This window comes from Neltuma alba, unplaced genomic scaffold (genome assembly GCF_004799145.2).
Source record: "Neltuma alba isolate B1F8T4 unplaced genomic scaffold, ASM479914v2 tig00011371_pilon, whole genome shotgun sequence".
NCBI lineage: Eukaryota > Viridiplantae > Streptophyta > Magnoliopsida > Fabales > Fabaceae > Neltuma > Neltuma alba.
In genome coordinates, this window is record NW_021636066.1 from 92,067 (window position 1) to 163,665 (window position 71,599).

The following is a 71,599-nucleotide window of genomic DNA, read 5'->3' on the forward strand; positions in this document are numbered from 1 at the left end:
AAATTGGTGGAAAATCATGGAATTAAACCCCAATCCGACTAGTCATTTGGAAAAGTGAGCTGGTAAATCAGTCCATAGACAGGTGCAATCAAGAGTATTGGGTGAAATCATTGAAACGATGTTATTTTGAGTGGAAAAAAAAAGTATTAGTATGTTAGATTTATGCTTTAGTAACTAGGAACGGTGCTCATCAAATTGATGAGCACCCTAAACTCATCAAATCTTAATTGTTCATATCTTATTTGGATGGTCCGGATTTGATTTTTTTTTTCATTTTTATTTGTTCACAATAGTTATTTTAATATATATATAATCTAAAAATGAAATAATCTCTTAACTATTATTTTTTTTAAAAAATAGTTTTTTATATTCAAAAATAATTAATTAAAGATTTTAAATCCGTATTGTTCAAATCAACTATAAACAGTCTAGATTTGATAATTTTAAGATGTTCATCAAGATGATGAGCACTAAAACTGGTTCCTTAGTAACTCTATTTATTGGATTACGTGTGATTTATATATGAATGTTTAATTTACTTATATACCAATTAATCTCCTTTTATTTAATTACTACTCTTTATAGTTTATATAAGAATATTTTTGTATATTTAATTAAATTCTATTATTATCATATCAACTGGGTTGACCCTAATTCTATTATTGTTACTATTAATATTTGAACTACTGTCTCGACCACTAATTTAATAACCAATCCCATTTTCGGCACCTTATAGGGGAAAAAAGCCCTGCGTTGAAAGAAAAGTATATAATGGGTGTGAGGCTGACATACTTGGAAACCTTTGTATTTAATCAACTCCTTGATACGATCAACAATGAACACATTGTCGTCATCATCAATGAAGCCTATGTCTCCGGTGTGAAGCCACCCATTCTTATCAATAGTCTGTGCAGTCTCTTCCACCTGCTTGTAGTAACCTGAATTATTGAAAACGCAACACACACACACACACCCAATTTAATTTTCCTCATCATCTTAGTCCGATTGTTTTTCGATTCTTAATATAAGATCTTTTTACGTGCATACCTTGCATGACGGCCTGGCTTCTCACGCAAAGCTCGCCGGACGTGTTCCTCGGAAGGGACTTGCCTGTGTCAGGATCAATGAACTTTACTTCCAAATTAGGGAGGATGAAACCCACTGAGTTCCTCTTTGAATTCGCTAATCCTTTGTGTGCATGAGTTAGTGTGATGCAGCTATGTTCTGTTAGTCCATATGCCTACAAAACAATATCTACGCTTTAACATTTGATACACACACATAATCATGAACAAATTAATCTTTTGTCCTTACAATCAGTGAACTTTGACTGGGAAACTCAGAATTTAAACTTTAACTATTGATACATGCACTAACTCAGTTCTGAAACCTTAACTCAATGCAATTTAATTAATTGTTATAGTTTTAACTCAGTTATAATTCATTCTCTAATCTTTAAAATACTAAACCTCAGTAGTTTTAGTTTTAAATATTTAAAACTCTAGGGACTAAAATATGATAAGTCAAAGTCCATAGACTATAACAAGGCAAAATTTTAAAGACTAAGTTGCATTGCGTTGAAGCTTAGAGATTATTGATTAGTGAAAAGTATCGAATCAGTGAATATTATAGGACCAAAAGATTAATTTTATCTATAATTACGATCAAACTATGAAGTGGCACTATATAAATAGAAACAATGAACTCACTTGTTGGACCAGAACACCAGGGAATTTATTCTCAAATGCGGTGAGGACTTCCGGAGCAAGAGGAGCGGCGGCCGTGAGGACTGCCTGAAGCTTGAGCTTGGAGAGATCGAACTCATCGACGACCGGGTTCTTAACCAAGTTCAGAATGATCGGAGGGACGATCGGAGCGAAGTTGACCTCATGAGCGATCAGAGCATTCAAAAAAGTCCTCAGCTCGAAGCGTCCCATAACCACCACCGTGCCTTTGTTTCTCAGGGTGGCGCAGCAGATTCCGGCGATGCCGTAGATATGGAAGAAAGGGAGCAACCCAAGGGAGGTGACCTGACCCACCATTTCCGGTTCGACGCCGAAGAGAGTGGAACAGAGGTTGGCGACGAGGTTTCTGTGAGTTAGCATGACGCCCTTTGAGAGTCCGGTGGTTCCTGAGGAGAAAGGCATTGCACAGAGGTCGATCTGTGAGATCGGTTCTTTCGGAACGGTTTGGCCGGCTCGGTCCGCCGCGTCTAGAAGCTTCTTCCAGTTCATGGCGTCCTCGATGGGTTCGTCGTCTAGGACTATCACCGGTAGTCCTACAGCTTTGACCTGAGTTGTTTACAGTACAGTGTCAAGTCTCAGAGACAATAGGTCGAACGGATTGAATCCATGTATCGAAACTTGCATTAAACTATTAGAATAAAAGTATTACCTGAAAAAAGGAAAATTTTATTGGTAAATCACTTTGGTTTCATCTAATTTTTTTATTAAATTTTAGTTGTTTTTTGTGTGGCTTTTTTGTCATATTTTTATCGTTCACATGATGTTAATTAATCATTTGGCCGTAATCAAAATCTTATAATGTCCATTGATTTTCAATCAGAGTCATATTATTTTTTTATCAATCACTTAAAACTATAAAATTATGTGAAAATATAAAAAACTGATGAAAAAACTACAAATATCTGAACAAAAATCAGGTAAATACCCGTAAAAATTGGAGGCTAAGGTATAAATTTACTTTAGAATTTTTCCAAAAGTTTTTTAGGTTGAATATTACTTCAGAAGTTTAAAATGGTAATAATTTTGCCTTCTATTATTAAAAATCTAACGTTGATTGTTAATATTTTTAATAGTATAGGGTAAAATTACTATGATTTTAAATTTTTTTTGGTTAATATTAAACCCAAAAAATTTTAAAGTGTCTAATGCTCCAAAATAAAAATTTTCGAGATAAATTTGTACCTTAATCCTAAAAAAAACTATTAAAAAGGAAAAAGAATTACAGGAATCTAATTAAAATTTGTTAAAACTATACGGAATTAATTAAAAGAAATCTGATAAAAATCAAGTGATTTTTTTTTGAGTCCATGAAAATCAAGTGAAAGTATGAGGGCTTAAAAATTAATTTTCCCGGAAAGAAAAGGATTAATCTTCTGTGTTCGGCGATATATGATCACCTTTTCATAGTTGAGTCCATTTGCGACAATGAGCTTCGCATCAGCAGATTGAGCCTGCTTCTTAATTTCCGACGCATGAGCTGCCGGATTCGCGCCGGAGAACACCCCGCCGGCCGCCATAATCCCCAAAGCAACAATCGCATACTCAGCAACGTTGGGAAGCACTGCAATCACCACATGCCCTTTCCTCAGACCCAAAGATCTCAACGCCTTGGCAAACCTCTCTGTGTCCCTCTTCACCTGGCCATGTGTGATCGCCTTCCCACTCCCAGCCTCCACGAACGCAACCTTGTCGGCGTACAACTCTGAGTTCTGAAGCACAAACTCCGGCAGCGTCACATTGTCCGGCACCGTGACTACCCCGGAATGAGGGCTCCGGAAGATGAACTCCTCCTCCATCTGCATCTCCATGAAGCTTCCCATATTATATTATTATTGTGTGGTACCGTGAGTTATGATGAACATGTTGTTAGGGTTTATATAAAGTGTGAGAGATGATGACATGAGGTTCTGGTCATGCATGCTTGGAGTGTGTGGGTGATTTTGTTGGTGAAAGTTTGTTGAATCATGTTTAGTCACTGTCAAATCACTAACTATAATGCTTCTATTCTATGTACTGCAATTTTCTCACGCCACAGTTTCATGATTTGGTCGGTGAACTGTTTTGGTTCATGGAGGATTAATCCTGCGGGTTTTTCTCCAATCTGCTCTAGAAAACCAGTTTTGCTATTATTAGAATGTGTGTGTTTCAATACAACTATCCCCTCCTTAATAAAAATACTAGTTGGCTAATTTGAAAAGATTAATGCTTTGTTTAGATTAGGAGTAAAAAAAAAAGTAATTTATTTTCAATTTGGCTTTTGAAAAAGTCAGACTAGATAATATGATTTATATTTGTATTGGCTTTTATAAATAAGTTAGTTTATAAAAGTAAGTTGTTTGAATTATAATTCAATAACCAAGTTTAGTTGGTAAAATTGACAAAATGAGAATGACTTTTATTAAATAATAAAAAATTAAAAATTATCTATGTACATAGTATAATAATTTTAAATTATTTATAAGATTTAAATTTGTGGAGGAGCATGATCCATTTTATAAGCTTTAATTTAGATTTGTATTAACATTTTTTTTAATTTTATCCTTAGTTATTTACTATCATCTTTGCCATACTCTCTCTCTCTCTCTCTATATTTTCCCATACTTTTTTTTTAATAATTTTTCTCATATATTTTAAGGAAATATTTAGAAACAAAAATATGTTTCTAACTTATTTATTATTTTCAGGTAAATTTAATTTATTTTTTGCACAAATTTATTATTTGAGGCTTATATAAGAATAAGAGAAAATTGTAAATTTCTTAAAGGTCAGACCCAACTCTTTTTTTAACTCATTAACTTTCCATGTTTCAAAAACCAAAAGTCAAAAGTCATAGAATCCGTTTGGATTAACAGTAGAACAAATAACTTGTTTTTAATATGACTTTTAAAAAAGTAGATTAAGTAAAAGTTAAATTAGATAATGTGATTTGTATTTGGAATGAATTTTATAAAAGTTGGTTTGTAAAGTAAAAAAGTTACTTGGATTATGATTAAGTAAGTTTAGTTAATAAAATGACCAAAATAGGTATGACTTTTATTAAATAATAAAAAATAATTAAAATTATAAATTTACAAAATATAATAATTTTAAATTATTATTATAATAGGAAAAAATAATATTTAATGAATAAAATATATTTAAATTAGAAATCATAGTAATGTGAAAATTTTTAAACCAAGTAGCATTACATAATTAATTGGATAATATACTCTACATAATTTATGTAAATATAAAATAAAAAATAATATTAAAAATAAAAAATATTATAAAAACTGTTAAAAATATTTTCACTTAAAAGAATATTAAAAATAAATAATTAAAAATTGATTGGAAAGCACAAGGAATACATAGAGAAAAGCATAAGAATAAAATAAACATAAGGGTAAAAATGTCATTTAATTCTAACAAGCTGCATAAATTATAAGTAAGTTTTATATACTTTTGCAATGATGCTTAAAAAACCCGCTTTTGATCCACAAGTTAGATTAGCTAAAAGTTGTGACAAATAACTCCCAAATTTGCAAAATAACTAATTACACATATAAGCTACTTCCCCCTCCCCCCAAATGTCCTACCAAACAAGCACATAAGCACCAAATTTCTGTTTATACTTATTGTAGTTTTTTATGCAAAAGTTAGATTGTCCCACCACCAACCCAAACACGACAATTTTATGGATCACACATTTTCTCATCCAATCACATGTATAGGATGCCTAAATGCTCTCACAAACAGACCCTAAGAAAGTTAATTACTTAATTATAGTAGTATCTAAAATACTTCTGTAAATTATTAGATTATATAGTAATTTATAAGTGAGGTAAATTAGTTTGGCCGGAGAAAAACAATAAATATAAATAGTTTGAAGTAACTTAATGACTTTCTCAATTTTTTTAAATTAATCATCTAGGTCGTAGATTACTTCGTAATGGTTTGGCAACCTCCAAACCATGGTTTCAGAAGCACTTTTCGGTAAAATAAGGCAAATTCCTCCACATATTTATTTCGTAAACCGTAAAAGCACTTCTGAAACCATGGTTTGGTTTCTATCCAAACACCCCATAAAGACCAGAGCTACTACGCCTGGTTTTCTTTTTTTTGACCTTGTATGTCCGTAGTTAATTATGAAAAATTCATGAGTGGTATGTAAATACTTACCAAGTGTTTTTTTAATCCAAGCATATGCTTCGGTGCTAGTGAGTCTTAGAAATATGTCAACATTAAACGTTTTTGGCTGGGACAACTACTTCTGGGGGTTGAGCTCAACAATACTCGAATTAGACTCATCAACCAAATAGTCGTGTTAAAAAAAAACAAAAAACAAAACTATGCCATCTAAAAATTTCTGCAATAAAAAATAGAAAAAATTAATTTTTAAGTCTTTAAAATTGTTGACTCACTTATAATTCAATTCTTTAAATATGAATTGGCTCAACTCATCAGTTCTTATACTTTTGGCTCGCTTAAAACCCACTCGCTAATCTTTTCAAAATTTACAATCCGGTCATTATTATTCATAACTCATGCTGAATCATCATTGAGTCATCTCACGTGGCATTAAAAATTGTGTTTGTGCTTCCAACTCAGCTCCATATATATATTTATTTATTTTGAAATTAAAAGAAAAAGAGTAAGGCTTCTCACTCTCACAATCGAACCTGCTTCTACCCCCTTCCTGGCGTCACTGTCGACCTTCACTATCCGAAACAATGAGGAACCGTCTGAATTTATTCCCTTACCCCATTAGGAGTACCAAATGTTTATAATCAGATTTCACTTCCTCATAACCAGCAGATTAGAAAGTATCGCTAGAAAAATGTGGGAATTCTTAAATGATCTGCTGATCTGCTGCTGTTATTGGTACTCAGTTTTCCTATATAATTTTTTCCCTTTTTGTTGGAAGTATCGATCCTACTACTTCCGGTCCTAATTATAAGACTTCATTTGTAGACTACAAACAAGGTCTTATAAATAAGACTGGAGGTAGTATTAGACCTCTTCCCCAAACTCACTTGTTTTACTACTTGAACTTTGTCCAGGTGGCTGTATCTAAACAATGATACAATGATATATATAATTCATCCTCTGAAGAAAAGTGGTTTCCATTTCTCACTGAACATACTGTATTTCTTTCATATGTTGTGGCTCTAGTGGTGTTGGGGCCTCATTTTTTGCCTTAGGTTCTTCTCTCTGTTCTTTTCTTTTTTCCTTGTTCTTTCCATCATTTGACTTTCAGCTCTCTACTTTATTTTTGCAGATTAAATGTTAGGGAATTAATCTGTTATTAAGTTAGAAACTAATTTCTGTTATCTTTCTGTTATATATTAATCATGTATATATATACTTGGTTAAGAAGAGTAATAAAGTAAGATATTCATTTCTCCATTTTCGGTTAGTATCATGGTATCCAGAGCATAATTCTCTCTCTCTCTCTCTCTTCCTTTTCTGCCCTTCACCCTATTCGGTCTTACTTTCCTCTCTCTGAGCTTCCATGGCCGACTCTGTCGTCTCTGAATCCACCACCGCCTCTCCTTCCATTGATCAGACCTCTCCTTACTACATACACCCCAATGAAAATCCCGCATTGATTCTGGTTGCACCGCCGCTTGATGGTTCGAACTATCACACCTGGGCGAGATCGATGCGCATGGCACTCTTGTCCAAAAATAAACTCAAATTCATCGATGGGTCTCTTCCTCCTCCTTCCGCTTTTGACCTGATGTTTCCATACTGGGAGCGCTGTAACAACCTGGTGCAAGGATGGCTCACCAAATTGCTTTCTCCTACCATTGCGAAGAGAATCCTTTGGTTTGATCGGGCTTCCGACATCTGGACTAATCTCTATTCTCGTTATTCTCAGTCTGACATTTTTCACATCGCCGATCTCTAGGAAGAAATACACAGTCTGAAGAAAGGAAATTTGAGTGTTACGGAGTACTATACTAGGCTTAAAATCCTTTGGGATGAACTCTCTAGTATTCGTCCGATCAAGCCCTGTGCGTGTTCCTCCCATGGATCTGCTGCTAAGCACAGAGAGGAAGACTACGTGATCATATTTCTCAAAGGACTTAACGAGCAATATGCTTCCATAAAGTCTCAAATTATGATGCTTGATCCTTTACCTTCCATTACTCGAACCTTTTCCCTTATATTGCAACAAGAACACGAATTTCACATTGCTCCAGAGCCCAAGATTATGCTTACTAAGGGTTCACGACCTTCTCCTGCGGGTTCTTTCACTGGTTCAAAACAGAGTACCACCAAACAATTTACCTACTGTGGGAAACCAAGGCATACTGAAGAAACATGCTATAGAAAGCATGGTTTTCCACTGGGTTTCAGGTTTCGCAATGGTTCCTCTGCCTCTGTGAATAATTTTTTGACTCAAGATTCTGACTCTGTTCAAGAAATCCATCCTGCTAAGCCTCTCCCTCCTCATCACTCAACACAAACAGCGACTATCCTTCCTCAACTCTCTGCTGGGCAATACCAACGTCTCCTAACTCTGCTAAGTCCATCTCCACCTTCTGCCTCTGCTTCTATTAATCACGTATCTACTTCAATCTCCTCAGTTAAAGGTAATTGTCACTCTTTTCCTTCTCCACATTCCAGTACTTGGATAATCGATTCTGGTGCTACTGATCATGTCTACTTTTCCTTAGATTTATTTTCTTCTTACCAATCCATTTCACCCATTTCTGTCTGTCTTCCTACTGGTTCTCATTCCATAGCTTCTATTTCTGGTACTATTGCTCTATCTTCCTCTTTGGTGTTACACAATGTCCTGTATCTTCCAAATTTTACCTTCAACATCATATTGGTTTCTCGTTTAACCCTTTCTCTTCACTGTTTTCTAATTTTCTATTCTCATTCATGTCAGATACACTTGCTCCAACTTTCACTGATGATTGGTACAACTAAAATTTTCGACGGGCTTTATCTCCTAAATGCATATATGCTTCCATCCTTTCCTGCTTCTCAGATTTATCTGGCCACTGCCAAAACAGACTGAACCTTCACTCTTTGGCACCTTCGTCTTGGTCACATTTCCAATTCAACTTTATCTATTTTGCATAAGAAAATTCCTGACATTACTTGTATTCCTCATTCCATTGTTTGTGATACTTGTCATTTTTCCAAACACAAACGATTACCTTTTCCTGTAAGCTCCAGTAAAAGCAATAAAATTTTTGATCTTATTCATGTTGACATTTGGGGACCCTTTTCTATTCCCTCTATTCAAGGATATAAATATTTTCTTACAATTGTTGATGACTACTCCCGCTATACTTGGCTATTCTTATTGAAACTTAAATCTGATGCCAGAACATAGCTTAAAAATTTCTTAGTTCTTATTGAAAATCAATTTGCTGCCACTGTTAAAGTCATGCATTCTGATAATGGCCCAGAATTTTCTATGCTTGATTATTATACTTCTAAAGGAATTTCACACCAAACATCCTGTGTTGAGACTCCTCAGCAAAATGGTCTTGTAGAAAGGAAACATCAACACATTTTAAATGTTGCTCGTGATCTATTATTTCAGTCTCACATACCTATTACTTACTAGTCCTTTGTTGTTCAGCATGCTGCTTTCATTATCAACCGTTTACCTTCTCCTGTGCTTCATAATTCCACACCCTATGCAAAATTATACAACACTGAACCTTCATATTCCGATTTCAAAGTTTTTGGCTCCCTATGCTTTGCATCTACATTATCCAGTCATAGGTTTAAATTTGATTCAAGAGCTAGAAAATGCATTTTCCTTGGTTTTCTGTCTGGCTCAAAAGCTTACATTTTATTAGACTTGGTTACAGATCAAATTTTTTTGTCTAGAGATGTTGTTTTTCATGAACTAATTTTCCCTTTCAAATCTGACAAGGTCAATTCCCTTTCTTCACCCATTAGTTCTCCTTCTGACCCCACCATTCAAGACTTTCCCACCTTTTTAGATGATGACAATAACATCTCCTCTATCTCTTTTCCCAACACTGTTTCACACACTTCTCTTTCTGTTGCTATTGAACCTGCCACTGTTTTACCCACTTCTTCTTCTACTTCTGCCGAAACTATTGATAATAATAATAACTCCTCTTCATCAACAATTCCTCCCTCTATATCTACCAATTCATCCATGTCTCCTCCCTTGCCTCAGACTACCTCCCATTTCCTTCGCCGCTCAACTAGACCCCATAAACCTCCATCATATTTGCAAGATTATCATTGTGCCCTTATTTCTACTGCTGACCAATCATCAAGTCCAGGTTACTCATCTAGGTATCCTCTATCTTCAGTTTTATCCTATTCTTCTCTTTCTTCTGCTTACTGTAATTTTGTATTATCTGTCACCTCTACCCTTGATCCAAAAACATATAGTCAAGCTGTTAAACATTCAAAATGGAGGGATGCTATGACAGCAGAAATACATGCTCTAGAACAGAATCAGACTTGGGTTTTAACTTCTTTACCACCTAGCAAGAGAACCATTGGGTGCAAATGGGTGTTCAAAACTAAGTATAAAGCTAATGGTGAAGTTGAGAAATATAAAGCCAGACTTGTAGCAAAAGGCTACACACAAACAGAGGGCATTGATTACTTTGACACTTTCTCACCAGTTGCCAAGATGACTTCTCTTCGTTTACTACTCTCCATTGCAGCTGCAAAAAATTGGTTCTTACATCAATTAGACATCAATAATGCATTTCTTCATGGAGACCTACATGAAGAAGTGTATATGGACCTTCCAAAAGGCTTTACACCCTCTTCTCTAAATTTGGTTTGCAGATTACAAAAGTCCCTCTATGGTTTGAAACAAGCAAGTCGCCAATGGTATTCAAAATTATCATCTGCTTTACTTTCCTATGGCTATGTTCAGTCAGCCTCTGATCATTCTCTCTTTTTCAGAGCTGTTTCTGATTCCTTTACTGCTATACTAATATATGTTGATGATGTGGTCCTTGTTGGAAATGATTTGGCTGAAATCTCTCTTGTTAAGCAACGTTTAAATGCAGCCTTCACAATTAAAGACCTTGGTGAACTTCGTTTCTTTCTTGGTCTTGAACTTGCTCGGTCCAAAGATGGCATTTTTCTATCTCAACGTAAATTCGCCTTAGAGCTACTTCAAGACACTGGTTATTTGGCATGCAAACCCGCCTCTACTCCCATGGACCCACATTTGAAGCTTTTCAAAGATAAGGGTCAACCTTTGACTGATCCATAATCTTATCATAAACTTATTGGTAGACTTCAGTACCTTACTACCACACAGCCGGACTTGAGCTTTGCTAACTCCCACTGATATCCATCTTCAGGAAGCCCACCGTGTTCTAAGATACATTAAATCCTCTCCTGGAGCGGGTCTTCTTTTCTCTTCTACATCATACTTGAAATTAAAAAGCTTTAGTGACTTTGATTGGGCTGGTTGTCCTGATACTCGTCGATCAGTCACTGGTTTTGCCATCTTCCTTGGTTCCTCTTTAATCTCTTGGCGAGCCAAGAAACAAACCACAGTCTCTAGATCATCCTCTGAAGCTGAATACAGGGCTCTAGCCTCAACCACTTGTGAACTACAGTGGCTTATCTACCTTCTAAACGACTTCCACTTATCTCACATAGATCCTGCACTGCTCTACTATGATAATCAATTTGCTATTCAGATTGCCTCCAATCCAACCTTTCATGAACGCACAAAACACATAGAACTTGACTGTCATCTGGTCAGAGAAAAGCTACAGGCAAAGGTTATTCATCTACTCCCAGTTCGGACAGCAAATCAACTAGCTGATATTTTCAACAAGCCTTTACATCCAGCCAGATTCCATGAGCTCATTTCCAAGCTGGGCATGAAAAACATCCATGCTCCAACTTGCGGGGGGTGTTAGGGAATTAATCTGTTATTAAGTTAGAAACTAATTTCTGTTATCTTTCTGTTATATATTAATCATGTATATATATACTTGGTTAAGAAGAGTAATAAAGTAAGATATTCATTTCTCCATTTTCGGTTAGTATCATTAAATTCCCAGATTCACCATTTACTTCTCCAAGAGAACCCATTTATAATGATTAGTGATTATACCTAGAATCAATGAATTCGTATCACCATCAGTGAGGCACATGGAAATGGAGCCGTGGATGAAGACTTTTTATTTCCAAATAAATTGTTGTAATTTTTAGGTAATTCATATATTATTTTGTGTTATGTATATTAAAAAAAACTTGTTAATTTTAAGTTTAGACCTCTTATTTCCCAATCAAGACTGTTATTGCCAGACAAATTATTATCATTTTAATTAATTCACATGTTATCTCACCTTATGTATTAGAAAAATATACCTTGTTAATCTCAAATTTAAACTTATCATTTTCTAATCAAGACTTGTCATTTCTAAATAAAGTATTCTTATGAGCTTGAGCTAGAATAAAGAAGTTAACTTATATTATTTTTATTATAATATTAAGAAATTATTGGTGGCCCAGTGATTACTTAGTTTTTGGTTGGTCATGGGTGGTGGGATCCAATCCCATCTCCTACCACTTTCCTCAAATAATTTCCTGTGGCAAAAAACAAAAACAAAAAAAATGCTAGTTGCCAACGTTAAACTTTTGTAAAACAAATAGAGGGGCATTTTTGTTATTTTTTTAATTTTAAAATTTCAATTTGAGTTTATTTCTCTCAGTATTATTTCTAATCCTTAGCTTCTTAAATTAAGAAATCACAATTTCAATAATCTTTTTTTCATTTTTTTTCCAAACACAATTTTTAATGCCGTTAGGGGACTATGGCATGGCTGGCATTTGGCCTTGCTTGACTTGTTTTCAAAAAGGAGGAGGTTCAAACCTATTTAGCTTAACAAGCTAGATTTAAGCTCTTTAAAAAGATTGTTGAGTCTGTTAAGCCAGCCTGATCCTGTTATAAATTTACAATTGTAATATATGAAAAAAAAAAGTTACTACTATTATTGTAAATGCGCTCTTTTAATTTATTTTTTAATTTCAATACATAGTTGGATTTTGAAATTTAGTTGACAAGTGAAGGTAAAGACATAATTTGAAATAATAATATCAATAAATAATATGATTTTTAAATTTTAAAAATATAGATAAAATAGAAAAGAAAAATTATGTTCCAAGAGTGATAAATTAATTATGTATTATGTTAGTTCAATTATAATACCCTATTAATTCATTGTAAAATTAATAATTTTTTCTCTCTATTTATTTGTCCTGATTTTAATTTTCATTGTGTAAGTAGACGTAGTCTTGCTTTAAATTTTAACATACAATTACAACTAATTTTCAATAATATTCCTATTAACTGTAATTAAAATTTAAAATAGTATCTATGACACTAAAATTTAAATAAAAGACAAGACTAAAAAAATAATTTTTATGTAGACTTTTTTTTAATCTTAACTTTTTTTTATTCTATGTAATTTAAATTTTTTAAAAGAAATATAGGTTTTTTAACTAGCTTCAAGTCAGAATCGGGCTCAGATTGAAGAATAAGTTTATAACAAGCTATAAGCCAAACTCAAGCTGATATTCTACAAAACAGGTCTAACCTATTAAAAGCAAGGCCTAGCTCATTTCCATTTTGAAATGCCATGTAAGATGACTCAATGATGAGTTAGCATGAGTTATGATTAATAATAACCAGATTATAAATTGTGAAAATATTAGGGATTGAGTTTTAAGTGAGTCAAAAGTATAGAGACTGAATTGTTTCAAATCATACTTAATGGACTAAGTTATAAGTGAATCAAAAGTTTAAGAACTAAGAGATTAATTTTTCCCAAAAAATAATTAAAAAATCTAAGTGTAATTAATCTTGCTTTAGAACGAGGTTGCAAAGATCTCGGTCAACTCATATTCGAAGTTTTCATGAGTTAATAACAGGTGTACAAATGTCAATTTAATTATAGTTTGGTTTTCGACAAAATTTGGTGTAAAAATATTGAAAAATAAAAATTCAGACTGTTATAAATTTAGAAATTTCAACTGCAAATCAACTATATATTTTTCGAAATATAACTCTCAACGTGTAATTTCCTTTTGCAATTATTTGAATTGACATTTGTAAATTATTTTAAAGAAATTTTATTGAAGTCTAATTTTTATTAAATTAATATTTTGGGACCTAATTTTTATTTGCAAAATTATAACTACTGTAAAAGCAAGTTAGAATGTTGATTCAAGAAAATTAAAAAGTTGTTAAAAAAACTGGTAATGCCGGCTTAGCTTGAGAAACCAACTCTAGGGATGGGCCTAACAAAGTAGACATTTAAGACAAAGTGGCCCATTCAGGTTAGCTTAATTAGCTCTGTTTGAAAATGGGCTAGCTCGTGAGAACTGCAGGCTGGCACTTTTTTGTATGCATTTTAAAATACTCCTCAGATCCTAAATATAAAATTATTTTTGTAGTGTAATTTACACTAAAAAAAAAGTCATATATTTAAGATCAGAGGGAGTCAAATTTTTCCTAAACACAGAGATCGAGACAATTTTGTTCGGGATACTATTAAATATTAAATATGAGCATCTTGCTCAACAAAAATTTAAACATTAACTCGTCACATTGTAAGAGATTCCATGCATTTTCGCTAGATCCAACCCAGTTGGTCATTTTTAAATAAATTTATTTGTATAATAATATTGGAGATGATGAAGGATATGTTATTGAATATGGTTTGGTATTTTCAGTGGAGAGAGCGAATTTTTTCAAGTTGATTTATGTTTGTTCATTATTGTGTCATTGTTAATTATGAGCTTATCAACAATTTTCCGTGAAGATTCTATTATATTAATATTTTTTTAATTTTTTTTAAAACATTTTGAAATTATGAGTTGCACTTAAATTGTACAATTTATAAGTTATCCATTTTGTCAAAATTCATATTCTTGATTCCAAAAAGAAAGGGCTTTATTAGCCATTGCGTTCATCAGACCGGTTGTTAAGGACTGGGTCCTTTGTATTAGAAAAGAAAAAAAAACAAGAAGAAGAAAGGAATAGTTCGCTATTATGGATGTCAACTTGTGAATCGGGAAATTTAATTTGTTAATTTTTAAGGTTATTCTATGCTTGAGTTAAAAGAGGTTCATTGCACAACTTCATTACAAATGGGAACTTATAAATTACCAAGTGAAATTTATGAATTGTGAAATTTAACGCATTAATTTTTAAGGATGTCTCATGCTTAATTGAGCTACAAGATAGTTATTGCAAAAGTTTTGTTGCAAAGGGGGACTTGCAAAATTTCCACGGTTGTCTTGTGCTTGAGTTGCAAGTGGTTTATTGCAAAAGTTTTGTTGTGAAAGGAAACTTGCAAATGAGAATTTATGAATCACGCAATTCATGTGTTGGTTTCCAAATTGTTGCCCCAGCCATTGGAAATCTTGTGTTGTGGGCATGTTGCCATTTGTTTGTCTATAGCTAAAAAATAGTGCTTTAAAACACAACGAGGCTAAGATCGTTATCAAATTAAAGGGAACTATCTCTTTTTTACGCCACCAATTGTTCCGATGAAGACCGACACTAAATTGGGGATATAAACATCATTATGCCTCAAGAATTCAGAAAGATGTCCTAGGAGGAAACCGAAATAGGAGCCTTTCGGGTTCCTCATCTTGGGCATTTTTAATCCATGAGACGAGATTTTCAGCCATTGAAAATGGAGGTAGAAGGGATCTAAATGAATCTCACAAAAGTCGTGGGAATGATACGAAAAGAGGGAAGTTGCAGGAGTGATATGAAGAGAGGAAGAAAAATATAAAACATCTGAGTGGGAAGAAGTTGTTTAATCTCCTTGGCAACAGGACGAGCGCATGAACAAAGAGAAAATTACACTCAGGTCCTACAGAACACAATTAATATAAAAAAAATCCCTGAAAATCGTGAAATGATTCTGAAGTCCCTAGGGACCTGTGTGTAATTAATTCTAATTGTGAAATTACTTATTTATCCCTGCTAATTTTATTGCAGCAATTCATTTACAACCTTAACAGTGGCTGTTGACAACCCGAGAAGAAGTGATTGATAACCTTGACAGTACTCATGACAACTCACTCTGTGGGATGGTTGTTGACAACCCGAGAAAAAGTGATTGACAACCTCGACAGTGCTCCTGACAACTCATTCTGTGGGATGTCAGGGGCGTTGCTGAGGTTATTAACCACATTTTCTCGGGTTGTTAACAGTTACTGTTGAGGTTGTAAATAGGTTCAAATTAACAGGGGTAAGTAGGTAATTTCACAATCAGAATTAATTACACACAGGTCCCTAGGGAATGCAGAATCATTTTGCAATTTCCAGGGACTTCTTTGATATTAATTGTGTTATGTGGGATCTGAGTGTAATTTTCCCATGAACAAATAACGATCATACCTTAAAACTCCAACCGGACCAGATGACCTGAGCTAAAGAGTTTGGATAGTTTATTGGCTCAAGTCAATAGGTCGGACAAATAGAGAAACAACCTTCCTGTATCGGACATATCCTCGCAGCTTCTGGAGCTACGTGGAATTCCAATCCAATCTACCACAGAGTACAATAATTTTACCGCTAGGAGATTTGAAGTCAAGAGCTCTCAAATTGCAGTGAAAAAAACAACCTAGCAAATAGTATGGCTATGCTTAGGGTGATTTTAGGTCAAAAGCCAAACCTGAAGAGAGCAAACGAAAAAAAAGTTAGGTTGAAAAACTCATAAAGTATGATGCAAAGTGGTTTAGGGCTAAATAATTTAAAGAGGAAAAAATTAACAGACAGAGGAAGATAAGACAAAAAAGGTAACACATTAAGAAGAGAGTAGAGAAACAGAGGAAAACAAGACAACACATTAAAACAAGGAACTATTTCTCGTTGTTAATATATGAGTTAGTTATGAAATTAGATTTGCTCCTAAAACAAAGACCTTAATTTACTTTTATCTCTTATTTTTGTTATTTTTTAAAAACTAATTTATCTAAGTTATAAATAAATATATAATGTAATTTGACACAGGATTATTTTAGGAAGATTAAGTCACTTTTGATATAATTAAATAATTTACTTTACTTTATTAATCTATTCAGATAAATTAAATAACTCTTATGTTAAGGACTAGATAGAATATAAACCAAAGGCATAGGGATTTTCCGGAACATAGGTCCAAGGAGAATACACATTTATACAGATCATGTGCAACTAGTCAATTTGATCAGAGAGTTTGCATGTGTTGGGGGGGGGGGATCTTAGCATAACATGCATTCTTGAGAATTTAACTGTGTACTCAAACACAACATGTAACGGTGAATAATATTGCTAACTTTTATATCCAATTTTGATTCTGTTTCGATTTTTTAAATTTAATCTTTTTAGTTTATTCAATTTGTAATCAAACCCAGTTAATCAATTGTTGGCTCACATTTTGTACCTTTTCTTATCACCCAGGTTGTGTAAAAAAGTTAAGTAATTTGAAATAGTAACCATTAACATATCATATCAATGGGAGTTAAGTCCAATGAAAGGAACTAGTCCTCATAACGTGACGAATTAAAATTTAAATTCTTATTCAAAAGAATTGTCCACATTTAATACCTGACAGTGTTTCAAACAAGATTGCCTTTGAAAAAAAAAACTAGTGTGTAGGAAAAAAAATAACACATGATTGTCAGTTTTTTTTAATGATATTCTCTCAATTTATATATATATATATATATATATATTTCAAACATAAAGTTGTACGTTGAGTTAGCATTACTTATATTATAAGGAAAATGACAAAAAAGGAAGTAGAAAATTTGTAAATGCCAAAGGAATATCAATAAAAATTTATTGTCATATATAAATTTAGTGTTTTCAATATCAAATAAAGTGTTATTACCAGGCTTGATTTAGGATTTAGTAATCTCCAGTTTCTTTTTTTTTTTATAATTCTCTCTATATGATATTAAAGACCTGTATCATATTGGACTTTGTAGTCACAATAGAAGTCTAAACATGTGTGTCCTTTAAGTCAAAACACGAATTGACTATATGGGCTATAGTGTAGTCCATTTCTAATGCTCACAACTGATCTTCCAAATTCCATTGAAATTTACGCATTTTTAAGCTATGCATAAATCTGAGGAATAACTTAGGTAACATAAAAAAACATTAGCGAACACACTGAAAATTACAGGGACTAAACAGGAAGTAAAAATAAAATGTAGAGACCAAAATAATTTCTTAGATGTCATTTTTCTTCTAAGAAAATGTAGAAATAAAATGTCATTCTTATTTTCGTGATAATTATCGGGAAAAATTAGTTGGGAGAATTTCAGTAGAGTCTCACAGAATATACATAATTTTCAACAAGTCTCAAAAGAATATGAAATTAATAGTAAAGTATTTAAAAATAGAAACACAATTATATTTTGAAGTAAAATTATCAAAATGTCCTTGCTTAATTGTTATTTTTAAAAGGTTGCCTTTTTACATCAAAATATAATTTCATTTTTAATTCTTAAATACTTTACTATCGGAAATTATGTATGTTCTATAGGACTTTACTAGAATTATATTCTCCCAAAACAATTACCAGATTAAAAGAAAAAGAAAAATGCTTGTGAGGTTAAAACTTGGTTGGAGAGTTGTTACTCTTTGTCAATGGAATTTTGAATATTTGGCTTGATTCTTCTAGCTGGTCTTCCCTTGCTGGAATTATGTTGACTTGTTATGTCTGGTTAACAGAACTTCATCCTCCCAGATCAACAGTATGAAACTTTAATATTCATATTCCCAAGTTATTGAAGTATATTTTTTTCAAAATAAAAACTAGTTCTCTGGTCCTAAATATAAAACCCATTTTGTACACTACAAAATGGGTCTTATATTTAGGACCGGAGGGAATATTACTCTGTCTTGTTCATGTTCATATTTATCAGATTATCAATTTTTTAATTATCCAAAGTGGCTATGCCCAAAATTGTTCTTTTGATTTTTTATTTTGGTGAAATTGATCATGGGAGAATAACTCTCATTTGCCTGTGAAACTGAATTTTTCACATTAGCCTATCCAAATCCTTTGAGCGTAGTTGGTTGGAGGAAGCTCGCCACCATCATATACCATTTATTTTAAGAGAGTTTGAACTCATAATCTCATGTTCAAAAAACCTTTTAGAAAAGCGTTTAGCATCAGTTGACTTGTGAAGCGCCTTAACCAAATATTGTATCAAGTTAGTTTTTACGTCTAGTTCCAATATTAGGAGGCATTCATTCCAACCGATAAAACATCTCCCAGAATATGAATAAATAACAAAGATTTCAATCTAATTAAATCACTAAGTTAATAAAAATAAATTCATATGTATTCAATTTCTGACTGATTTAGGAATAAAACTAAAGATTATAAAAATATCACTCCAATCCTTATTATTTGTTACTCATAGTAGAATTTTTTTAGTGATTTTTATTTGTCATTTATACTCCTCCGGTTCTAAATATAAGACCCGTTTTGTAGTACAATCTGCACTACAAAATAGATCTTATATTTAGGATCCGAGTAGTTCCATCTTTTAATGCTTCATTTCTAACTTAATCTATATTGGTTATAACAGTGAACAGAGAGAAAACAAGTGAAAGAAAATATACTACTTATTTAATGAGGACAAAAGTGAAAAAAAATTATTTATTTACTATCCTCCCGGATATGTGAAAAACTCCTACAAGTGACCCCAAAAAAAAAAAAGAACCAGAATGGTAGAAAAGAAATAATAAATGGAATGAGAGGAAAAAATACGATGGCTATTATTTAAAAAAAAAACATTTTCAATATTTTATTCGTTACAACAAAAATGATTGAAAAAATAATTGCAAAGAAGTTAAGAAATACCCCTAACATGGAAAAAGGAAAACCATAATTGGTGTGCTATTGCAAAACAATTGAAGGCATATTCAATAATCCATTTTTCCACCCTCCCATCACATGTGTTGGTGCCAAACACACATAAATCCCATCCCTATTCCATCACTTAAGAGACATAAAATATATCATATACTTCATCTGCTCCTAAAATATAGAAGTTAGATAATTAATTTATAAAAATTAACAAAATTAGTTAAATTTAAATTTATTATTTGTATTAAATATGTGACAATTTTCTTAAACTACTATTTGTAATAATTTGCATTGGACAATAGTATTGATCAAAACCCCTTTGGCATTTATAATCAATAGAATTGTTTGGTAAAAAAAATTATAAATTTTTCAGAATTCATGAACTAATCCCTACATTAGGGAACGAATGAAGTATATTCTTGGCTTTTACTTTATAGTTACATGAGTGTTTCGAGTTCGTAAGAGCTGCTCTCTCCAGTTCAAAATATAAGTTTAATTTTATCTATTTATGTTTATTAAAAACTAGTTAAAATCAGTTTAAAATAATAAATATGTAAGGCATGTATTTTTCTTCCAAAATATGCTCTTATTAATGAAGAGAATAAGTTAAATATGCAATAAATGAATTAATGAGAAAAGAAAATATATGGGGGTGAAATTTAAAAAAAAAAAACTCATTTTATTCTTATCTTTAATATAAGGTCTAGTTAACTAATTTGAAAAGATTAGGGAAGTTACTCAACTACTTTAAAATATTTATATTTATCATTTCTCTTTTCATTAATTTTCCGCACTTATAAATTAATATATAATCTAATGATACATATAAGTATTTTAAAAATTATATAACAGTATCTATAATTAAATAATTTAGTAACTTCTTTAATCTTTTTAAATTAATCAATTAGGTTTTAAGAAAACTGTCACATATTTCCTTTGATACATTACCTACAATACTATCAAATAAAATCAATTAATAGTGTCTTCTACTTTATAGCAATACAAGCACCAATCAATAAACTACCCCAAGTCTTTATATAAAATTACAAACACAACACAAAACTATTTAAACCATAATCTATATTTTACCTATCTGGGCCTACCTGCATTAGATCCGGCACTGGGATAACTGGGCCCACTCTTACCCATCACAGGACCACCACTTCCTCCACTCACAGCCATTGGATGAAACCCTCCAGACCCGTACACGTGTCCCTGATGCATCATCATCCCTGCTCCACCATACACTACACCACCACCACCTCCACCTCCACCTCCTACGCCCTCGAAGCCACTATTGGCAGCGTTCGCGCCTCCAACACCTCCGTCTTTGTCACGCGCCGCCACGCTCTTCTCGCCTTCCATTTCCCTGAATCTCTGGAGGTATATCTTGAGCGGCTCCACGTAGTCCTCAAATCCCAACGTCGTCATAGCCCACAGCAAATCGTCGCCATTGATGGTCTTCCGCTTCTCTCTCTGGCACTTGTCGGAGGCCTCACCGGTGATGAAGCTGATGAACTCCGATACGCACTCTTGTACTGTCTCCTTAGCGTCCTTCGAGATCTTCGCATTAGCTGGAAGAGCCTTCTTCATGATTCTGCTCACATTCGCGATTGGTAGGAACCGGTCTTGCTCTCGCAGCGATTGTTCGCTGCCGTGCGCATTGTTCGCCGCGTTCTGAGCACCTCCGGAATCGTTATCCGAGTCTGCCATCAACGACTCAACCAAACTCGAATCAATCGACTCAGCGTAAAATTTAAGCACTACAGCGGAGAGTGATTCTCGGAGTCAGAAACGAGAATTCCAGTGCCTCAAACTATTGAATCATGCAATTCTAGTAAAATTTAAATCGACGAATATCTCCGGACGATAGTTCAAGCTCGGGAAAACCGGACTGGGAACGAATTCTAAGTTCGAGATATCCTTCTGGAGAACTACACCGAACGCATTAATACTTTCAAAATCAGCACACAAATCCGTTTCTGAATTCGGCAGCGAGGATGAAACAGAACAAGAACACCCGTTGACTCGAAGGTATTTTCGGCGACTTGCAATCCGATGCCACTTCAGAGAGTTAAACTTGGAGTCTGTATGGCAGGTCAATGAAAAAGTGTATTCGGTGGGCAGGGCGGTGATTGTCGGCCGGCGAGATGCTGCGTCTCCGGCGAGCGGAGAAGGGAGAAGAAGAAGTGGTTTTGGAAGTTTAGAGGGGAATGAGCTAGGTCCGTTGGATCAGGGCGTTAATAACGCTAACACGCCATATCTAGAGGACACGTGGAGCTTTTGATACCGTTGTTTGTCGATAAGTGGAGTTAACAAGGACGGGTTTGGAACCGTCCGATTGAACAAGAGCTGAAGAATCTGGACCTTTCATTTGGTGGAGGCATATCGTCGTCTGACTTGGACTCCGTAATTGTACTTTGTTACTGTTCTGGTCTTATTTATATTTATAAATTATAAACGAGATCTTATAAATACGATTAGAAGTAATATTTCTTTCAAATTAATTCTGTTTTTCTTCTTGTAAGTTAAGATTTTCAAACCACAGTTTTTGCCAGATTTTTCAAACCATTTTCAAAAGATAATTTCTGAATTTACAACTCTCATAGCTAATTTTAATTGCTTCAGGAGAAACACTTAAATATCAAATAACGGAATTTTTTTTAATTATTGTCAAGAGATGAATAAATGTACATGAGTTATCAAAATTATTTTTTTAATTTTCAGTAAATATCGTTTTTGTTGTTTAATTTCATTTATTTTTAATTTAATTTATTATTTTCATTTTATTAATATTTTAATTTTAAATGGTGTATCTATTTTAAGTTATATTCATTAAGTTTATTTGACCTCTTAATTTTAATTATATAATTTTGTCTCTTGATTTTATTTATTTCTTCCAAATTTGAATAAAATTTCATAAAAATTTCAATTTCATAAAATAATTTCAATTAAAATTAAATTAAATGTAGGGACCAAAAAGTAAATGTAAAATAAAAATCAAAAGTAATTGAAAAAAATAAAGTATTGGATATAATTTAATGGGAAAAATAAAGTGATGATGAAATGCTTACATGTTAATACGCGTGGCAATGACTTTTCCTTTGTAGAAAAAGAAAATGAAGACTTTTCTCAGACTTGACTCGTTAACCATTATCTCTCTAATTTTCTCCAAACTAATAAATTCATTGAATTATTTATCAAGATATGTACATTATCCAAATTTAATTGCTTATATGTATTCATATCTAAATTATACTTATATACAATTATTACTTACTTTTATATGAATGACATACTTTGAAATAATCTATAAATGTGCTTATAATATCTTAAAGATTTATAATTTATAAATTACTTTCCAGCCAAAAAAATAGTCCGTCCTTAATATAAAGTTTATTTAATTAATTTAATTAGATTAAAAAAGTTACATAAGTTAGTTAATTATAAGAAATATACTTTTTTTAAATATCATACTTATCTTCCTTCATATCTCCCTCCATCTTCTACCTGATTATAGTTGACAGAGTATTAGTAAGAATAATTTATAAAAATTAATAAATATGATAAGTACATTTTATATTTAAGACTAAAATCAATTTAATAGTTAGCTTCTATATTAAGTATCAGAGGATATAATTTTTATTAATAGTTAAGTTGGGATGGCATTGCTCAAATTTTGACTTGACAGTGTTAGATATCTTATAACTGTATAAATAAAAGGGTTAAAAAGTTGTTTTACTCTCGAAATTATCTTTTTAGGAGTATTATACCTCCTAAATTACAAGTGGTACAATGTCCCCCCCCCCCCACTTCCCCCCTTTCTCAAGTTTAACTCTTGATAAGTCAAAATTAACTCCTCAACGTTCTGCTGATCACATTATGTTAGATGAGGATATTAATTATGCGTTTAAAGAAGCTTTATGAATGCAGTATAATCATTTTCAGGTTTAAGAAGTCAAGAAAGCATTTTGGTTGGTGAATTATTTGTTGGCAATATTCACATTCATAGAGTTTCTATGGACAAACGACATAAAACTATGATTAATTTTCATTTCTAGTTGTTTGAGAGCATTTTTGCTTTGATTCATAATTTTGGTTTATTTCAGGCTGAGGATCATCTGAATTTGCACCTTATTTGGGTTGGAAAGTTCTCATTTAATATTACAGTTGCTCATCAACATCAAATTGCATCAATTAAATGGCAGGAGATCCTAACTCTTCTTTGTGCTTTTCATGTTCTTTCTTTATAGATCATTTTTCTTGGTATATTTTCTTGTATTTTGGGACATAACTTAAGTTCCATTTGCTTTACTACTTTGTAAACTTAAATATATATATATATATATATATATCATTTTGTCTTTTATCAAAAAGAAAATATTCTACCACTTGATAGAATATATGTTCATGCATGTTTGATTGGAAAACTTGATATAATATATATAAGGAACTTGATGTAGGTATTATGATTTAGAATATTTCATATTTTAACTTATGAACACAAGAATCTTTTAAGACTAAACGAAAATAAAATATACTACTCTTCCGGTTTTAAATATAAAACTCATTTTATAATATAATTTACATTAAAAAATAAGTCTTATATACAAGATCGGAAGAGTATATAAAAAACCCAATCCATTGCATTTAATATAAGAAGAAGGTCCTTCGGATTAGCTCTCTAGAATTTTAAAAATATTTCATGTCCTTTGTTTTTCTTTGTAACGTCAAGGTCATTGCTTCGGCTTTGGAGTGAAAAATAAAGCAATGTATAATTGGAGTGGTCTGAATCTTAAATTTTCATGATTATTTTTAGGATAAATGTGCTATTCAGATCTTGATCCTTTTTTTATTTTTCATCCAATACTATGGGGTGTTGGATGCACTAAAAATAAAATTAAAATATTCAGATATACCAAGAAAAAAAGATTAGAATACTAGATATACTATAAAAAGAGATTTTAAATGTACTTGAAAAATAAAATCAGAATGTTGGATGTATCTTTACTCTTATTTTTATCTTCAAAAGTTAGACAACTTGAAGATTTTTATCTTTTATCCGCCTCATTTATTTAACAAAACAAAATAACAGAAGATAATATATATATATATATATATATATAAATTAAAACTCAAATGATTGAAATAGTAAAACAAATTTTGATTTTGGAAGCGTTTTCCATCTATTGTAAACCAACAACAAAAAACTGGACCAGACATTAAATCAATTAAGATAGTGGCTCAAGCATCAATAGGTCAGGTTAGGATCAATTCAAGGTCAAACTGTTCATATTAAAATAATAAAATTTAATTAAAAGTAAAAAAAATATAATAACATTAATAATTACTAATAATAAAATATAAGAAAATACAACAATAGTTGATTATAACAATGATAAAGTACAACAATATTAAAAATTTTAATATTTACGATTTCTTAATAACTAAAACTAATAATTATGAATACCAAAATTATCAAGAAAATTCATTCAAATCTATAATAACTGAGATATTAGGAAATAAATGAGGAAATATATGACTAATAACAATATAATCATTTAAATCGATTTATCACAAGTTTGACCGAGTTAACTCTAGTTTAATTTCTGATCGGTTCAGTACTAAAAACCAAACCAGAGCAATGACTAGTTTTAATGATTGTAGAAGAGTGCGGTTGCTCTTATGGCGATCATGGCGCGAAGGTTCTTCAAAGTGAGAGGACTGGTTTGAGAAAGGAAAGTCAAGGGGAAAAAAATTAATCATTTAGTTCATAACTCAATCAAATCTTATTCTTTAGACTTTGACTTGGTGTAATTTAATTCTTCTAGTTTAAATTGTATGAAAAAAAATTGTCTCCAATATTTAAAAAAAAAAATTTAGTCCTTCATAGTTTTATTTTTTGAAATGTGGGGACTAGCATTTAAAATGACCAGAACCATATGAATTGGGTTATACTAGATCAAAATTTAGGAATTGAGTTAAAACTACTATACAACTACATAAGGACCAAAATTTTAAAATAAAATTAAGAGTTTAACCATTGAAACTTAAAAAAAAAAAAAATTGCCGACGAAGCTTTTTTTTTCCTTTTGGTACAATGCCAACAAAGTATTTTAATTGAACTTAACAATACTCAAATCTAAATCGATAATATCACATACAATTATATAAAAAAGTAAAAGAAAAGGTTCATAGATAACATAAATTTTGTGAATAGCAAACCCACTCATATGCTTTCGTTGCACTCTTAAGATATATATTAGAGCGATGATTAATATGACAACCTCGTACCACATATAGGCAAGAGCACAAACCCAAAATCATGTAATAGTTCGGTTCAATGCTTAAACAAATTAACAAAAGTTACATTTCAAAGTGTCCCAACAAGCACCCAAAAGATATTATATAATACTGCCTCTAATCCCTAATATAAAAATCGGTTAACTGATTTGAGGAGATTAAAAAAACTTATAAAAATTGCTTTAAAATATTTATATTTATCTTTTCTTAAACTAATTTGCCTAAGTTATAAACTAATATATAATCTAATAATACATATAGATATTTTAAAAAGATCACATAAAAAATGCTATAATTAAATGATTTTTTTAACTTTTTTAATTTTCTCAATTTAATAAATTGGGTTTTATATTAAAAACTGAAAGTATTATATATATATATATATATTCATATAATAAAATAAGGGAAAATTTCGTTCAAGGACCGCAGTACAAAATTAATTTCAAAGAGCCTCCAAAACTTTCTGAAATTTCACTACAGGACCAAGAAGGCAAACTGATATTAACTCCACAAAGAAAATGACCCTATTGCCCCTCATGTGAAAAAGTGTGGGAGAGTCCATTTGCAAGTGAGACTAGACAATTTGTAATATGCATATATATATATATATATTTACAACTGAAATTAGTCCATTTACATGTCATTTCCTTCACCTGAAGAATATGTCTGAGTGAACAAGTGTGGGACAGCCCATTTGCAAGTGGAACTAGACAATTTGCAACATACATACATTTATTTATAACTGGAATTAGTCTATTTACATGTCACTTCCCTCACCTGAAAAAGGTCTCCGTGAGTGAATAAGTGTGGGAGAGTCTATTTGCAAGTGGGACTAGTCAATTTGCAACATACATACATTTATTTACAATTGGAATTAATCCGTTTACATGTCACCTCTTTCACCTAAAGAAGGTCTCCGTGAGTGAATAAATGTGAGAGAGCCCATTCACAAGTGGGACTAGTCAATTTGCAACGTACATACATTTATTTACAATTAGAATCAGTCCATTTACATGTCACTTCCTTCACCTGAAGAAGGTGTCTGTGAGTGAATAAGTGTGAGAGAGCCTATTTGCAAATGAGACTAGTCAATTTACAACATACATATCTTTATTTACAACTGAAATTAGTCCCTTTACATGTCACCCTGCAATAAGTATTATGAGGGGCAATAGCGTCATTTTCTTTGTAAAATTAATATCAATTTGCCCCCTTAGTCCTGCAGTGAAGTTTCATAAAGTTTTGGGAGCTCTTTAAAATTAATTCTGTACTGTGGTCCTTAAACGAAAATTTCCCATAAAATAATCACATGGCTTGTAGGCGTGCCCTATATAATTGAATAAATGTCTCAAAAAGGGGAAATAAAGACAAAGGAATTAGATGATTTTTTTAATGAATGATTTGGGACATAGGCCTTTCAAGCTCACAAATGGTGGCACTATGGTCATAGTGAGAGGTCACATAAACAGTGACCTAGCATGCTGCCAAATGGACCACTAGTAAACATTATTATTATTTTAGTGCTTAGTGGGACAAAGACATTTGGATCTTTTTTTTAAAGAAATAATTTATTTCCTCAAATCTTTTAATTATAATATTGATGTGATGCACTGTCCCCAATCGTGATCCAGCGATAACTTTGTTCGTTTTATTTTTTCTTACGTTCACACTTATTTAAATGACAAATTAATGATATAATCCTATTGAGACTTGAGAGTTTTATATTAACAAAATGCTCCATGATTAGAGTGTCTCCATCAGCAAGAGACCTAATATTCTTCCCATGTAAGTCTTTAACTTGATAATCAATTTTCTTACTGCCAAACAAAACCTTCAAATTTGGAAGAACATTTGTTTTTATGTTTTTTTTAAAAGTTATATAATGTATTTGTCTATAGGATGTATCTAGGCAGAAATATAAAAAGAAAAAAAATACCAAAAATTGACAAACTCCAAAAATGACCTAATCACCGTGAATTATTTAGGGACTAGTTTGAGGTTAAATTTGTAGCAAAATTACCTGAATCCCTTAATTTGAAATTTGAAAACTTTAATTTATTAGATGAGATCAACAAATTAGACAGCGAGGGCAATCATGTCATTTCATAAAAACTTAATTTTCTCTAAACACTTCATAGGAATGAAATCATTTTGAGGGACCATTTTAGAATTCACATATTTTGGTGGTTTTTATACTCTTTCTCCCATATATCTGTATACCTTCTATGTTCTTTTCATCAGGATAAATATTAACAAGAATTAGAAGAGGCTGTTTAGTTAGTTAAGAGAATGTTAAAAAAATTATCAAAATAAATGATATTTAGAAAAAAAAATTAGTACTTTGAGAAAAAGACTAAAGAGGGTGTAATATAAAAGCTTTATAAAAAACTTATGATTTCCATATAATGGATAGTCGTTCAATCAGCTCATTCATAAATAAATATATTTACTTCAGATTATCTTTAAATGTTTTAAATGCTTCGAAAGAGTATCTAGACACTTTGGAAAACTTTTTTTTAGAGTACGAAGAAGTTCTTGAATCTAAAATCATATGAATATTATTCTTTTATCTTCAATATTTATACTTTTTCACAGATAATCTCTGTGCCATTGTTGGTTGCAGTTTATCGATGAAAATGTAAAATCTAAGGGATAATGAATTTCTCAAGCCTTATATAACCAATTCTTTAAATTTTAAATTATAAATAGATAAGCCCTTAAAATATACATCTATGGAAAATTTTAATAAAAACATTATTGTAAAACTTCTTTCATAAAAGAATTGCATACAAATAAAGACGTGGTTTGGTTCAATTTGATCAGTCTAAATAAGCTCTATGATGAAATTGGACCGGACTAAACCTAATTAATTAGTCAGATTGGATCAAATTCTAGAAAGTGATCACACCACTTGGTCTGATCTGGTTTGGGTGAAGTTTTTTAAAAATATTTTGTAACTTAGACATTACTTTTTATTGTTGTTAAAAGTTATTAGAGATTCCCATAAATTTATAATGATAATTAAATTTAATGCTTTGTAATGATTTTTTTATGATTTAATGTTTTCTTTTGTTGTTTTAACTGCATCAATCAGGCTAAAATCTTGTCTTGCCTCTCAAATAGAAAAAAATTGAGATCTGGGATAACTTGGACTAGTCCATGCAGCTCGATAGACCAAATCTAATCTAGCTTGGTCTCAGGTTAGATTGGACCACAAACTATTTTGTTCAACTCAAGGTCTTACCTAAACTAGATATTGGGTTGAAGATTAACCTAGGTCCCGTTTGGTTCAATTCTATTGCACTTCTGTAATGTAATGTAATGCAATGGAATATTGATTACATGTACAGTATTTGTTATATTTTTAAAAAACATGCCATGAGTTATTTTCTAATAATTAGTTAAAATTAATATATAACAATAAGAGAACTTTACCCTCTAGAACCCTATCAACTTCATTCATTCCTCTCACGCAGGCGGAGTATGAGCACAGCGAGTATGATGAACGAACTTCTCAAGTAGAGTGTTCCCTGCATTTGTTGGAATCATTCTAACATGTTATTTGCCTGTTGCTTTCAGTAGCTGCATTTGGTCGAATAAACTAATGTGAATGTTTTGAGGTTTTCCTTTCTCATATTAAATCGTACTATCCAGTGCGCAAATCTTTAAACAATTGAAATTGCACCAGAACTGCAGTAATGGTTACAGGCTCAGGATGCTTGATTTTCATGTGCTGCATTTCCAGATTACTAGTTCAATTTTATTAAAGGACATATGGCGTTAGGGATTTTGTGGATTAATCATGATGGCACGATTTGAAATTGGAGGGTAAATATTGTCTTTTCACTTGAGTTATTGAGGATAAAATTGACATTTTATAAAGGATTACAAGACTGCAATGAATATTCATAGGGTTCCCCTATTAATATAGTTGTTACCAAAAATGTGCAATCATGCTTACCGGTGCAATCTTTTTACTATTATTAACACCAACTAAACAGATTATCTGTGATAATGCAATAAGAATTACTATTGCACGCATGCAATATGATAGAACCAAACGGGTCCCTTGTCCATGTACACCCGTGTGTTAAAGTCTTCCATTTTGGGGGGAAAAAGGAAACTAAAGCAGATTGCTTGACTTTTAGATGAGCACAAGAACAAAAAGGAGGGAGCAAAGATATATGCAGTGAGAGAATCCTAATCCTGTTGAATGAATCCACGTGTAACTTTCACCGGAGCATTACTATTATTAAAATATTAATTTAAAATTTGAAAAATGAGAAAACCTAGAACAAGTAGGTAAACCTGTGTCGGACGTGATATGAGGCTCATAATAGTCAATATGAGCCTCCCACGAGTGAGGCCCATGATTTGATGTTAGTTTTTATTCTTTTAAGAAGTTTGGATATCATCAAGGCCATTGCTTTAGCAGTAGGGCTGTTTTTTATAACGTGATGAACAAATATTTAAATTTATACTAAAAAAGACATTTATATTTAATGTTTATTGAATAAAATTGTTTTCAATAAAAAGATACATGTGCTAAAAAAAACTTTTAACGTAGAGAAATAGAGCAATATCTTCTTCTTGCATTTTTCAAGCAACAAAAGCCAAACCACACATTAAACTGATAGAGATAGTAATTCATAGATTAGTGGGTCAGGCTGAGGCCAAGTTGGGGTCAAAACGATTATATTAAAATAATATAATTTAATTAGAAATAACAATATACAATAACATTGATAATCACTAATAACAAAATATAAAAAAAAATGCAACAATAGTTTGATTGTAATAATAACAAAGTATAATAACATTAAAAATGTTCATCTTTACGATTTTTCAATAATTAAAATTAGTAATAATTGATTTCCAAATCATCGTTAAAATTCATTTAGATATATAGTGACTGAGATATTAAGAGTTGAATGAAGAAAAATAGAACCAACAGCAATATAATCATTCAAATCGGTCCATGCCGGTTTTCACTGATTTGATCAGTTTTTCACCCCTCGATTTAAGCTATGAACTAGATCGGACTTCAGACCGATTCACTAGCTTCCGATCTGAACTGGTCGATCCGATTCCTTTTTTGTTCCTTGGTATTTTCCATTTGGCTATAGATTCTCTTCTTGCTAATTAAACTAGGTGCCATATTGGATTAGCTTAAAAAATATTTTAATATTGTACAAAATAAATACTCCTCCAGTCCAGATATATGACATATTTTGTAAAATAATTTACACTATAAAATAGATATTATATTTAGTATTAAAGGAGTATATAATAAGGGCTTTATGTGGCAAAATATAAAAGTAAATATTTTAAGAGGTTCCAAACACCTGCTTAAGTTTGGGGTTGGGAATATTAATTAAAATAATTGTTTTTCGTTTTATAATGTAAAGTTTTCCTCGCATGTGCAACACAAAATTAGGCTACAATCAGTTAAAATAAGTTTTAAACAACCATTCAAAATGGAGAGAGAAAGAGAGGGAGATAATTAAACCTAAACCATTCATTACCAAAACAAAAAAGTGAAAGAAAAGATGATGAAAGGTGTAGCGGAGAGAGTTCTTGATTTTTGTGGTGCTCCAGTAGTTTGTTATAGTGGAGCAAACGTCTAACCGATGACCTTTTTGACCTGCTCCATTAATATCTCAAGTAGAATAACATAGACCACTAAACTTAATATTATCTAAATCCAAGTGAACCCACATGTTCTAAGTTTTTTTATGTGTCCTAAGTCCTAATAAACTTCAATACTATGAGGGCCGCGGAGGTTTCCCTTCCAAAAGGGAAAATGACAATTACAAATGACAAAAAGCTATTTAAAAAAAAAGAAGAAGACACAAGTGAATGGAAATGGGAAAATCACCATATGTCCCAAGAAAGAAATTAGCTGCTAAAAATTCCATAACAAGTGAATGGTAACTGATGCGAGAAATAATACTTACTTCTTGTTTGGACTTTTTAATAATTATATTCTTTATCTAAAACATTATAATAATTTTTCCAGTGAAAATCTCACTGGGGACTAATGGCAATGACTGACAAGTCTTCAGTGATTAGCTCCAGCAAGGGCATATTTGTGCACCTAATTTTTTTAAATTTCATGTCATTAGGTCCTTGATCTTCTTTGAAATCTGATTGTAATTTATGCCCTTGTTACTTTGCTATAGTCATTTGTCCTTTTCAACCGCGTAGGAAGCGAAGTTTTTTTTTTTTTTTTCTTTGAATAATTTCTCACATTTTCTGTCACGTGAATTAATGTAAGACCCAATCAGTTTGTAATGCTCGTAAACGTGCCAAAAACGTTTAAATGAAGCCTATTTTCGATACACTACTGGTGCATCTATAACATGTTAAACATGTCGAACGTTTAAATGAACTTTTCATCTTTCTTAGATTTAGATTTAGTTTCTTTTGCTCTGCACATGTATTTTTTTTTATTAGAGACAATTCTATTCGAAACATTATTAAGCACTAAATATATACCTCTTCTAGTGGAGATTCAAGCCTTGATTTATCATGTCACAAGAAACTAATTCCTTCCGTTAAATTCAACCCTGTTGCTAGATTGTTTCTAGTTAAGGGAAAAGAAAGGTTAAGTAATTTGGCAGGGCATGTTGCATTGTAGACGCAGGGCCAACTTGGCACACTGTATACGATAAGGTCTAATAGAATCTTTAAGATTATGCTGTGCTTGGTATTTCTCAGTATACCATAATGTATTGTTTAAATTGATAATATCCTATACTTCTTTTTCAAAAAAATACATTTTAATTGTAATTTCAATAAATTTGTGTGAAACAGTTTTACCATATTCATTTTTAAGGAAATAAACTTTTAAATTTTAATAATCAATAATGATGGTGATGACTGGTGACAATAGTAGGTGGTAATGATAGTAGTCGGTGACAATAATGGCCGGTTAGTGATAATGGTGGGGTGGTGACAATGGACGCCAACGGTGATGGTGGCAAAGGTGACCGACGATGGTAGTAGCCAGTGATGCTGATGATGGAAGGCAGAGTTGGTGGCAGGTCAAAATGGCGGTGGTGTTTGTGTAGGAGAAGATGACGAGGAAGGCAAATGACAATGATGGGTGCTAAACAATAATGGCCGTAGAGATGGCTGATGACATTGGTAGTCAGCAATGATGATGGTAGTCTTTGTTGATCATAATGGTAATAATGGTATGTGGTAATGGTGGTCAATGATAATAGTTACAATGTGCAAGAAAATAGTTTGGATAATATTATTTCCGGTCCTAATTGTAAGATCTTATTTATAATCTACAAACGAGGTCTTGTAAATAGGATATGATGTAATATAATAAAAGCATTCGGGCTTTATGCGGGCCCCATAGGCCATGTATTGAATTATCCATCATTTTAACGTATAATGCACATGATATATAAGCTCATACCATACATTACATGCACCAAAAAAGCAATAAGCCATAATATATTGTATTAGATTATGCTTTTATGCAATAGATATACAACGTGGTGCCAGGTTCACTTAAAATTCCACCCCATGAGGAAGTACCAGCATTAGGTCCTTTCAGGAACTTTCAACAAGATTAGATCAATATAGAAAAGATCGACACACAAAACAACCCACACAAAATTGGAAAAGTAGCACCCTTAGAATTAAGGAGTAAAGGAATCATTAGAGATTAGCTCAATTAGCAAGGGGATATTAAAGTGGGATAGGGATAAAAATCTAGATATTCACCAAAAAAGAATTAAGCATATGGATTCAAACGACTAAAGCAAGTGCAACCTGAATGAAATCTTTTCCCCCCTTCCCCCACGGGGAGGGGGAGGGGAGGGTGGGTTTCTTAGGAGTGACTTGGTTAAATATCATGCAAACAACCATGATTCCTTCTTCCATGTGTTCACAGCCACTGCTAAAAATGCTTAAAGCAAAACAATGTTTATCAAAGAAGGCACACATTACAGAAATCTAAAGCGTACCAGAAAAATACGTGGTGAGGCCAGAGACATAAGTCTCTTGCCTGGTATGCATCTTTGGAGCAGGAGTCACTGTCTCAACATAATAATTCTCACTTTCACAGTAGAATTGAACCTGACATTTCCAAAGCAAAAGGCTTGAAATTCCATTCATCATCCTATTGCCAGAGAATTTGAATTGGCCAAATTCCAAGGTCACAGAATGCATAACTGTTCACTCGCATTCGAGCAATTGATAAATAATTAGTCTAGTGAAAAAAGAATAACAGTTTTACACAAAAAGCCTATTTTCCTTCTAGCAAAATCTCCCCAAGCTTTGTCCAGGTCAGCTTTCCATGATATAGGGTGCCACTTACAATACGTACCAAGGCATACGTGGCAACAAATCTTGACATAAAACCTGCTCCAAATTCTAGGTGGCCTACCCATCAGGTGCCTAGAAAGATCAAGCCTAAATCTTCTCACACAATAATCCAACTGAAGTGATGAGAGGAAGAGAGAAAATAAGAGAGAAATGAGTCCAACTTCTGTTCCTTCCTGCAGGTCTCACAAAAGTGAAGCCCTTTCGCTCACCATCTCTATAACACACTTTAGCTGCATGTAATCCCGATTTAGGAAGATCAAGGTAGGAGGCAATAGGGTAACAGTCCAGTAGGTTGGAGCATGAGTTTTAAATCTGCCATCCTCATTTGATACCCAGAAACTCTAATCCAGTTGCCTTAGGAGTCAAGCCAAGCTGAGACAGGTATTGAGGATTGTGGAACCTACTCAGATGTCTCATTCCATTGTCACAGAGAATGGTTACAATTGTATGACCAGGGCCAAGCGACTGGGCTACTCTAACTGCTCCAACACAATTCATTGCTGAAGAACTCCCAAGAAATAGTCCATCGTTCTTCAAAAGAAACCTGAAAATTAAGATTTAAGGCCACATTTTTATTCAATTCATCAGCCTTTCAGGCTGGTGCCTAAAATATTAAAAAGAGAAGAAACACTGAAACTTGGAGCACACGACAATATACTTCTAAAAAGAATAAGGAATCACCTAGACATTTCAACAGCCTCCATATCTGTGCCTTGGAAAGCACCATCAACCTTGGCCATCATAAAATTTTTTGTTATCCTGTTACATCCGATTCCTTCTGTTACGGTATCAAATGGATTCTTGAGCCTTTTTCCTTCTGCTTCCACTTTAGTGTACATCACCCCCCTTGTTACCTTATTGAACAAACCAGAACCAGGAGGATCGACGAGGAAGCACTTGATGTTTGGATTCTTTTCCTGACAAAAACATGGAAATCATTCAGGAAATTTTCACAATCAGAATAACAAGTAATATCAGAAGGTCAGAGGAACCTTGATGATGGACCTGAAGAAACCTAGAGACACCAGCCAAAGTGCCACCAGTGCCAGCTCCTGCAACAAATGCATCCAACTTTCCATTCGTCTGTTCCCAAATCTCAGGTCCTGTACCCTCAAGGTGGGCCCTGAAGTTTGCCAAGTTCTCAAACTGATCAGCAAAAAAACCGCCATGACAATCCATAGAAAAAGCTGAACCGTGATTATCCCCTTCAGATCTGCAACCATTAACCAGTTTGATGTTTCCACCATTCAATTGTAATTGTTTTCTTTGTTCTAACATAAACTCATTTGCTTCTGTTGCCCGTCTTCTTGCCACATTTACAAAATGGTCCTTGTGAGTGATTGACACTGGTCTTACTCTTTCAACAGTAGCTCCCAGCGCTTCAATTATCCGAGCCTGAAAGGTGATCCCATTATAGTGAAATAGCTCTTTCAGCACAAGAGGGAGAGAAGGGAGTCTGAGGAGAGATGACAGTCTATTTCAGTCAGAACCACAACCATTTCACATTTTAGCACATGTAACAGTTGTGTACGTCGCATCTGCATGCAAATGCCCTCTTTTTACCAATTATGTTTTCCAGGTAATCTATTTTTTTCCACTTATTTTGTTAACCGTACAATGCATAAAGGGGACCGGAAGGCTGAAGGTAAATTTAATTGCATCTCTAACACACCTTTTCAATAGCAACATCATCTGGGATAACTACATGGCATTTGCATCCATAGGCAGGTGCAACAGTGGCAAGGCTAACGGCAGTGCTTCCAACACTCCCTTCAGTAACTATTCCACCTGGGCATAGCTGGCCAGATGCTAAAGCCTGTGAGAAATAACCATCATAAGAATAAAATCAAAACAAATGAGTCCTTCGGCCAGATTATAGAAATGATAGAATCTTGTTATTTGGAAAATAATGGTGAAAAACAGTATTACATGAAAGAACTAACAATGTTCACATTGATTGCATCTCTTAAAAAAAAAAAAAAAAATAGAAACACGAGTTCTCTGCCTCAAAATAAATAAATATAAACAAAAGTTTGATTACTAATATTGCACTTTACTAATCTTAAATGAAACAAACACATTAGTTTCTCAAACAATGATTATTCCAAACAGTAAACTTAAACCAAATTAGTTAAACACTGAACACTGAACACAGTTTAAATCAATTATAGATTCAACGAGTAAACTGTTGACCTCAGATAAGTTGTCTTCTGAAAAGAGTTCTCACCTATAGAGGAGAAAGTAAATTCATAGTTTATCTAATTAGATTCCCATGTATTTCTAATGATATACACATGGTTTTATCACAGTTTTAACTCCTTATACTGTCGAGGAGAACAAGCAAAAAGGCTTCAATTCCTTTATCTGAAACAATGGTAAAAAGTAACAGAAACAGAATAGAAGATTTGGGAAATCAGATCGATCAGTTCTCTACCCATAACAAGTCAAGTAAATTCTAAATTCAGAGTACAAATATCTAAGGCAGACTGTAATATACCTCTCATTAGGACAGGATTAATAGGCACATTCTCGAGCACGATGTTTGAGTGGGTCAGGTTCCATCATGTCTACACTGACCAAATTAGGAATTGATACGAGAATTTTCAAGATACTGGTTGAAAGTTCTAAATTATTAATTATTAAATTTTACAGAAATACTACCAGCTTTCACATAATACATGTCTGTCTCATAGTTGCCAAAGTCATCCATGCATTACACTGAACATCAAGTATTATTGGTTTAACTCAGATGCGATCAAGCTCATCAATTACGAAATCATTTAAGTCAACCTAATATGATTTCATAATGACTAATAAGACAGGAGTATCACTGTTATTAAGCTTGTAATCCCAGGGGACATACATAAACCACAAAAAAGATCCAATACTGAGACTTTCAAGGTAAAAAACAAAAAACAAAAAAACAAAAACAAGCATCGGTCTCAAGTAACAGCAAATCCTTGATCATTTTAGTCGAACATGCATTAATGATCCCTAGAATAATTTGCATACATTTCAAGATCTCCATTTACTTACAATGTCCAACTGTGAGCTTGACAAATATATGAGATGTGATTATTTACTTGTTGATAACATTATATGCTTTAGTGCGTAAGCGTGAGAGAGAGTGGGAGAGAGAGAGAGAGCAGTGTTTTTACAAAGAACACTAGAGGGATGTTGTTACTAAATGGAAAAGGATAAATAGATTCAAAGCTCTAATAATTCGCCGGGGAACCAAAAATCATTATCGACATACTGCCAGTGACTTTTTCTCCAACGTAGAATTAGCAGAAATTTAGCAGTTTCTGATCATCAACAGCTGGGGGAATTGACAGAGGCCCCATCACCCCAAAAACCAAGAAAACAAAACACTCCTAGAAAAGACAGAGTAGGAAAGGAAAAAACCATCAATTATGGGCTCTAATGCATATTTGGTTCACGTTTCTTCTAAAAGGTTATTAATGGGCAAAATTTAAAGTTGCTCCGTGCTTGAGAGTAATACTTAACAGTACCCTTTGCAGGATACATATATGACTCACAAACAGTTACCTCTTCAATGATTTTCACTGCAACTCGATCTTTCACACTCCCTCCAGGGTTCAAAAACTCGCACTTCCCAAGAATCTGTACAACCCCAAAACAGCCGCAAAACAAAGCCAGTAAATCTTAAGTTCAATTTCAAAATCAAATCGACAATAAAGGCCAAAGACAAATTCAAGGGTCTCGGAGGGAAAAACTAACGAATCCCCAGATGACATATCAATCATATATATCAAGGTAAAAGAATGTATCGCGAGGTCCAAAGTGCTTACTTCACAACCTGTGGCGTCGGAGAGGCTGTTAATTCGAATTAAAGGCGTGTTACCAATGGCACCAACAAGCCCCTTCCTCGATTTCTTCTTTGACGAAGGTGAACGGGTGTTTATGGAGGAAGATTTAGAACGACGCTCGCAGATGAAATAGGAGAAAGCGACTGAGACAAAGATGGCAGCCACGCCGACAATAGCGCCTGTGGTTCTCACAGGCGCCATTGTTGGAGTTCGAGCCTGTTGAGTGTTGCCGCCTAGGACGACCGGAGACGGCGTAGAGCATAACGATTAACGACTTGGCAAGGCGGCTAGTTGAAATGGGCTTGCATCTTGCCTGACATATGGACTTACCATGCAAAGTGCCCACTTAATCCGGTGGGTCATTGGCTAGGACAAGTTTATTTGGGCTCAATTTGACTTAAAAGGGCGTAAACAATCATAATTATAGGATCAAATATAAAATAATTTACCAACAGGGTTGAGTATGGTGAAAAGAACTAATTCTTCACAATATAGTGAACTAAAGTTTAAATCTTCTGCAGAAGATAGTGCCTCGAATAAGATTACCTGTAATAGAAAGATATCTATGAATGAAAATATAAAATAATTTAGCAGACAAAAGCTTGTCTACTTAGTAAGAAATTTACTCATAACTCATGATCTCTAGCTGCTGATAGGATAATTTTGCCGGTGAGTGATTTGTAAATAACTCCATAAGCATTCTCTGAACTTTGAGGCATAACTGATCCTGGTGAGCCTCCTAAGCCTAAGTTTTTTAATAAAATTCTCTTACCATCAAGAAAATGTAAAATACAAAAACGATTGAAAGTTCAAATTATTTACAAGTCGCGATTTCCGCTTATCTTTGAGTTTAATGTAACCAAAAAAAAATTATCCTGCACCTTTTATAAGTTTTAACATTTTTTACAAATAGAATTGAAAACTTTGACATAGTTTATTAGAAAAAGAAATTTATCTGACAACAAATCTTTTAACTTATTATTTATTATAGGTAAAAAATTTTGTTTAAACGAGATCCTTTTTTCTTCACGGAAACATTCATTAGTGATTTCATAATAAATTCTAAATAATAGTCTATATAATTGCCAAAAATGTAGGAAAAATTACTCATAAATTCCAAGTAAAACAATCAAATACTAAAATATCTTTAAAAAAAAATCATATTCAAAAGTTAAATTTAACAATTTATGTCTCTAATTTCAAGCTTTAACATTTTTCTATTGATTTACATCATTTATAAGTCAAACTCTTAAAAGACTTAAATTTCTTGAATATCTTTTATTTAATTTTTTTCTACTTGGGATCTATGAGTAATTTTTCCTAAAATAAAACATGATTTTTTACACCTTTCTCCTTCAGAACACATCTTTTAGTAATTGATACATATATTGAGGGGAACTTGTCCCTACTTTCTCAGGAAACTCTCACTATTTTTGTTTTAGGGTAAATAAACCTAGCTACTTTTGGTCAAAAAGTAGGGATAGAAGGTTTTTTTTTTTTTAAGGAGAAAAAAGTACAATTATTGGTGATGGATCATCGATTACTCATAGACGTGGGTCCCATTCATATACAGATGAAACCCTTTTGTCATCATGCTCTCAATCAATCGTCAACACAGGATCATCATCAACCAAGTCATGACTTATGTCCCATGAATTGAAATTGAACCTTATCTTTACCCACTAGCTTCCAAAATAACGAAACTTTTCACTTCATGCATTGTCCATTACTTCTTTATGTTCTATCAAAACAAGAGGATTTGACCAATCCCAACAAAAGTAAAACTAAAGCAAATAGATTTTTTTTCTTTTAAATTCTTACAAATTGTAAATAGAATATGTAGCAAATAGTTTTAACCCAACCCCTAAGAATGATTTCTTATTCATGCACCCATAGGTTTTGCTATTATGAATTGCTGCTACCTCTGATTCTATAAATAAAAGCTAATTGAGATTTAGATTTGGTTTTAAATATAAAACCTCAATTGACTTTATCTTCTGAATTTATAATATTTTTTTCAAAATATCCGTATTGATAGTAAGAGGTTTCTACCAATAGGTAGTTCTAATGTACATGATTAAATAGGATAATTTATTTTGCTAAAAAAAAGGATAATTTATGAAAATCAACACACATTTATTATAAATAACCAACTTAACTAAATTTCTTAATCCCTTTTAAATTAGTTGTCTAGCTCTTATATTAAGGATTGGAGATAGTATTTTCGGTTTTAAATATAAGAGTTAGTTGAAAATTCGATTTGGTTCTAAATATAAGATTTCAATCCCTTTTTCTTCCATATTTATGCATTTTTTTTTAAAATAGTCCCCATTATGATTGCACATATTAAAGGGTTTAAATTTCAATTCAAACGCACATAATTAACAATGATGTTTTAGGATAGTCAACATCAATTATTACAAATAATTAATATAATTAATTATTTTATCCTTGTAAATTAGTTATCTAGCTCTTATATTAAGGAACGAAAGTAGTATTGACTTCCCTCAACCTCCTTTGGCAATATTTGATATCCAAAGTTATATTAAACTCTACCAAATTCAAATTCAAATTAGGTTTTTCTTTTGACCCTTTTTTCTTTGACATTCAGTATTCGAAGCTGCATTAGGCTTTAACTATTTCCAATTAATTAGATTGGGTCCCAAATTGAAGGCAACTCTTTTACCCGCAAACCATTTTTTTTTAAAAAAAAAAAAAAAAAAAAGTCATGTTAAGTTTCAAACTAATTCAAAGTGGCTTGGATTATAAATACAAGGAGTCACTCAAAAGCATCATCTACATTCACATATATTATTGTTTGGTGTTTAAGCTGTTAGAACCGCTTTATTAGAACTCACATATACATCATTAAGTTCGGCACTAATTTACATGAACCTTTTTTGTCAGTTTGTTTAAACTATAGGTAATACAAATATATTCAGTGATACTGATGAAGCTAATCACTGAACTCCTTATGATGACATATCATGCAATAATTTTTTGACTAAGCACATGTATCTTTCTATTAGATATAATTTTATGGGAAAATTACTGTAGAGTCCCACAGAAGACAATTTACTACCAGAAGGTCCCATGAAATCCCCAAATTCCTATGAGGTCCCAAGGGACCTTATAGCAAAAAATTTGAAACTTGCAATTACTTTCTTGCCCTTTTTGATTAGACAAAGTAACCGAAGCACACTCAAAATCGTTTCGGTTTTCATCTTCGGGAAATCGGCCGCGCGCTCACACTCCGTCGCCCGCTCACACTCCGCCGCCGTGTCGTTGGTGCTTTATCCTTGTGTGCTCCGACAGGTTCAATCTCCGGCGAGGTCTGTTAGTTTCTGGTTGGTACATTGTCGGTCGGTGCTCCGCATTCGGTCACTCTCTGGTCCAACGCCTTCAATCCCCTGCGCGGTCCATCGGTCTCGGGTCTGCACGCCGTCAGTCTGTCGTCCGCAGTCCGTCGGTCTCTCGTCCGCCCGCCGTCGCCGTCTTCTCCGACGCATTGAACGGTTTCAATCTCCAGCACGGTCCGGCCGACTCTGGTCAGCACTCCATCCCTCTCTGGTCCGCACTCAGTTGCCGTCTGCTCCGACGCCGTGAACTCTCTGGTACAGTCCGGTGGTCTCTCTACTAACGCCTCAATCTCCAGACAACTAGTCTCTCTCGGTTAGAATATTTGACAATTTGAAGCTTCTTGGTCATATTTTGAAAAATGTTTGGTTTGGAATGTTTGAACATTTGAATTGTTGATTGTTCGTAAAAGCTGCTCGATGACCTGAAGTGGTTTGGAATGTTCGGTTGTTTCGTGTGTTTATATATGGAACCAGTGATAACCGTGACTTGTATTTTCACTGTGATATTAGAAATGTGATGTATGTGGATATTACAATGATCTGACATGCGAATAAAAGTTAGGGGCAAAAGTTGGGGCTGGTTGGTACAAAGTTATATTAGAGATCAGTTTGAAGAACACTGGTTAAAATTGTCAAAAATTTGATTTGGTAGAGCTTTTTAAATGCAGCAATCAGTTATTGTTAATATTGCTGAATTAAAAGGGAGAACTTTATGTAATTGATTTGTTCGGCAATAAAATAATAAAGGTTTTGTTTGGCTTTTTATGGTGGGCTCCATGGTGGAATGTTAATTTGGCCATAAGGTCAGAAAGGGAATTGCTTGTTGGATATAGCACCTATTGGCTCTATACTATAACCAATGAAGGGAAATTCATTCTGGTGGATTGATTTGTGATCCATATTATTTACTGCCGTTCATTGCTTTCTGTCATCCAAAGGGATATATTTTGATTTTGTTGATTAGTGAATAATTTGGTGGTGTTGAAGATACTTACTATTTTAAAATATATGTTGATGATAGTAATTTTTTTCCTTTTTGCAGTCGAACAAAATGACTAAAAAGAGTAAGAGTAAAGATGGACAAAGGGCTAGGAATTTCTCCGGATACATATTATTCACTGAAGAGTTTTATGAGCAGAACAAGAAGAAGTTTAAGTCTTTTGAAGAGGGCACTAACTCTGTGAAAAAGGCTTGGGGGAACTTAACAGAAGAGGAGAAAGAACAATATGGTGAAAGGGCTAAAGAAATGAGAGTCCCACCAAAAGGGAAGAATTATATTGTTCCCTTTCACACACGCTGTGCTCCGGGACAATTTATGGAAGTCTGCAAGCAATTAAAGAAAAGTAAAGAGAAGATGGAAAGACTGAAAAGAATAGGTTTTGATAAATTGGTTGACATATGCTGCTCACAGATCTATAGAGATTTTTGTGGTGAATTGATCCGTGTGTTTGACCCTGTAAGTAGGCAAATTTCAATTCGAGGGAAGACGCATTTAGTGGGGCCCGAAGATGTAAATGAATTGATGGGTCTACCATTTAAGGGGGAAGATATTAAAATAAATGTGGAGAATGAAGATGAAACGTTCAAGAAATTAAGGAGTGACTACGGGAAAGTGCCATACAAAACAATAGGAACATGGTTGATTGAAGGAAAAGAGGAAGAAAAGTTTGAATTCCTTTTTGTTATGTATGCACTAGGAGTCCTCTTGTGTCCTGGCTCTAGTGTATGGGTGAGTGATAAAGTGTTGAAAGTCATGGTGGTGACAAAGGATAGTTTAGGACACTATGATTGGAGCAGCTTAGTTTTGAAAGAATTCTGCAACTCAATTGCAGAGTTCAAGAAAGGAAAGAAGAAAGGAAAAGCTGATGGGACGAAAAATGTGGGAGGTTGCATGTACTTCCTAATGGTAAGTGTGGGTATGATTCATTTACTTTGATGTTAGTTTATTGTCAATGTGCTGTGTAGGTTGTGATTGGTTGCTCTGTATGTTGTTATTTACTACTCTGTTGTCAATGTGCTGTGTAGGTTGTTATTTACTATGCTGTCAACTGCTTATGTATAGGTTGTGATTTGCTGGTGTCAAGGTTGTTATAGTACTGTGTGCAGGTTGTTAATGGATTGTGTTGGTTTTTCACCTGGTTATGTATAGGTTGTAATTGCCTTTTGTTCGTGTTGTCATTCGGTTTATCGTGGGTTGTCAATGGCTGCTGTGCATGTTGTGAATGACACAACTGTAGGTTGTGATTAGCTGATGTGTAGGTTGTGACTGTAAGTGTGAGGTTGTTATTGTCTGTGTGCAGGTTGTCATTAGGATGTGTTGGTTTGTCACCTGGTTATGTATAGGTTGTAATTGCATTCTGTTCGTGTTGTCATTCTGTTGAGTATGGGTTGTCACTGGATGCTGTACATGTTGTGAATGGCGCAAATGTATGTTGTGACAGGGTTATGTGTAGGTTGTGATTGGTCACTGTGTATGTTGTTATTTACTACTCGATGTCGTCAGTTGGAGAAATGTACGCTGTGAACTGGTTATGGATATGTTGTGACTGTGAAGTGTAGAGGTTGTTATTGTCTTGTGTGCAGGTTGTCATTAGGATGTGTTGGTTTGTCACCTGGTTATGTATAGGTTGTAATTGCATTCTGTTCGTGTTGTCATTCTGTTGAGTATGGGTTGTCACTGGATGCTGTACATGTTGTGAATGGCGCAAATGTATGTTGTGACAGGGTTATGTGTAGGTTGTGATTGGTCACTGTGTATGTTGTTATTTACTACTCGATGTCGTCAGTTGGAGAAATGTACGCTGTGAACTGGTTATGGATATGTTGTGACTGGCTGGTGTAGAGGTTGTTATTGTGCTGTGTGCAGGTTGTCATTAGGATGTGTTGGTTTGTCACCTGGTTATGTATAGGTTGTAATTGCAGTCTGTTCGTGTTGTCATTCTGTTGAGTATGGGTTGTCACTGGATGCTGTACATGTTGTGAATGGCGCAAATGTATGTTGTGACAGGGTTATGTGTAGGTTGTGATTGGTCACTGTGTATGTTGTTATTTACTACTCGATGTCGTCAGTTGGAGAAATGTACGCTGTGAACTGGTTATGGATATGTTGTGACTGTGAAGTGTAGAGGTTGTTATTGTCTTGTGTGCAGGTTGTCATTAGGATGTGTTGGTTTGTCACCTGGTTATGTATAGGTTGTAATTGCATTCTGTTCGTGTTGTCATTCTGTTGAGTATGGGTTGTCACTGGATGCTGTACATGTTGTGAATGGCGCAAATGTATGTTGTGACAGGGTTATGTGTAGGTTGTGATTGGTCACTGTGTATGTTGTTATTTACTACTCGATGTCGTCAGTTGGAGAAATGTACGCTGTGAACTGGTTATGGATATGTTGTGACTGGCTGGTGTAGAGGTTGTTATTGTCTGTGTGCAGGTTGTCATTAGGATGTGTTGGTTTGTCACCTGGTTATGTATAGGTTGTAATTGCAGTCTGTTCGTGTTGTCATTCTGTTGAGTATGGGTTGTCACTGGATGCTGTACATGTTGTGAATGGCGCAAATGTATGTTGTGACAGGGTTATGTGTAGGTTGTGATTGGTCACTGTGTATGTTGTTATTTACTACTCTATGTCGTCAGTTGGAGAAATGTACGCTGTGAACTGGTTATGGATATGTTGTGACTGGCTGGTGTAGAGGTTGTTATTGTGCTGTGTGCAGGTTGTCATTAGGATGTGTTGGTTTGTCACCTGGTTATGTATAGGTTGTAATTGCATTCTGTTCGTGTTGTCATTCTGTTGAGTATGGGTTGTCACTGGATGCTGTACATGTTGTGAATGGCGCAAATGTATGTTGTGACAGGGTTATGTGTAGGTTGTGATTGGTCACTGTGTATGTTGTTATTTACTACTCTATGTCGTCAGTTGGAGAAATGTACGCTGTGAACTGGTTATGGATATGTTGTGACTGGCTGGTGTAGAGGTTGTTATTGTCTGTGTGCAGGTTGTCATTAGGATGTGTTGGTTTGTCACCTGGTTATGTATAGGTTGTAATTGCAGTCTGTTCGTGTTGTCATTCTGTTGAGTATGGGTTGTCACTGGATGCTGTACATGTTGTGAATGGCGCAAATGTATGTTGTGACAGGGTTATGTGTAGGTTGTGATTGGTCACTGTGTATGTTGTTATTTACTACTCTATGTCGTCAGTTGGAGAAATGTACGCTGTGAACTGGTTATGGATATGTTGTGACTGGCTGGTGTAGAGGTTGTTATTGTGCTGTGTGCAGGTTGTCATTAGGATGTGTTGGTTTGTCACCTGGTTATGTATAGGTTGTAATTGCAGTCTGTTCGTGTTGTCATTCTGTTGAGTATGGGTTGTCACTGGATGCTGTACATGTTGTGCATGGCGTAAATGTATGTTGTGACAGGCTTATGTGTAGGTTGTGATTGGTCACTGTGTATGTTGTTATGGGGCAGTGTGTAGGTTGTGATTGGTCACTGTGTATGTTGTTATTGGGCAGTGTGTAGGTTGTGATTGGTCACTGTGTATGTTGTTATTGGGCAGTGTGTAGGTTGTGATTTTCCGCTGTTTATGTTGTCAGTGGCCTGTTTGGATGATGTTGTTGTATATCTAAGTTATCATTAACTTCACATGCAGATTTATTGCCTACAACACTTTCCTCTCGGAAAAGAAAAGGCGGCAAAAAATGAAAATGCCATTACTTATTGGGATGAGGAAAAAGTGAAGGCAAGAGTGAAATCAGAAAAGAATAGCGACAGAGGCATACTGCATGGCGTTCCGAGTGTCGGTGGGGCTTCAACAAGTGCATCCAACACAGGAATAAAGCTAACTCACCCTGTAAGTAAATCATGTGAAGCTTATTTTGGTGCTGTGTAGAATTTGGAGTAATGATAACTTTCATTACTGTTGTTTTGCAGGAAATCAAGAGAACGTATGAAAGGTTGATGACCATGGTTGAAGGGTTGGTGTCGACAATTGGAGAAGAGTTGGTTTCCCTGCAGTTGAGGTTGACGGATGAGATTGACAAGGAAGATGTGGTGGAAGCAGTAAGTAGCGAAGATGACAAAGAGAAGGCAACTGAAGATGAAGAAACCGGTGAAGAAGGTAAAGGAAGCCCAAAAGATTCAATTTTGTCACAAGAGGAACAACAGAGTGAACCAGAAGGAGATGATAAAGAAGAGGGCAAAAGTGCTTCGCGTGAAGAAGAGAGTCAATCTCAACCTGAGGAGAAAGGAGAAGGGAGTCACTCTGGATCAGAGGATGATGGAGAAGAAAAAACACAAGACAAGTCTAGTGATGCAGCAGCAGAAGAGGATAAGGGTGTAGGCGATGAAATGGAGGAAAAGGATGAAATGGACCAGCAAGCACAAGGGCAAATGGATGTAAGAAGATCAACACGGGTGAGAAGCCGTGCAATCAAATCTCCCTGGTTAGAGGAGGTGAAAAAAGGCCGTGGCAAGAGAAAAGCTGACGAGAAAGAGGAATTATTCCAGATGTGCACGAGAAGATGTGATCAAGATGAAGGTGCCAAGTAAGTGTTGGGACTGATTGTAATTGGGACAACTGATTGACAACAATTTTACACATACAACCCTTGTGCTCATTGTTCCTTTTGCTGCAGGTACATTGTAGAGATGTATGGGTACTTCTTGACACGTGCTGAGCTTTGCTGCCTACAAGACAGGAAATGGATGAACGACAGGGTAAGACAGTTGTTTATATAGATAGAGAACTGCGAATGTCATTATGATCATGACTAACTGTTTGTATGTGTGATATAGTTCATGTCTATGGTGGCGAGAACCTTGGTGGGAGATGAAAAAGAGAACCACAGTCGTGTCAGTAGGCACATTTTTACACCCGAGTTAATGCAAACAATGGCCGCTAATCCTCTTAGGTGGAGCATGGAAAAACATGAACATGAAATCTTACCGGAGCACATAGGATATAACATTGGAGACTGTGACTTCATATTTGGCCCCACCCTTTTCAATTACCATTGGTTCTGTTACGTGATGGATGTAAGAACCATGCGTTTCTATGCCCTTGACTCGTTGGTGGACAATTTGACGATGTTGAGATTACAAAGAGAGGAAGAAGAAGCAATGAAAACAGGGAAGAAACCACAAAGGAAGCAAGGGAAGAAGAGAGGACAGATAGATCCTAAGCAATTCATGGCGAGAGGGATTGTATGCACAACTTTACATTCATTCTATAACTTGTTAATGCGTTATGGTTGCTTGTCTGCTTAACTGTCCTGGTTGTTAATGCCTGCTGATTACTTGTCATTCGCTACAGCGAAGGTTGTTAATGCTTCCTCATAACTTGTCATTCACAACTGTCAAACTTGTTTCTTCTGTTTGTCCCTCTTTTGCAGAGAGATTGTTTCTGCCAAGTGCTTCGTGTGCTGAAGCCATCACTGTTTGCGGAGGAGGACAAGATTGACGAGGAAGTCACATGGGCAAAAGTTCATGTGCAATCTGACACGTGAGTTATTTTTCAACACAACAAGTACTTGTGTCTCAACTTTTGGGAGCTAATGTTCATTCACTAAAGTACTTGTTTTTCCTTTGTAGGGACTCTTGTGGGGTGCATGTGTTGAGCTGGTTACAAACATGGGACGGCACTGAGTATGGTGATGACGGCTACACAATGCCTAAGTACTCCCCTGAAGAAATCCATGACTTGAAGGTTGGATGCTTGTGGTGGCTCGTGACTCATCGGAACAACCTGCATGGCGATGAAGTGCTATCTTTGCTGCGAGGAAACCCCCAAAGCAAGAGGAAGAAATAAATGACAAGCATATATTGTATTTACATTTATTTATTTGACAGCATAGTGACATGTGAACGTCAAGTTTACATTTTATTCTTTTCTTTGAGCATGTATGAATCCTGGATGTTAAGATATGTTAATGTGTTTTGATATCCTTTACTGGTTATCAAGTTTTTGTAAAGGCATTCATGTGTTTTCATCATGGCCACAAATGCAGACTGAATAAGACTGGATAAACAAATGGTACCCACGGTGACATCATAGGCATATATCAGAGTCCTCTCTGCCACATCTGTTTACAACCTCAACAGGGGTTGTTCACAACCTCAAAAGGGATTGTTGACAACCCGAACAGAATTGGTTAACAACTCAGTCGGGGTATAACACAGCTGTTAACTTAATTATATTATGAGCACATATAACGACCTTAATAGCAAAAATTGGGAGCATTTTAAAGTCATTAACAGCTTTAAAAGAACCAAATCATATTACAGCAGATTTTTATTCCAGCAATTCATTTACAACCTCAACAGGGATTGTTGACAACCCGAACAGAATTGGTTAACAACCTTCGCATTGCCCCTGACAACTGACGCTGGGGATACCACAACCTCCACATGAGATCTAATTCTAACCAAATCATATCATATTATGACTTTAACACAGCTCGAATGTCTTAAGAAATCACTGAACACTGGAAGTAGGAGAAATTGTCACTTTATATCAGTAACATAATTGAGACTGCTAATGACAACCTGCATGGCGTCTGATAACAAGTCCATTACAACCTATTCACCAGTACATCAAAAATACAGAAATGATGTTATATCAGATTACAACCAGGTGTCATTTACCACTTGATATATATATGTACAACATAACTACACCAAATTTACAACCTATTCAAAAAAGCATACGTGTTGCATGTGTGGATAATGACGGACAACTTGAGGTGTAGGTTATGACATTTACAAAAAAAATGCTGTCACAAGCATTCACAAAACGAAATATCAACAAGCCACCAGCAAAGCTCAACTTGGATTGGGGTTCTGGCAAGTCTTCACAGTGTGGCCTGGCTCATGGCATCTTCCACAGTGGTAAAGTTTTTTACTTTGAAATTGAGATTCAATCCTTCTTTTCTTTGGCCTCCCTGAGGGTCTTTTAGTGATTGGTGGCTGTAAAAATGTTCCCGTCATCATCTGCGTAACGGTGAGAGCTTCGGGACGAGGACAATCATGTGTCGCAATTGGCCTCATACTACTTGCATATATCTTCTCTTGGGCTGACAGCTTATAGCAATCATCTACAAATTCATAAACACTACCATGAAGTAGCTTTATCGCTGCACAGGCATGAGCACAAGGTAGTCCGCTCATTTGCCATGCTAAACAAGTGCATTTCTGAGCTGTGAGATCAACAGTGACACAAATTATTCCAGTAGGAGATGTAGTATCAACTTGAACTCGGTTATCTCCATAATATACAGTATGCATATTCTCCGCTCTTGCTACTTTTTCTTGCAACTTGGACTCAATATTTGGCCCAACGCCATTTGTCCAATTTTCCATTGCCATTTTGCTTGCAACCATCTTCTTGGCTAATTTCTCCATATGCTCATGTATGAGAACTGACACATTGTGCTTCCTCTCCTTCAAAATCCAGGCATTAAACGACTCCGCAACATTAGTAGTGATGTTATCCCATCGCTTAAACGGGAATTTGCTTAAAGCCCACCGATCTACATCTCCTTGAGTGTCAACCCAATCAGCCAATTGTGGACAGAATGATCTAAGTTTCCCCATTGCAGCAACATATTCATCCTCAATCCTTGCATAGGCGATTCCATCCAGCATTTTCAATGCAACGTCCTTTGAAGTACCTGAAACTCGTCCCCTGCCTCGGTTAATTTTTAAATAATGTGCACTAAAATTTTCTTTCACATGCCTATAACAAAAAGCATGTCTCTCGCCACCAAATATTGTTCGCACAGCACCTATAATGGCATTATTCCGATCTGAAACTATCGTTGTCTCCACTGATCTTGTGATGTCTTTGATGTTCTGGAGAAACCAAGCCCAATCATCATATGTCTCCCCACTAACTATAGCATATGCTAATGGAAATAGTTCATTGTCTGCATCATATGCATTAGCTGAAATCAATGTCCCCCTGTAAGGACCACTTAGATGACAGCCGTCTATATAAAGTATATGTCGACACCCTTCTAAAAATCCATTAATTGAGCATCCATAAGCAATGAACACCCTCTGAAATCTGTTACTATCCAACCCTTCCCATCGAGCACTTGTGTTTGGATCAGTTTCAATGAGCCTTTGACAAATCCAGGGAATCGCCATGTATGAATCCTGTGCACGACCATGTATTTCCCTCAATGCTCTTTCTCTACCCCTGTATGCTTGACTATAATTCAGTCGCACCCCATATTCTCTATACAGATCTCTTCTAAGTTCATTAGCATTCTTGTCTATATTACACCTCAAAGAATCTATCATGATTGATGATGTTAAGTTTGACCCTCTAGAGTGAGATACAACCAAGCTGTCCTGTGCATAATGCACATGCTCACTTCTTAAGGTTCTAATTATTAACAACTCAGAATCTTGTCTTTGTCCCATTGAGTATGCACCCATATACCACGGGCATCCCTCCGCCATACACTTCACAATGATCTTTTGTTGATTGTTCTTCACAAACTTGTATGAAAACTTCACAGCAATACTGTACCTATACAGTGCTTGCCTAAGAGCCACTGCATTAGGAAAAATCTGTCCTTCTCCGATAACCAAACCCTTCCACTTTATTGAATTCATTTCCGGAATTGGGGTTGGCATCATTTCTGAACCACATGGCAACAATAGTGGGTCTTCACTAACCACATTAGGTGGAGACATGGACAATGTATCTGAACCTCCGAACAAGTCTTCCATCCTACATAACAGAACAGGTCAAGGGGTCGTTAATGACAACCTTCGATCACTATAATAACAACTTATGCACAACAGTTGACAATAGCTAATATTACTTCGAAATTTAAATAACACAACTTACACATGTTGCTCTTCTATTACAACATCCCTTGTTAGTTGTGAATTTTGATCTCCATTTTCTCCTATATATACATGACCACTGTCGCCATTGAAGTTAATCAAATGTTCTACTCCTTCATCATCTACAAGGTCCACAAATGTACACTCATCAAAGGTTACTGTGAATTTCATAACCATTCCATTACTTTCTTTTCCCACAATTGATGCCACCATTGTTCTAAATTCTCCATATGATGTCCCTTCCTTTATCATTCTTGTTCTCACACCACCTCCAACATACTGCGTTTCACCTTCTACACCATTAATAAATTGTCCTCCTATATGGAGGTAGCAAAACAATTGCTTTGCACTGGAAGTTGCCATCCTGGATATCAACCTGCCACAATCACTTGTTAATAACAAGTCATACAGTTATGTTAACAACCTTCGATGTACCCATTAACAACACATTTAACCATCGCATTTGAGGGGTTACAATAATAAATATCTGTCATTTTCCACTCATTTCCATCAGCAACACAGCATCATTGCCCGAAAAACAGAGCATCATTCACCGAAAAACAGAGCATTGCTTTCTAACCATAGCCACACATAGTAAAACCACACCTAACATGATTAAAACCACATATGACTAAAATGAGCCTCCCTTGATATTTCTAGAGAGCTTAATCACATGCTTAATACCAACGTATAAACACCCAATCAACTTTTCAGACCAGCATTAAAGCTGCGACTGGTTGTTAATAACAAGTCATACAGTTATGTTAACAACCTTCGATGTACCCATTAACAACACATTTAACCATCGCATTTGAGGGGTTACAATAATAAATATCTGTTATTTTCCACTCATCTTCATCAGCAACACAGCATCAGTGACCGAAAAACAGAGCCTCATTCACCGAAAAACAGAGCATTGCTTTCTAACCCTAGCCACACATAGTAAAACCACACCTAACATGATTAAAACCACATATGACTAAAATGAGCCTCCCTTAATATTTCTAGTGAGTTGAATCACATCTTTAATACCCACATATCAACACACAATCAACTTTTCAGACCAACATTAAACTTGACACTGGTTGTGTACAGAAGAAGAGAAATGTTGTTAATGATGAGACGTACCAAGAAGATGAAGAAATAATGTCGCTTGCCTGCGATGGAGTACCAGCGCATAACTCCCTTCTTTCTTTCAGAAGCTTCTCTTCCTTGTGCATGCATAACAAACAACCGCACTAAATGAAGCCAATCAGCGTCTCTCCCTCTTTTCTTTCCTTTATCAATGACTGAGGGCAAGTACGTAATATCACAACTCAAATTATTTACCCAGAGGTCCCTGGGGACTTATGAGGAATTTGGGGATTTCATGGGACCTTCTGGTAGTAAATTGTCTTCTGTGGGACTCTACAGTAATTTTCCCTAATTTTATTTGAAGTACTGTTAAAGTACTAAGTGTAGGCACTTTTTTGGCTCTCCTAACAAATATTTAAATTGTAATTCGTTACGTTGTAAGAAACTAACTTATCTCGTTAAACCCAGTCCAATTAGTATATCATGTCGTGATAATAATATTGTCCGTATCAACGTTCACAATTCTTATGTCTTTTAACCCCCGGCCCAATCTGGTAATATAACGGTAATAATCATCATAATTGTCAATGCATAATTTCAAAATTCACAACTTTACAAGCCAATCACCTTACTTTCGATGACAAAAACATATATAGAATCTTCATCATGTGTAAACATAATTCATTTCAAAATTCAACATAGATCTCACAAGACCGATTCGATTTATAAACATAATTAAATTCATTGCTTTAATTATCATACTCATATAACCCAAAAAAAAAAAAGCTCAAGAACACCACAAATGGACATGCATAGTGCAAAAATTGGTGGAAACCCTATTCACAAGCCTCAATCAAGGTTTATCTAAATAATTAATATAATAAACGATCATTATGTTGCTCGAAGTGACTAAATATACTAACTCATACAATTAGAAGTTTCAATTATCATTTTTGACATCCGTTTCCCAATTCATACCCAATTTCAATCACTATTTAGTCCTATCAATCCATTTGAGTTTCCAATTAATAACCAAAACTCCCAATTAGCCAAATTTTCTCATAACTAAAGGTTGAACCTCAACACATATATGAAAGTCAACCATTTTAGTGATCTCATAATCCAGCTCATAATGGCCAATTCAACCTCCAATGTACATAATCCAATCATGGAACCTACTTTAATCCCTCTATGGTGTACGAGTCGCAATGGACGTCTCACAGAAATTCCTATTAAACAGCTAGCAAGTAAAATCATTTGCAAATGACTTAAATATGCAATTAGATATTGTAAGTAATAGAGTGGTCTCGCTGCTACAATTCACTAAAATAGTCAAGCATGGGCTAGTCTAAATGACTTACATCCTATCTTTCGTTCCTTCAAGTTGCTCATATGCAGATCTAGCCAAGTTTATTGGCGAGAATGTTTCTCTTAATAGTACAAGAAAAAGACATAAAGAAGAAAGTGATATATAATGTTTTCCAGGCATAAGCAACACTTTTCTTTAAAAGCAGCACTTTTCTTTAAACTTAATTCGCCCCTACCTATTCCTATTTTATAGGGTGCAAGTTAAGTTAACTGGCAAATTCGTTCAAGATATGATGAAGATCCTTGAATATGAATTATACTTTCAAGATACAAGTTAAGACAACAGTAACCTTTACAAAGTGATAATTTGACTTTATCTTTATGTAAACGCACAGACAAAAGCAATGAATTTGATTTTAGTATGTTTGTCTTGTGTATTCTTTCTACCTCTTACGAACAGAGTGATGGTGAAGGTTTTATATAGATCATGAAGGGATGTCTTGAAGAGATGTCTTGAAGAGATGCTTTTTGGAGTAATACCTTTTTAATTAAAAGTCACAATCATATGTTGATCTATGAACTAACATAAACCAACATAATTTAAAAAATTAAAGGATATTTATCATCCTTTTCGTGAAGAGTTACACCTTATTAATATGTAGGGTTGCCTTAAGAAAACGACGCAACCTTTCACTAAGAGGTAGTTATCACACCTTTATATATGTCTTTAGACATCAATCTTAGTGTCTTTTGGTATTGTAACTTCCTACATAATCCTTCATATAAATATATGTTAATTTATGTAAAAACACAATCCCTCATATAATTATATTAATTTATATGAGAACAAAACCATTCATATAAATTTATCAATTTAACAAATTTACATATGACTTTTTAAAAAATACATCTCATCATGTTAAAAATATTCCAATAAAATTCATGCTCACTCATGATTTAGCATGCGCAAGTCCATACTTGCTCATGGACATTTTTGGACTTGTCCATTGATGAATTAAGGGCAAGTCTAGACTTTTCTCAAGGAAAAGTTTGCGGAGCACCTAGTAGAGTTAGTATTGATGCCTGGCAACCTTAAGCAAGGTTTCTAATTGGAATCCCAGAATATGAACCGTTTTGAAGTTTGAACATTGCATGTTGTTGGATTCTTTTTTTATTTGAATTTGGTAATCTAAATAAAAACATTTCACCAATTGAAACTTTAGAATATCAATTGCTCTTTCGGAAACACTTTTGGGACAAAATAATCTTTTAACTTTAGCTAGAATTAGTCAACTAATGGTCAATGTTAATCAAATATTGTTAACAGGCGACATTATCCCATTTCTAAAACTTTGGGAAATAAAATATTGTGCCAATCAAAAGCTAAACATGCCAATAACATCTAGAGAAAAACTTATAATGCAAATGTTCCCATTAACCTAATTTTAAAGTTATATACTTTCCTTTTTCTTCTTCCTTTCTCTTTTTCGTCATCTTTCATATTTCACTATTTGTGTTTTGACTATTGTTAATTATTGTTGTTATTGATTGTGAGCATTAAGTTGTTAAAAGCCATCAATATCACACCAAACATCACTGAGTATACAAATTTACTTCACGCAATATTTTTTGCTTTAAAAAAACATTCAAGCCAAAGTTAAACACATGAAAGTTCTATGCATATCCAAGTAAAAAATGTATAAAAAATTATTGAAAAGTTACATATGAAGAAGTTAAAAATAATATCATAAAAAGACATACAATAGAGGTGGATCCCACATGTTTAGCTAGCCAATCCACTCTATACTCATAAATAAAACTAAGAAAAAGTTTATTAATAGAAAATTAATAAAAGAAAAAATGCAAATAAAAACCTATAATATGTGAAATTGTGATTTGGGACCTTTAATTTGAAAAATGACAAATAAAGATTCAGTCCCTATTACAAGTATGAAATCTTGGTGAAATGTCCGAAATCACAACTCAAGTATGCCAAATGACAGGTTGACTATAGAAAATGACAAGTTCATTTTAGCGAATGACAACTTTAATAGATCAAATCACAACTTGCTGAGAGTATGTCAAATGAAAAGTTGATTATAAGAAATGACGAGTTCACTTTAACGAATGATAATTTCAAGTAAGCAAATCACAACTTGACTGAGGGGCATTTCAAACATTTTACCAAAATTTCATATTTACAAAAAACCGGGTCTTTATTTACTATTTTTCAAATTGAGGGTTCCAAATCATAATTCCACATATTGGGTTCTTTATTTGCCATTTTTCCTTAATAAAAAGCTCACCAAAAGAATATTCATAAAAAACTATATCCATAAACATTTTTTTTTAAAAAAAGTTTTCTTCAGCATCAACGTTATTAAGAACTTGAAAATTAGGGTTTTTACCAAAGATACGATGAGGGAGGGAGGGCTCAACCCGCACACGTGAACCGAAAGAAAGGGCAAGTCGGTAATTTCATCGAGGGTGACAATGTAGTGGCAGCAGCGAATCTCTGCACACCCAACGGCCCTCTTTTTCTCCCTTTCATCGTCACCAGCACACTCTCTCGTCTCTCTCTCTCTCTGTCTCTCTTTCTCTCTCTCTCTAACTCAATCGCCATCATCATCATGGAGATCTCTCAGAGACTCTTCAAATTCAAATACCACTTCGTCGCAGCTCTGCTCTTAGCCTTCACTGTCTCCTCCTTCGCCGTCCTCGCTCCCAGATTCCTCACCGTCTTGGCTTACTTCTGGCCGCTCTTCCTCTCCACCGCTCTCTTCCTCGCTCTCGTCCTCGTCTTCGGCCGGACCTCCTCCTCCGCCGCTGGCAGCAGCAGCAGCAGCAACAACACCGCCGGTGAGGTTTTCCTCGATTACGTCGCTGGCCACCACGAGCTTCAGCTGGAATCTCAAGCCAGCAAGTCCGATTAGAGCATCAGATCGGGCAATCAATCACACACAGAACGTAGCAGTTAGCATCGTAGTAAGGTTAGCTGCAGTTTGGAGATTAATTTTAGTGTCTTAACTCTGAAAAGTAGAAATATTACGGTAGCTTGTAATCTCTGGAACTTTTATAATTAATTTCTTTTTCTTTTCTCTCTTTGATTTATGCCTCGCTGTTCTTGATTTGATGTATTGGATCGGAATGTTTTGAGAGTTGCGGCACTGTGAAGCAGGGAGTGTTATACAGTGACCGTAATGAACATACGATTAAAATTAGTTTTCGTAATTTTATAGAAAAATGAAATAGCTATAATTTCACTTTTAATAATCCTACAAAAATTTTAAAAATTTTTTGCAAAAAACTTATAAAAATGTAAGTGTTACCAAATTTAACTTGAAATTTAGTAATTTCAAACAAAGTAAATTACATAAACTTTTTTTGTGAGTTTATTTAAACTCTAGGTAATACAAATATATTGAGTGATATTGATGGAGCTAATCACTGAACTCCTTGTGGATTGTTTTGCTAGACACATGTATTTTATTGAATTAAAAAATTATACATATTATCCTCTATTATATAAGAACCTATGGACACTGTTTCTTGAATCTTGTGCAATAGATTGAAATGATGGCAGATCAAGATAAATGTAATCTGGTTTAAGACATGCTTGATGCACAGCCTATGCATATTGATTAAAAAATATTAACATCAATTTCAAGCATCAAATTTGTAGTAACTTGTTGGGTTTTTTTAAAGTACGAGTTTGAATCTCTGTCAATACAATTAAGTATGTGAATTCTTTTCATTGGATGGAAGATAAAAAATAAATAAAATTTATAACAAGTTATAGTATTTATGTATCATTTATAGTGTGAATCAATTTTTCTTTTTTGGGTCTGAGTATGAATCAATTTTATAATTTATATTTTATACTTTATGCAATATACATGCCTCATATCTAATTTGAAAAAACTCAGAAAAAAATACCTCTAAAATTTGAAAATCTCAAATTAAGAATGACATAAAAATATGTTGTTATTTACGTTTTAAATGTTTTCAATTCTTGTTAAAATATGGGAAGTATGACTGATTTAAAATTCTAAAATTCAAAAGTATTTTTTAGGATTTTTTTTCATCTAATTTTATGTCATTATGTTATGGATACAATTTTTTTTTAATAACATGAGTAAAGTGATGATGGAAGATGCACTCCAGGCTACGATGGAAACTCTGGTAGACTAGCACGTAGGTTTGATGACAATAAGCTTCCTGTCTAGTAGTTTCACGAAGTTTACAGGAATTTATTTTATATTTTCTCTAATATAAATATAAGACATTAATTATTTTATCTTTTAAATTTATAATTTTTTTAACATATTTATATTGTAGACATTAAATGGACATTCTTATCAATTTACTGGTTTCCAATCAAATAATTAACGGGTATCTAAAAAACAAAAAATCAAATTAACAGTGTCTTTATAACTAATTTTATTAATATCTATAAATAATTATCTAATTTTTGTGTTTAAGAGGGAAGGGGTATTAATATTTGCTTTGAGAGCTGAACTTCATGAATAAGAAGTTATCTATATCTTGATTAACCCTCATATTAAGGACATTAAAGGCTTTTTAACACAAGACTGATGTGCTATTACAAAACATATGCTTAAAGAAACGGAACAAATGCTTGAATTGGTTAATTCGCCATGGCCACATATTATTGATAATGATGTTGTTCTTCGTCATTCTCCTTTTCTTTGTCGGGAGCTATTTTGTTTCTGATGGAAATGATGGGCATCATGCTTATGAACAGATGAAATTAGATTAATATAAAAATTATTTATTTATATGTGATGATATAAATATGAATATATTTATAAAACATATAATATCTCACAATATTTTTTTGATAGGTAAAGTTATCATTGGCAAACTTATTCGAGGTACTATCAAACACTAAATATGTGCATGTTATGGTATTGCTCATAAATTGTAACCATGTCCCATTATTCCTTAAATTCCATGAAATATGTTAAGTTAATAAATAGATATTCCTTCCTATCATAAATGCAGGAACTACTTAGAGAATTAATGTTAGTTATAAATGTAAAATATCAAATTATTTTTTCTCTATTAATTATATGTGAGTCTTTATCAAATAATATCTCCAATTCAATTATTAAAGATATTAAAAAATTAATCTTTTTCACTGAAAAGTATATGATTCTCTTCATCTTTGCAATCTATAAACTGAAGAAAGTATTAATCTATGAAATATATATATATATATATATATATATATACTACCTCCTGTTCTAATTATAAGAGTTAGTTGATTAATTTGAAGAGATTAAGAAAAGAAGTCAAGTTAGTTATTTGTAATAAATGAGTGTTGTCTTTCCTAAAATATCCTTAATAAATAAGTGTATTGGTTAGAACTATTATTGTCACAAGGACTACCTTGAGAAAAAATATATGAATATGATGGACAAAATGAACTGGGATCTTATATTTAAGATCAAAATAAAAATCAAATAAGATCTTATATTAAAAACCGAAAGCAGTATTATTGATGATAACTGTACTTTTAAGTGAATATAAATTAATGTGTCGGTGATTATATAGAAAAAAAAAGAAATTAAATAAAATAAAAATAAAGAGATGAGATCAAATGATGGCGTCACTCGAAAGGTGATAATGGGAGGTTCCCTCGACGGGCAGCAAAACGACGGAATCAATTTGTCCAGAAACCCCACACTCACGTTTCACGCGGCAGCCACTTTGGTCATAAAATACTTACATGCGTTCACCTTTCCAAAAAACAAAAAAGTCTTTTAGCGTGATTTTTTATTCATTTTCATTTTTTATTATTTCATATTACAAGATTTTAATATATTTTTTTGTCATATTTATTCATTTTTTAAAAATAGTCTTTGTAGTTATTATACATGTTAAAAGTTGTATCGAATGATAGTTTTAATTAATACATGTGATTATCAATGGTATTTAGAAAGATATCACCAATTTGTTACAAATAACTAATTTAACTAATTTTTTAATCTACTCAAATTAATCAATAAGTTTTTATATTAAGAATCGGAAGTAATATCAAAATTTTAAAAAAAATCATTAAAGCCAACTAACGTTGTCTTAGAAGTTTAGAAGCTTTCTAATCTTATTACTATTCAATATATAAAATTTTCAAAAAAAATAATTATTAATTTATAAATATAACCAAGAAAAAAGCAGCAATGTAGTCTTGGCTGATAAAAATATTAGTGTCCAACATTAAATTTTTGTCAATCAATGTTAGCTTTTAATAGGTAAGGCCAATCTGATCCTTTTTAACACTTTCAGGACGATATTAATCCTAATAAAATTTTTACATATCTGCAACTCCAACACAAAAGTTTTCAAGGGGCAAAATTAGACGCTAATCCTTCTTTGTTTAAAGTATAAAGCATCTTATAATATCTGCACTTGTATAGTTCAAAACGATAACAAGAAAACTCAATCCAGTTAGTAGGTTAGACCAATAAATCAATCAACCAATTCTTTTTTTTTTTGGCACTAAAGTATAGGTATTCTCTTATTAAAAGTGATTATATTCGAGATACTGTTAGGTGCTAAATACGAGTATCTCTTTCAAGAGAGATTCGAACCTTAATTTATCAACGCTGTGAGGGCAATCAACCAATTGTTTGACCAGTTCTATTAAAAAATTTTATACCAATTCATTGGTTTGGATTTTATATCATTTATCCCGTTAAAAATTTCAGACCGATTCATTGGGTTGGATTTTATACAATTTTTCTTTCATTATTGAGCTTAAAGTGACGTAACATGTTTTTTAGTTTAAAAAATAGCAATCAACCAAACGTATACTTTATTAATTATTTTTTATTGGATTCTATGTCATTTATAGGAAAAATTCCCTTAAAAAAACAACTAAATAACCTAAATACTTATTTATGTCGTTAAATTTATTAAATCCTTCGTCAAGTTATATGACCTAAAAAAGGATTTTAAAATTTTATAAAATGACTCTAACATTTTTTTAATTAGAAATTAAAAGAAAATTCTGAATTAGCATATTTTATTTTACAATTAACATATTTCAATTCTAAACTAACAATTTTCTATCTTTATAATATATTTACATGAAGTCTTTCATAAAATTTTATTACAATACAGTTTGAAAATTAAGAAGGTCAATTATGCAATTAAAAGATTTCAATTCTAAATAATTAATAACTTTATATCTCCATAACACGTTTATAATAAATTTTTGAATAAAACTTGATCACAATATAATATTCAAAATTAACATGTTCTATTTTACTGTTAACACGTCTCAATTCTAAATTAACAACTTTTTATCTTCATAGAACACTTGCAAACAGTTTTTGAATAAAACTTGATCACAATATAACTTTGAAAGTTAATATGTTCTAATTTACAATTAACACGTTTCAATTCTATATTAATAACTTCCTATCCCCATAACACACAATAAAACGTGATTACAACACAATCTTTTAGTTCTAAATTAACAGCTTATATTTGCATAACACACTAGCAATAAATAAAAAACTTTGATCACATTACAACATTAAAAATTAACACATTCCATTTCACAGTTAACACATTTCTATTCTAAATTAATATTCCTCTGGTTTTAAATATAAGTCTTTTTTTATAGTGTAAATTACATTACAGAAAGAGTCTTATATTTAAAACTGGAAGAGTAACATTTCATCTTTACAACACACTTGCAATAGGAGAAGAACATTTAATATAAAAACTAACTCATCACTACTTACTATTGATTTTCCTACTTTGCAATGGTTTATGTCCAATTTCTCTCATTCAAAGTTCTTAACACAATAATGATAAAAGTTCTCATTTCTCTAAGTTTCTAATGAAAAGGGCATTAGTGTCATTTTATAAAATTTTCAAGCCCCTCTTTGGGTCATATCATATGACCTAATTAGAAATTTAACAAATTTAACAACCAAAATAAGAATATAAGTTATTAAAATTACTTTTTAAGGGTTTTTCCTAATTTATATATAAGTGTTCTATACACTTATAAATTAACACGTTTTATATGTAAACATTATTTTTTTTTTATATTTTGATTAAATTATATTATTCCAAACCACCCATGTGACCTCAGTTTAACTCCGATTCGAGTAACTGACCTTAAACCATTGTGCCAACCCCGTGTACTTTTGCCGTACCATCCTCAATTCATCTCCAGCATATTGATCCAATGTCCATTAACACTGATGCTTCTACCACTGCTTTGGACAGGGAAGAAAATAGAGAGGAGAGAAAATTAAAAAATAGATATTTCCCCTCTACCTCCCTTATTTCCCCCTGGAGGAAGTGGAAAGGCAAAAATTTTCCCCTCTAGAAGGAAAAATGCTTTTTTCTTCCAATTTTCTCTCCTTCCCATCCAAACGAAACGAAAGGTAAAATTAATTGAAATATCAATTCCAACGCTGCGCGAAGACATTAATTTGTATCATAGAATCCACTAATCCCACAAATTGATATGAGCAAGTGAAGTCGGGGACCAAATTAAAGAACTACAATAGTGGGGCTGGGGTATACCAAAATGCAGGTCAGAGCATTAAGAATTACTATCGTTTTCTCTCAGATCGCCACTTGTACACTGGTCTTGATGTTGGACAGACAACTTCATCTTCCCGTAGTTTCCGTTTTCGACCCTTTTTCTGTTTATATAACACCCCCCCAAAAAAAAAAAAGAGCGTCTTTAAGTATTATAGAGATAGAAAGTAGAAATAAAAACGAGAGAATTCCGAAAAAATATCTTTGAATTTTAAAATTTCAAATCAGTCTTATTTATTGTACTTTAATAATAATTGACAAAATTTAAAAAACAAATGACAACACATTTTTGTAATCATTCTTGATTTAGAATTTTGAAATTTTAGAGGCATGTTTTTGGGATTTTTCCTAAAAAGAAATCCAGAATAGAGTATAACGAAATGGCAAATACCTGTAGCTCCTTCTGCATTACCATATCATTGTATATTCTCTCCAGTTGACTCAACCTATTCTTCCTCTCTTCCAACTCTCTATAAGAGGCAGCCGTTCGCCTGAACATCTCAAAAATAATAATAATAAGTAATGACAATAAAAGTGAAAAAAAAAAAAAAAGACATAGAAAGAAAAGAGAAAAATAAATATCATTTTCCACTTATCATACGGCTGTACCTCTTAATCTCATCAGGAACATCACTTGATTCAAAATTCTTCCTTCCCTTAATTTGTGACTTAATTTCTTTAGCTTCCTGCCTGCATAAATATACAGAATAGATTTAACGAAAGGATCCACACAAATTAAATAAGAAATTTAAACAACGAATATATACACATGCAATTATAGAATCAAAAAACACTTATTCATAGTCTTAAGAATTAATAAACCTCTTTTTTTTTTGGGGGGGGGGGGGGGGAGGCCTTTCCCTAATGGTAGAATACATATAAGAGCTTGGAAGTAAGGAATTTTTCATAAAATTTACAAGGAGCTTCTATCCAATATCAAAAGGCAGTAAAATAATGAGACAAGGATCTTGAAACACGTACAACTGAACATGACAAATATTAAATCAATAAAGATAAAGGCCATTTGTCCAGCCGTGTGCTTGTTATAGAAATGAGCATTCATACCTGTCCTCAGCAAAGTAAATATGGCCAGACTGCTGGTGATCAACAAAGTGCAATGAAGCAGTTAGCTTTTCAACTTTCTGCATGCAAAAATTCAAAATTAACCCCACATGACAATTCCACATAAATTCTTAACGAAAAGGACATTCTACCTCATTGATCTACCTTTCTCTCACTCTGAACTTTTTGAAGAACATATCCTATATCTTGGGTTTTCATCAACATAAGCTCTTCAGGTGTATATTTATTTGCTTCACTCCTAAAGGAGACAAAGCTATCCAGTTAACTCGATTTGGAAAGTAATTATGCAAGACTAAGTTACTGAAAAAAGCTATAGAACAACTATAAGGTGGGAAGCATCCTACTCAGGTCTATGAACTCCATCAACCACTTTTGATCTGATCATTTTGAAATAAAACTCATCCGGGTTTCTGAATGCTGCTTTCTCTTTAAGTTTCTGTAGGGCAAATGCAGAAAAAATATTAGTAGTTAGGTTTTCGTATATAGACATATAGAAAAATATGTTTACTTATTCCAGATAGTAGAGGTTCACATATAGGCTTTAACATTGTAAAAGGAAGTTGGTTGACGGTATAGTAGTTCCCAATTCTCTTTTTGTAATTGTTTGCAAAACCCTAAAAACACTAATAGCCTAAATGATATTTTAAGTGAGAACTACAATTCTACTCTATTATCTTGAATATAACAGGTTGGCCTCGACTTTTCAGGTTGTGTTTTATTATCTCTGAACTTGGACTTATAAGCTGATGAGAGCACATGAATAAGGCGTCTAAGGCGCATAGCTTTCACAAGGGAAACAGCGTAATTGGTGCTCACCTATTGAAGCCTTACTGAAGGTTGTGAATCACAAGTCGTCAGGGGTGTCGGACCTCTTTAATGCATCACAACTGCTTTTGACTACACTGGATACACTCATGATTCTCTAGATTTTCAAATGGTTGGCAAGGGGTTCAAAAGGAATTTGCAAAATAAATTAGAAGAGATGCCTTTCTTATTCCTTTACATGTGTGACAAGGCTTTTAAAATATAGTGGCCGAAATCATTATGATAGGAGTTGTTTGATCTTACTGAACTTCCTACGCTGTTCTGATGTAGAAAGAACTTGTTAAAGATGCTGCATAGTTCCAGTTTTATGATTTTAAATTAACATATTCTAATTTTTGTTCTAGTCAGAGTGGCCCTTAAGGTCAAGGGTTTTCAGAGGAGGGAGGGGATATTGTTAGGCATTAGTAGTTAGTAATTGAGTTTAGTTTGCACTGAGGGAGGGAGGAAGGGAGTGAGTTGGAATTATAAAGAAAGTATCAAGCTATGATGGGCGCCTGGATTCCTACACATGTATGTCTAATCTGAACTGTATCAGCAAGGTCCAGTCATGTTAACAGATTTCTCTCTATTCTCATATTCATTCTATTTCTATTATTTTTCCCTTATCACAAAGATATGCATCAACGCCGTTAGACCAGTCATGCAAAATCAGAATGGGAAAACTGTTCCACAAATGTACCCGTATAGCCTCCTCCTTTTTATGGAATGCTTTTGCACGTACGACATAGTCTTTGTGCTTTTCAAGAAGGCCAAATTTTTTCCTCGAGGACCTGATAAAATTGCAAACAAACTCAAAAATCAAAACAGACCAATAGCCATCCAATGCGTGTTGTGAGGTAAAGCAAACATAGAATTTCTCAAGACTTACGGCTGAGCACGCTCTTTGTGAGCCCGTCTGGGAATAGCGTTCTTGAAGGAAGACATGTTCAAGTAGAGAGAAGCTGCAACGGCCTGAGCTCAGTGCCGAGGTAACTTATGGATGTGGAGGTTGCGACAGAGACTATTCAATAGAGACAGGGAACTGCGCCGCGAGAAAGGAGCTGAAACGGGTTATGCGTAACCCGTTGATTGAACTGTATAACGAGGCAGAGGTGTGCCCTGATTGTTCCAAAACAAATACTCAAATTCTCGTGGTCGCGTCCCCGTCTTGTGGTCGAGATCAATCCAAGTAGTGACTGAAAAGCGAGGGCGCACGGCGGCGCGTTGGCCGATGGTGCTTGTGCAGAAGAAGGGAAAATATAGCAGAGATGGCACACGATGGGGTTGACCTCGATCGAATCAGGGGAATGAGAGGTGGACAATGGCAGAGCAACGCGAAGGAGGAGCCAAGATTGTCGTTTGTCGGACGAGAAAGAGGAACTCGAAATGGGATCGGCGCACTGCTGAGCCCTAAGGTAGTGTTCAGTTGGCTTTTTTTTTTTAAAGAGCGTGTTTTTGGTTGGAAGGAAGCGGAGGGGCGGGGAAGCGGGGAGAGAGGGAGTGAGTGCGGATCTTCTCAGAGTGCTCATTCTTATCGGTAGTATTGGAAAAACGAGCCAGCCGACCTACAGGACCAACCAGTCACTGGCTAAGGCTTAAACGAGCCAGCCCATTCAATTTCAAGTTCTAAAAATAAATGGTTTTTTTAAACCCGGCCCGTGAGGGGTTTGGGTTTGGGTTTGGACTGGGCTGGCCTGCAAGTTTTATACCTTTTTAATTAAAATATAAATTTTTTAATTTTTTTTGCATATTTTATTAAAATAATAAAAATGAAACAATAAAATTACTAATAAAAAGTATAAATATAAATAAAATTAAATCACAAATATAAACATCATTATATCAAACATCTATCACAGTGTAATAGAATCTATTGAATAAGCAAACTAAGTGAAGAACAGACATAAACAAATAAATAAGCACTAAATTCAAAAAATAATTACAATGCGGATGATCTGGTTTAATTATAAATAACTAATAAAAAATTTTAACTAACAAACATGGTACACATAAAGAATAATCATTCATCCTACCGATAAAAAAGAAAGGAATCAATCATCCCCAGTTCTAAATTTGTTTCTAACTATAAAAATGATATAGATTTTTATTTCAATTCAAATGATTCTTTAATTAATTCTATTTCAAGCATAAAAAATATGGGAGAATAAGAAATAAAGACCGTAAAAATTAAATATATAATATTTTAATAGATTTTGACAACTTATAAATAACAATACATTTTTGTGAATATACTTAGTTTTAAATTTTGTAATTTTCACATTTTTTTAGTTATTTTTCCAACAACTATGGTGATTCTTTTTTTTTTTTGTGAATGCTGTTTGTGTGAGTTGCTAAGATGAGTAAAACTAAAAGTGTATTATGTGTAAAATGTTAGGATTTTTTTTTCAAGTTAAGAAAAAATATAGAAATTTAAAAAAATTATTAGCAGGCTTAAACAGGTCGACCCGCAACCTACAGGGCCGACTCGTTATTTTTCAATTCTACAGGATTGGTCCTTTTAAGCCTGACTTCTCTTTTAAGACTTCAAAATACAAGCCCAACTCTCGACTTAAACGAGTTGGTCCAACAAGCTCGGTTCATTTTCCTGATTCTATTTATCGGCTCTCAAAAGCTTGAAATCACGTCCATCCAAATGATCTCAATGCTCAAAATTGGGACACATAATCTAACTCCTAAAATTGCATCCCCACCGCTTGCTTCATTATAATCTCGACCGTTCGTTCATTTTCTGGTTTCTGCCAAATCCCTGGCGATCTAAGGAGGTTGTTTTCGGTTCCTTCCAAGCCATTCGACGACGACAATGCTCTTGCTCATGAGAAACTACCATCGGACACTATAACTTTGTCAAGAACAATAGAAACAAGCTGATAGAGGTGGAGATCAGCTAATTCAGAAATGGAGAAAGAACAAGATCAACAGAAACAAACAAAAACAAAATTCTAGTTATGTATTGCTACAAAGGTTAGCCAAAACCCAAAAAGCACTTCATCATAATCTTGGAACGATGTTAAATAGTAGTCCACTTCATTACATTCCAACGTCGTTGCAAAAGCTAGGAAACCCAAAATTGAACGACATTGCCTCATTTATCAATCGAAGAGCAAGAAACGTCTAAGGAGGCCGTCGAAGAGGAAGCAAGGCCGAAAAGGAGAAGGCAAGCGAGGCTTGTCGTTGGTGGTCATGGGAAGGGAGAAGCTGAGATAAGAGCCTAATGATGTGGTGCAATATGAGCTATTGGATCATTTGAATGGACACGATTTCAAGATTCTAAGAGTAGTTGAAAATAAGGATAACGAGGGTCTGTTTGGTTGGCAGGGAAGGTGGGAAAATGAACTCCTCCTTCCATTTGATTAGAAATTTTGAAAGGGAGAGGAGCTAAAATTTCCCCTTCCCTTCTCTCCTTTCTCTTATTTTGGCTCCCCTCCAGATGTAGGTGTTTTTGAAGGGGAGCCAAATATTTAGACTAATTTATCCTAAAAAACTTAATGACATTCCATAAATGTCTTTGGACTAATTTATGATTTTATCCTGACTTTCTTCTCTTCCTACTTCTCCTTCCTCATTTGGCTATGCTCTAGCTTAAATTCTTATCTCCGGTGCTAACCATATTTTTATACCCTAAACGTTACTTTTTTTTCTCTGTTATTTCATGGGTCACATGACATATATGACCTTCAGTCTTTAATATTAAAAGCTAGTTGACTAATTTGAGTAGATTAAATAAGTTTGTTAAATTAGTTATTTGTAATAATTAGGTATTGTCTTCCTTAAAATACCCTTGCTAATCATTTATTAGTTAAAATTACCATTTGAACGTTTAACATGTGCAACTCATATAAGGACTATTGTAAATAAATAAATAAATATGAGAAAAAAGGTGAATTAAGGTCTTATATTGAGGACCAAATTGAAAATTAAACTAGCTTTTATATTAAAAATCAGAGGTAGTATATTATTTCTTTGCTTCCTTCCATCGGTTTTCTTTGGATTTTTCTTTTTTAAAGATTTGATGTAATTTATAGTTTCACATTGTCTCCACCATAAATTCTATTATCATATCAACCGTATTAACTCAAAAAAAATTATTTTATTTTTCAGTAACATACATATAAAAAGATATAAACTAACATATGAGGGTGTAATAGCAAATTAATCATTACCTTCCATTCCCTTCTCGAACCAAACAAACGAGTGTTAAATATTCCTTCCCTCTCCTCCTTTCTAATCAAACCAAATAGTGTAATATTAAAACCTCTCCCCCCTTCCCCCACACTACACTTCCCTCCCTCCCTCCCATCCCATCCCTTCAAACCAAACAGACTCTTAGAAGATCTAGCTCCAGGGGTAAGTGTGTTTCCTTCTCCTTCCCCACCTCTCCTCCCAAATTTTGAGTTTTTAGTAGGGAGAGAAATTTTTGGTTACACTCTGACTAAATTATCCATGCTAATTGTTTTATATTCTAATTTTGCCTGTTTGACTAAGGGCCTATATGGTTTAAAAAATTAATTGGAATGGAAATGAATAAAAAAAAATTTAAAAAGAAGGGAATGAAATATTTCCGGTAGAATGAGTTTTTGGTTCAAACCAGAATTAAAAATTGGTCCAATGAAAAATTTATATTTGGTTGGATGAAAATGGGTTAAAAAATTGAGCCATTTTACCATGTTACACTTAATGAAAGATTAACATTATTAAATAAAAAAAATGCTGCTTTTAATAAAAGGACAAAATGATATAAATAAAAAAAATGTTTTTTAGCCTTCGGGAATAATAATATTATTAAAAAAATTAAATAAATTATACTTTAAACAAATAAATATGGAGTAAGCAAATTTGAATTTAATACAGGAAATTCAAATTGTCTTGTATCAAGTTCAAATTTATTTGAGCATATTTAAATTTCTCTGTACAAATTCTAATTTCATGTACGATATTCAAAATTTTGCGCAAAATTTTAAGGAAAAATCCCAGAAAAAGCCCTTGGAATATACCAAATCCCAGATTGGGCCCTTAAATTTCGAAAATGACAGAATGGATCATTGACCCAATTTGTCATTTGTGAAATTCAGGCGAATTGACATTTTTGCCCCTGAGCAAAAGTGAGTAGTTATTCTCTAAACAAATCTAGGTAACGCTTATACTGTTCTAGTGATTACAAGATTCATTGTAGTTAATAATAAGGTACCTGACAATAATAAGATACCTGACTATGAAAAAATGAGTAGTTATTCTCTACACAAATCTAGGTAATGCTTACATTGTTCTAGTGATTACAGCATTAGTTGTAGTTAATAACAAGACACCTGACTATGAAAAAGTGAATAGTTATTCGCTATACGAATCTAGGTAACACCTAAACTCATATAGTGATTCCTTGAATCATTGTAGTGAATGAATAAATGAGGGCAAAATTGTCAATTCGCCTGAATTTCACAAATGACAGATTGGGTCAATGACCCATTCTGTTATTTTCGAAATTTAAAGACCCAATCTGGCATTTCCCATATTCCAAGAACCTTTTTTGGGATTTTCCCAAATTTTAATTTTGCCCTGTCATACTGAGGCCCTCTACTATGCTCTATTTTTTATTCACCAAACATAGAATATTTTCACGTAAAAAAGGGCGATAAAAAAATCAATTTATTTGCCTAAAATAGCAAGGCTAACGTGCTAGATTTTTCTAGAGACGTTTTAGAATATTGGAAGTGACAAACGGACTTGAAACTTTTTCCTTACACATATGAATATATATATATATATATGTATATATACATATATACGCACACAAGTTTCATATACAGTTTGACTGAGTCATATGAAGATATTAATCGGCAGGCAGCAAAGTAGCAGGAGTAAATAATGAAAGGGCGAAGCATGTAGGTAATTGTCGTCACTCATCAATAATTAAGTTTTCTGTTACTTTTCTCCATTGAGGGAGTCACAAATGGAATGCTTCGACTCCAGTCTCCAAATGCTCAGTGATTTTTGGTCTGGAAATTGAAACTTGCTACAATTCTGATTTCTCCTCCTTCTATGTAAGTTGCTGTTTTTTGTTGAAGTTTTGTTTGAATAACTTAAAGGCGTATTTTTTTTTTTAATAACAAAGGCAGCAAAAGATATAGGAATAAAGAAACAATGAAATCGAGTGGATGGCAATAGAAAAAACCAATCTGAGTTTTTGTTGCGGCTAATTATTTCTTCACCCTTTTTATCTGAGTTTTTTGTCGCTGTTGTTATTGTAGATTTATTCAAGGCTGCAAATCCTGCAATAGAATAGTTTTTTTTTTTGTATCTTGTTTGTAAACTACTTAACTAATACTTCCTCCGTTCCTTATTATAAGAGACATTTGATGTTTATGGCATGTTCCTATATATAAGAGACACTTAAAAGTTGTCTCTAATTTTTTGTGTTGATTTCCTATTTTACCCATATTTATTGTCTCCAACTCACAATCCCTCTCCTTCCCATTTCTCTTTCTTTTAAAAATTTACCATTGTTCTCTCTCATGCTCTCTCTCCTTACTAATGAGGGCATTTTTAGGAAAAAAATTATACTTTTTACACATTAATTGTTCTTAACTAATTTTAACTGTTTTTTTGATCGACGTAATTCGGTTATTCGTCTCTTATAATAAGAAACGGAGGGAGTAATAGCAGAGCATTTAATTGATAATGCCTGTTTTCAACCTCTTTGGAGACCTGGTAGCCTGTTTGTGGTTTTTTTTGAAAAGTTCTGACTTTTAAACGGTTTCAGACTAGGCCACACTTTTGTATAGGTCAGGTTTAGTTTAAAAAATAAATTTTTAACAGGTCACATGTCAGCTCAAACTGATTTGTTACAAGATAAGTTGAGCCTAACAAGAGGAAAGCCCATCAAGAGGAAAACCTGACCTATTTCTATCTTAAAACTTAACATGACTATAAGTCGTGTCATTCAAATAATTTTCTGCCTTTAAATTGCAGGTGAACTCAACTCTTTTTCTAAAATTCTCATTTCACCAAAAGAAAAAACAGAGTTATATACTCTTATTTTTATAACAAATAATTAATTTTTTGATCGTTCTAAGAAAATTTCGATGCGAATTTGAATTCAATAACCCTAGTCCCATCTTCACAAAATTCACAATTTCAGTTCCCGCGCCGTTGCCCACCCGCGGCTGTCACGCTCCTCCGTTCGCCCTTCCCGGCGCTCCTCCTTCACGCGGTCGTTGCCTGGCTTCTCGTCAGCCTGAGAGGGAGAGGCAGAGCAGCTGCAGCAGAGCACCATCGTCTCAGCGGCTTCCTTATCGGCATCAGTTCAGTCGTTCGCTTGACCATCGCCTAGACGTGGGTATTTCCTTGTCTTTACTTAACTTCAGTGTGACACACGAGAGAATTATTTGAATGATGCACCTTATAACCATGTCGTTGTCTTCTTCGTAT

At 33.7% G+C, this 71,599-nt stretch overlaps 8 protein-coding genes across 15 annotated transcripts in view; 3 read left to right on the forward strand and 5 right to left on the reverse strand.

Annotated features, from left to right (window-relative positions):
• LOC114712536 (4-coumarate--CoA ligase-like 1) overlaps positions 1-3,565 on the reverse strand; it is a 4,007-nt gene extending 442 nt beyond the window's left edge. The window contains exons 1-4 of the mRNA XM_028897090.1: positions 3,143-3,565; positions 1,710-2,291; positions 1,048-1,240; positions 793-938 (exon numbers count right to left, since the gene is read on the reverse strand). Coding sequence (XP_028752923.1) covers positions 793-938; positions 1,048-1,240; positions 1,710-2,291; positions 3,143-3,565 — 1,344 coding nt within the window. The remainder of the gene's footprint in view (positions 1-792; positions 939-1,047; positions 1,241-1,709; positions 2,292-3,142) is intronic.
• Positions 3,566-20,491: 16,926 nt separating this feature from the next.
• LOC114712532 (nuclear transcription factor Y subunit B-3) lies at positions 20,492-21,979 on the reverse strand. Its single transcript, XM_028897086.1, has one exon. The coding sequence runs from the start codon at positions 21,314-21,316 to the stop codon at positions 20,693-20,695; it is 624 nt and encodes a 207-aa protein (XP_028752919.1). The 5' UTR covers positions 21,317-21,979; the 3' UTR covers positions 20,492-20,692.
• A 12,027-nt stretch (positions 21,980-34,006) lies between these two features.
• Positions 34,007-38,341, reverse strand: LOC114712546 (cysteine synthase 2). 2 transcript variants are annotated; one of them, XM_028897105.1, is made up of 6 exons: positions 38,065-38,338; positions 37,802-37,876; positions 35,925-36,068; positions 35,258-35,647; positions 34,934-35,169; positions 34,007-34,796 (listed from the first exon to the last, which is right to left on the reverse strand). In XM_028897105.1, the coding sequence occupies exons 1-6, from the start codon at positions 38,281-38,283 to the stop codon at positions 34,574-34,576; spliced, it is 1,287 nt and encodes a 428-aa protein (XP_028752938.1). In that variant the 5' UTR covers positions 38,284-38,338; the 3' UTR covers positions 34,007-34,573. The 2 variants fall into 2 exon arrangements, with proteins under 2 accessions (XP_028752938.1, XP_028752939.1); XM_028897106.1 differs by lacking the exon at positions 37,802-37,876 and having other exon boundaries at positions 38,065-38,341.
• Positions 38,342-42,795: 4,454 nt separating this feature from the next.
• LOC114712537 (uncharacterized) lies at positions 42,796-48,248 on the forward strand. Its single transcript, XM_028897091.1, has 7 exons — positions 42,796-43,347; positions 46,092-46,292; positions 46,373-46,986; positions 47,077-47,158; positions 47,237-47,644; positions 47,833-47,942; positions 48,032-48,248. The coding sequence occupies exons 1-7, from the start codon at positions 42,796-42,798 to the stop codon at positions 48,246-48,248; spliced, it is 2,184 nt and encodes a 727-aa protein (XP_028752924.1).
• Positions 48,249-49,261: 1,013 nt separating this feature from the next.
• On the reverse strand, positions 49,262-52,470 carry LOC114712539 (uncharacterized). The gene is made up of 3 exons (XM_028897092.1): positions 52,427-52,470; positions 51,300-51,674; positions 49,262-51,179 (listed from the first exon to the last, which is right to left on the reverse strand). Exons 2-3 carry the CDS (start codon positions 51,659-51,661, stop codon positions 49,262-49,264), a joined length of 2,280 nt encoding a protein of 759 aa, XP_028752925.1. The 5' UTR covers positions 51,662-51,674; positions 52,427-52,470.
• A 2,382-nt stretch (positions 52,471-54,852) lies between these two features.
• Positions 54,853-56,782, forward strand: LOC114712545 (uncharacterized). The gene is made up of 2 exons (XM_028897104.1): positions 54,853-54,864; positions 56,241-56,782. The coding sequence occupies exon 2, from the start codon at positions 56,311-56,313 to the stop codon at positions 56,611-56,613; it is 303 nt and encodes a 100-aa protein (XP_028752937.1). The 5' UTR covers positions 54,853-54,864; positions 56,241-56,310; the 3' UTR covers positions 56,614-56,782.
• A 5,304-nt stretch (positions 56,783-62,086) lies between these two features.
• LOC114712542 (probable U3 small nucleolar RNA-associated protein 11) lies at positions 62,087-65,224 on the reverse strand. Of its 2 annotated transcripts, XM_028897096.1 has the most exons (8): positions 65,046-65,220; positions 64,857-64,947; positions 63,697-63,788; positions 63,497-63,590; positions 63,335-63,411; positions 62,879-62,959; positions 62,661-62,760; positions 62,087-62,373 (listed from the first exon to the last, which is right to left on the reverse strand). In XM_028897096.1, exons 1-8 carry the CDS (start codon positions 65,099-65,101, stop codon positions 62,281-62,283), a joined length of 684 nt encoding a protein of 227 aa, XP_028752929.1. In that variant the 5' UTR covers positions 65,102-65,220; the 3' UTR covers positions 62,087-62,280. The 2 variants fall into 2 exon arrangements, with proteins under 2 accessions (XP_028752929.1, XP_028752930.1); XM_028897097.1 differs by lacking the exons at positions 63,497-63,590; positions 63,697-63,788 and having other exon boundaries at positions 65,046-65,224.
• A 4,898-nt stretch (positions 65,225-70,122) lies between these two features.
• Positions 70,123-71,599, forward strand: part of LOC114712543 (DNA-directed RNA polymerase I subunit RPA12-like) — a 3,902-nt gene continuing 2,425 nt past the window's right edge. For 3 of the 6 annotated variants that reach the window (XM_028897103.1, XM_028897102.1, XM_028897101.1), the window contains exons 1-2: positions 70,123-70,212; positions 71,310-71,507. The gene's annotated coding sequence lies outside the window, so the exon portion shown is untranslated. The remainder of the gene's footprint in view (positions 70,213-71,309; positions 71,508-71,599) is intronic. The other 3 variants (XM_028897099.1, XM_028897098.1, XM_028897100.1) reach the window with 1 other exon arrangement.

Excerpts from the sequence above, each read along its gene's own strand:
- LOC114712532 (XM_028897086.1), bottom strand. The coding sequence starts at position 21,316 with ATGGCAGACTCGGATAACGATTCCGGAGGTGCTCAGAACGCGGCGAAC.
- LOC114712546 (XM_028897105.1), bottom strand. The coding sequence starts at position 38,283 with ATGGCGCCTGTGAGAACCACAGGCGCTATTGTCGGCGTGGCTGCCATC. Across the intron at positions 35,170-35,257 it reads GTGTCTCTAGGTTTCTTCAG|GAAAAGAATCCAAACATCAA; the intron begins GTCCATCATCAA and ends TGTTTTTGTCAG. Across the intron at positions 34,797-34,933 it reads GAGGCTGTTGAAATGTCTAG|GTTTCTTTTGAAGAACGATG; the intron begins GTGATTCCTTAT and ends CTTAATTTTCAG.
- LOC114712542 (XM_028897096.1), bottom strand. The coding sequence starts at position 65,101 with ATGTCTTCCTTCAAGAACGCTATTCCCAGACGGGCTCACAAAGAGCGT. Across the intron at positions 63,789-64,856 it reads AAAAGGAGGAGGCTATACGG|AAACTTAAAGAGAAAGCAGC; the intron begins GTACATTTGTGG and ends TTTGCCCTACAG. Across the intron at positions 62,960-63,334 it reads ATTTACTTTGCTGAGGACAG|GCAGGAAGCTAAAGAAATTA; the intron begins GTATGAATGCTC and ends ATATTTATGCAG.
- LOC114712545 (XM_028897104.1), top strand. The coding sequence starts at position 56,311 with ATGGAGATCTCTCAGAGACTCTTCAAATTCAAATACCACTTCGTCGCA.
- LOC114712537 (XM_028897091.1), top strand. The coding sequence starts at position 42,796 with ATGGAAAGACTGAAAAGAATAGGTTTTGATAAATTGGTTGACATATGC. Across the intron at positions 47,159-47,236 it reads GGAAATGGATGAACGACAGG|TTCATGTCTATGGTGGCGAG; the intron begins GTAAGACAGTTG and ends TGTGTGATATAG. Across the intron at positions 47,645-47,832 it reads AATTCATGGCGAGAGGGATT|AGAGATTGTTTCTGCCAAGT; the intron begins GTATGCACAACT and ends CCTCTTTTGCAG.
- LOC114712539 (XM_028897092.1), bottom strand. The coding sequence starts at position 51,661 with ATGGCAACTTCCAGTGCAAAGCAATTGTTTTGCTACCTCCATATAGGA. Across the intron at positions 51,180-51,299 it reads GTAATAGAAGAGCAACATGT|GATGGAAGACTTGTTCGGAG; the intron begins GTAAGTTGTGTT and ends TCTGTTATGTAG.